The sequence below is a fragment of the Cheilinus undulatus genome, linkage group 9, assembly GCF_018320785.1.
Source record: "Cheilinus undulatus linkage group 9, ASM1832078v1, whole genome shotgun sequence".
Classification (NCBI taxonomy): domain Eukaryota; kingdom Metazoa; phylum Chordata; class Actinopteri; order Labriformes; family Labridae; genus Cheilinus; species Cheilinus undulatus.
The window spans coordinates 42,135,033-42,207,121 of record NC_054873.1 but is presented as its reverse complement, the minus strand read 5'-3'; the positions used below and the strand labels follow the sequence as shown (position 1 = coordinate 42,207,121).

The 72,089-nt window shown below is 39.2% G+C and overlaps 1 protein-coding gene across 2 annotated transcripts; it reads right to left on the bottom strand.

Annotated features, from left to right (window-relative positions):
- Nucleotides 1-25,528: 25,528 nt before the first annotated feature.
- Nucleotides 25,529-68,638, bottom strand: sf3b3 (splicing factor 3b, subunit 3). Of its 2 annotated transcripts, none has more exons than XM_041795801.1 (27): nt 68,534-68,638; nt 67,780-67,920; nt 66,956-67,111; nt 66,405-66,575; nt 65,898-66,070; nt 65,453-65,594; nt 64,139-64,251; nt 63,819-63,956; nt 62,915-63,018; nt 61,439-61,604; nt 61,214-61,309; nt 56,730-56,802; nt 53,042-53,193; nt 52,649-52,804; nt 51,710-51,865; nt 51,443-51,586; nt 51,137-51,259; nt 50,763-50,917; nt 49,793-49,967; nt 47,950-48,155; nt 45,749-45,905; nt 39,916-40,041; nt 34,373-34,585; nt 34,118-34,216; nt 27,556-27,699; nt 27,272-27,376; nt 25,529-27,128 (listed from the first exon to the last, which is right to left on the bottom strand). In XM_041795801.1, the coding sequence occupies exons 2-27, from the start codon at nt 67,847-67,849 to the stop codon at nt 26,988-26,990; spliced, it is 3,654 nt and encodes a 1,217-aa protein (XP_041651735.1). In that variant the 5' UTR covers nt 67,850-67,920; nt 68,534-68,638; the 3' UTR covers nt 25,529-26,987. The 2 variants fall into 2 exon arrangements, with proteins under 2 accessions (XP_041651735.1, XP_041651734.1); XM_041795800.1 differs by having other exon boundaries at nt 68,520-68,622.
- Between the last annotated feature and the right edge of the window lie 3,451 nt (nt 68,639-72,089).

Sequence of the window (72,089 nt, the reverse complement as noted above, 5' to 3'; positions counted from 1 at the left end):
TGAAACAGGAAGAAACCATGTCACCAGACATGCACATTGAAGGAAATGCCAGTGAGAGAGGGTGCTGTGGTGATTAGCTCAGATGTAGCCACTTGGCACGCTTACAGGAAAACATGGCTTAAATTTTCAATTTTATGCAGATGACTTACAGCTCTACCTCCCGCTAAAAAGCCAAAGCGCTACAATCACTATTCCACTGCCTTCAAAAAATAAAAGACTGGCTGGCTAAAAACGTTTTACTCCTAAATGAACAAAAAACTTAAGTGGTCCAATTTGCCCCTCCTGACTCCACCAGTTCGCTACAGAAAGATCTTGGCCCACTATCAACCCATCTTCAACCATCTGCAAAAAATCTTGCCTTGATTTTTGATTCTGCTTTTAAAATTGACAAACATAAATTCTGTAGTGAAAGGCTCCTTAGCAAAAGTGTACCGTTTTTATCATTTACAGACACCGAAAAACGTATCCACGCTTTTAGAACTTCCTGGTTTGACGACTGTAACTCCCTTTATTTGGGGATCAGTCAGACTGCTTTGTCTCGCCTGCAATACGTGCCAAACGTTGCAGCCAGATTTTTAACATGTACACACATAAAGGAGCACATCACCCCTCTACTTGCCTCCCTTCATTGGCTCTCAGTTGATTTTAGAATACATTTTAAAATTTTATTGCTAGTTTTTTAAATCTCTCCATGGTTTAGTCCCCTCCTACTTATCAGACCTTTTATTCCCATATACCCCAACTCGGTCCCTCGGATCCTCTGAGTAGTTCCTCCTGGTCATCCCTAAAGTCAAACACAAACTCAGAGGTGACCGTACTTTTTCAGTGGCAGGTCCACGTTTGTAGAACAATCTGCCTCCTCAAGTTAGAGGTGCAATCACTTTACATTCATTCAAGGCCCAGCTCAAAACCCACCTGTTTTCCTTGGCTTGATACTGCTTAAAAACTTCTCCAATCTGAGCTACATTTTCCTCTCAGTGAATGTGTACTCTATGCCATGTTATTGTGTCTTGTCTATGACCTCCTGTATTGTTTGGTTGTTTCTTATTATGCGTTAAGTGGGAAGCACTTTGGTCCGCTGAAAGCTGTTTTAAACGGGCTATATAAAAAAAGTTTACTTACTTACTATCTATCCCTGCATTCTGCAGATGCTGTCTGTGTGCAGAGGGAGCATGAGTCTGCTAACTTTCATCTTCTTTCTGTCCCGTCTCCTGGCCCGTACAAAAACAATTAGACCCTACACAGCTCAAGCTCCCCACCAAGAAGAGAAAAACTGCATAAAGTCATTTGGTAACAGAAACTTCTGAAAACCACAATTTTAACGGGACTCTAGTTAGTGTTTAGCACAACGGTAACCCCGCTACAGTGCTGACTGTTGCGTGGTGCATTCAAGAAAATTATATTTTTTTTAATGAACAGGTTGTTAAAAGTAACAACCTAAAACAGCTATTTAAAACATCATCATTAAATCTGAGGTGGAGCTCTATTTCTTCCTGACTTTCACTCCCAGTACCTCATTCCCATTGTTTACAACATGGCTGATCTCACTAGTTTGCTTCTGAACTGCTTGTGAACATTCACTTCCACGCTCTTGGGGGCCCCCTGGTTGGGACGGGGCCCTAAGCAGCCGCTTATGTTGCTTATGCCTGGGGCCAGCTCTAGCTATAGGGGGAGGTTGAGTTCTGTAAGCTGGTGTTAACAATGGCTACCACTTCTAAAGCTATTGCCGTTTTATCAGAATTGTGCCACATTTCTTTATCTAAACAAGAGCAAAGAGCCACACTGCATGCTTTACTTGCTGGAGAATAGGTTTTCTCTCTTCTTCCATGCACTTCAGCAGAATTTACCTTACAAGCTGACTTTTCTAGTGGAGCTTTGCATGCCTACAACCTTTTTCTGTCTTGTTGCTCTGATTGGCCTGTCATGAATGTGACGGATGAAATACTTGTCAAAGCATCTTCCAAGAATTGAAAAGTTCCACTCTTTCCCAAACCCTTTGTATGGGAGGTTTACCAGATAAATATGAATGCAGTGGATATGAAATACTCTATCTGGTGTGTCAGGTAAGATGATATTTTCTCAATATAAAGTTTATTTTTCTATGATTATATTTCATCTCCATATAAACTTTCTATTTCAAACTGTTATTTTTCACTGGTCAGTGCATTGAGAAAAATAACTGAGGGATAGACATTACTCCTGATGATATACAAAACATCATATGATGGATTATATGTTTCAATAGAGTTTCATGCTTTACAAGATGATTTCCATGGCTGCCCAAAATACATTAAGAATCTGAAATACTGCAGTACAGTTAGTAAGTAATGCAGTTTAGATGATTATGAGTTATTAGGTGAAAATGAAAAACAATGCCTGCTTTCTAAAAGTGAAAGCTGATTTTGGCTGTTGGTAAATTAGATTTTGAGAAAAACTGAAACCATTTTTTTCAACTTTATAATCCTTTGTTCTGTCAGGGTGTGGTGAATGGCATATCTGCTATTGTGAACTGTGTATTTAAGATTCTATCAGCCACTATATTTTAAACACCAGTATTGTGTAATAACATCAAATAATAATATAATAATAATAATAATAACATCAAGGGGACACATAATAGTAACCTAAATGTTACACATATAAACAATACTACAGTGAGTAAAGTGAATAAAAGTAAAATAATATTCTTCAGTTAGCTTAGCTGCACATTTTAAAAGTCTTGCAGCACTTCAGGACACCCAGTGAGCTAGTGCATCTCCACTAAGTCAGGTAAGGAGTATCATAGGAATATGGAGCAAATGACCTTCTGAACTAGCTCAAGTCTTTTTTCTTCAGTGAAAAACTCTCTTTGTCCTTTCGTCTGTGGAAATATGCACTCTGTAGTGAACCATAGTCTTTGTTTGGGACAATAAACAATGTTGGCACAATTATTAACTACATCCCCGAGCCCCTGTGTTTGGCACTTAATTGAAGTAACCTTAGGCTACGTGCTCAACAAATGTGTCTAAAACAAAACTAAAACAAGCAATGACATGTCGTTTACTTTGAATACAAGGGCATGCTTGTATGATCTGGAGTACACATAGAGACAAATTCAGGAGTATACGCAAAAGTTTTTGTCTTCCTCAAGGAAACTGTGTTTATGGAGGCTGTGAATGCTACTTTTTGAAACCGGGTCCCAGTGTGAACAAATCTGTAAACGCTTACGGTTTCGTCTCCGTGCGGACAGCCAACCACATCTTTCTTGAAAGATGTTGTACTTAGCATAGCCCACTAGCATAGCCGTATGCGCGGGTCTAGCCAAAACAACAATGGTGGATTACAGGGTTGTGTTCATGCTGCAGAAGCTACTGAACTTATAACGGCTTTTAAAGCACAATCTGATGCTCCTTTACCACCACCAAGAACAACATACTGTACAGAGAACGGAGAACAACCAGGAGAAAGTTTTGGGCAGTTTTCTGTAATTGTCCTCTCTCTTTTGGTGCATTTCCATGGCAGCATTACAGCGCCACTTACAGGTTTGGTATATATACTACACTGTTTTCACCGGTTCCATGCTTACGTGGACATTTCCTGAAAAGATTGTGTCTTTACGGAAAACCCGTCAGCTGTTGAAGTGGAAATTGAGCTAAAATAAATAGTTTAAGATTAGCTTGATGTTGTCTCTACAGAAGCCTGCATGGCCAAACAGCTGATCAGGAGATGATGACATTGTAGGGGAAGAGCACGTAGCAAAAGGTTGCCTCACAAAGTAGTGCCAAACATGGAGGCTCTCTGGGTGAAAAATAAATCACTCCAAAGTTTTTTGATTTTGTTTATTATTGAACTAACATTGATTTTGGCCCGGTCTTACCACACTGAAATCACTGAAGGCTGATGCCTCTACTATTGCCAACTACCTCACACAACCCAAATTAAAAAAATCACAAAATATCCCTTTAATCATGCTTGATACCATGTCTTCAAGCAGACTCGTCCCGAGTCTGTAATGCTTATGTCCACACTGGTCTCATGTGGTTGCTGCCCCTCCATAAATGGTTAAAAGGATGGTTTGTCCAGTTGCAGGCTGTGTCCGTCAGCAGAGTCTGAGTATACAGAGTTCTAATTTTGGCAAAAGGTCAGCTGTATCAGTTAGCTTCTTTAGTTACCTTTTCCAAGGCACACAATTTTTATCATACACACAGTTAAATACCAAAGAGTTATTTCCTGTTATCAGATACTCAACTTGTGTGTTAGTTACTGACAACACAGAAAGATGTGTTTAAGGCACTATGTGTTAAGTTTTTAGTATAGCCTCTGAGTCAGGGTTTAAGTTTTCAAAATAATATTGATACATTTTATTTATAAAGCTCTTTCGAAGAACTCAAAGACACTGCGCAGACCCAAAACAATGTACACTATATGGACAAAAGTTTTCAGCCACCTGACCATTACACCAACAGGGACTGTAATAAAATTGTATTCAAATACATGTACTTTACTATAGACTTGCCCCCCTTTAGCAGCTATAACAGCCTCCACTCTTCTTGAAAGGCTTTCCACAAAATTTTGGAGTGTTTCTGTGGGAATTTGTGCCCATTCATTCTGCAGAGCATGAATGAGGTCAAGCACTGATGCTGGCAAGAAGGCATAGCTTCCAGTTCAGTCCAGTTCCATGTGGTTGAGGTCAGGGCTCTGTGCAGGCCAGTCAAGTTCTTCAACATCAAACTCCTCAAACCATTTCTTGGTAGTTTTTTCTTTGTGCTCTGGAGCACAGGCATGTTGGAATAGAAAAGGGCCTTCCCCCAGACTGTTGCCAAGCATTGGATTGTCCATAACGTCTTGGTATACTGAAGCATTAAGACTGGCCTTCACTGGAGACAAGGGGCCTATCCCAAACCCTGAAAAACAGCCCCATACAGTTGCCCCTCCTCCATCAAACTTCACAGTTGGCACTAGAGCCTCGCATCTTGACAGGTCTTAAGATTTGATTGCGATGATCAGGCCAAAGAGTTGATTTGATAGGATATCCTGATGAATCGTGGCACATCACAATTCATCCAGAGTTTCTCCTTTTTTTTAAAAAACTGTACATGGCTATTTTTTTTCAAAGGAGTTAGCGAGTATGTTCATGTCTATCTGAATTTCCTTAGGAAAAAATCATTCTATTACCTATTTACACTAAATTATATTTCATGATATAAACGAAAAAGTAATTAAAATAATATTCGTCTCGTGTTTCAAGTAAAAGGCTTAACACTTGAAAGTATAACTAAAGGTTTAGACTGCCCCTCCTCTCTTTCCCTCACTCTTACACATTTCTTATTAAATTAGATAAACTTCTGATTGTCCTGTTGGATTTTAAATGTGACAGGTAGCCTCCTGTGTCATTAAAGTGGATTTTATGTCAACTCAAGCTTACATGATTTTAAAGAATCATTTTTGGTATGTTGTTTGGCAGCGTTTGATTGTGTCAGAATTTCATTGAAACGTTCCTATTGGGCTCCAAGTTCATTTATTTTCCATGTCACAAGGTGGGTGTTTTGTTTCGTAGTGATGTTTGACGTCCATCCTCAATCAAAAACATCCTCTCACTGCCATATCTTCTAAATCTTCCTGATTCTCTCTGTGTTTCTGTCAGCAGTCAGCTTTCAACTGCATCCATAAGGCCAGGATCCATTGCTTCCATCTCCTAATCCCAGCCTTGTAATAATACTGGAATGGTTGAGTTGTAGTGATGGGAATTTCAGCTTTTCAGTAATCTGGATCATTCAGCTCGGCTCAGCAAGAAGAGCTGAGTCGTTCAGCTCCAAAAACGGCTTTCCATTTGGTCCCACTTTGGCTTCATTTGACCTGCCAGAGTTAGCAATGTCATGACATACTAGATTCCTATAGTTTTTGAGCTGGTATTTCAATCAAATTAAGCCAAATTTTTTTTAAAATAATGAACATATATAATTATTTTTGGTTATATATTTTCTCCCCAAAACACCTTGTGGTTAGATGAAATCTTCTCACTGGCTGGGCTGTGTGACACACGTGATATAAAACATTAATATTATAACATCAAGTGTGAGTTCTTAATGCATGGTGTGGAGAAAAGAGCATCCCAACTAATCAATCACAAAACACACAGTCACACATGATATAGTTGCAAAAAAAGTATGTGAACCCTTTGGGATATCTTGGATTTCTGCAAAAATTGGCCATAAAATGTGTTCTGATCTTCATCTAAGTTACAACAATAGACAAACACAGTCTGCTTAAACGAATACCGCACAAAAAATTATATGTAAACATGTAAACATTCACAGTGCAGGGTGGAAAAAGTATGTGAACCCCTACTTCTCCAAGAGCTAATTGGAGCCAGGAGTCAGCCAACTTGGAGTCCAATCAATGTGATGAGACTGGATGTGTTGGTTAAAGCTGCCCTGCCCTTTAAAAAACACACACCACTTTTGAGTTTGCTGTTCTCAAGAAGCATTGCCTGATGTGAACCATGCCTCACATAGAAGAGCTCTCAGAAGACCTACGATCAAGAATTGTTGACTTGCATGAAGCTGGAAAGGGTTACAAAAGTATCTCTAAAAGCCTTGATGTTCATGTGTCCATGGTAAGACAGACTGTTTACAAATGGAGAAAGTTCAGCACTGCTGCTACTCTCCCTAGGCGTGGTCGTCCTGTAAAGATGACTGCAAGAGCAAAGCGCAGAATGCTGAAGAAGAATGCTAGAGTGTCAGCTAAAGACTTACAGACATCTCTGGCACATGCCAACATTTGTGTTGACAAATCTACAAGAAGTAAAACATTAAACAAGAACGGAGTTCATGGGAGGACACCACAGAGGAAGCCACTGCTGTCCAAAAAAAAAACATTGCTGCACATTTGAAGCTTGCAAAAGAACACCTGGATGTTCCACAGCACTACTGGCAAAATATTCTGTGGACAGATGAAACCAAATTTGAGTTGTTTGGAGGGAACACACAAGCCAGTCTATCACACTGAGCTACTCAGGTCCTATATGTGAGAGCAAGTCTTATATACGTAAACCCATATAATCAGGAACAGATCCCAGGGATGGGCCTTCAGATGAAACCGAGTTAGAATCACCACTGATTCTTTCTGAACTGATTAGAAAAAGAGCCTCTTGTATATGCTCATGCCCTCTGTGTGTCCACGGAGAACACCTCATTCCTAAAGTGCCTGTCATGAATTGAAGAAAGCATCTCTGTAAAACAGAATCATACTGGACCAGATACTCCTTCAACTTTGCCACCACTGAGGAAGCTCTTTTAATTTTTCGTAGCTTTAACATGCAAACATGCATGCATACATACAGCAGTGCACAGCTGCGGGATGTGAACATGATTTACTACATGACCCATAATTGATATGTTTGGTTTATTACCGTGGACTGGTCTGCAGACTGTAACATAGGAGGAATAATGAAATAAATTACTGATAAACTGTGACATTTGGCTTAAGAGGATTTACTTTTCAGGTGTCAAACCTGCAGGCCAATAAATCCCAGAATGAGATAACAGCCCAGATAAATTCTTCAAGCATTTTTTTTCACTTTTTGTTGCAAGGATTTATGGAAAAGTGAGGAGAAGCTCTACCAAGTTCATGCCTTCATTAAAAAAGACAAGTAGTGGGCAACCTGGCAGCTCAGCTGGCCATAAGGCATGCCTAATCTCTCTAAAAGTCTTTGATGTCCTGAGTTTAAATGCGTTCTTGGCACTCTGGTACAGGCTGGCCATCTTTGTACTGGACCATTTCACTTTGAAAAGGCGTCAAAACAAAATGCAAGATGTTTAGAAGACAGGCAGAATTTTGGATCAATCATATACGGAGCATTTGTTTTGTTTGTATGGCTGATGGATGTGTAAAGTCAATGTGGCAACAATGCTGACAATTTACCAGTCCAAGACTCAGTCCCAGTACACCCCTTACTATGTTTTTTCTGTTCATGTCAAGGGGTAGAGTGTCCTGATTATTGTTGGACGAGTAGGGTGAATAGACTATAGTCCTTTTGACTTTGAACATACATTTCCTAAATTTACTTGTAGTAGAGCTATCTAGTATTTTTGTTGCATATGCTTACTAATGCCTTGTCCACAAGGAGACAAAAACAATAGATTTCAGTTTGCATGGAACTGCTGAAAATGCTGTAGTATATATACCAAGCCTCTAAGTGGCACTGTTTCACTGCCAAGATTACAGGAACTGCCCAAAATGTTCTCCTGGTTGCCCTTCCGGTAGTTCTCTGCAGTGGATCTAAGAACATGTGGTGTATGCTGTTCTCCATGACCATTCATTGTTTTCAGTGGTGGTAAAGGAGCATCAGATTTTGCTGTAAAAGCCATAATAAGCTCAATAGCTTCTGCAGCATGAACACAACCTTGTAATCCACCATTGTTGTTTTGGTTTGAAAAGCACATGCAACTTTAGTGGGCTATGCTATGTATGACGTAATCATTTCAAGAAAGATGTGGTTGGCTGTCCACAAGGAGACAAAATGGTAAGTATTCACAGATTTGTTCACTCTGGGACCCGGTTTCAAAAAGTAGCTTTTATGGCCTCCCAAACGTCTTGTAGGGTCGTCCCATATTATAGGGTAAGATTTCACCCCCACCCCTTGTCACTATGTTTCAGGAAGCAAGGAGGAACTGGAAAATGACAGCGTTGCAAAGTGCCGATGATTGGCCAGATTCCACGTCTGTAATCAGGCATATCCATTTTGGAAGGCCGCAATCTGAAACCATTGGGGTCTGAAAATGGACCAGAATAATTAGCATTATTTGAGGAAAGGCAGTAGCTACGGATAGGGTTTAGTTTTACTCCAAGCCAGTATATAATTGCTGCTGGTGTAGCTGTTAGATCGGATGCTGATACAGCGGCAGTTCATATCAGAAATTGACCATATTTCTTTGTTACAAGAGGAGCCAAGAACTCCAGTTAAAGCTTTTACTAGCAGAAAAGATGTTTTTGCTCTTCTCGCCAATGGCTTCAGCTTGAGAATTATTCACCAAAATGGCTCCAATAATGGGTAAAAAGTAACCATAATAGCTTCTGGGGTGAGTCCACTCTGGAGTAGTGTATGCCCTCTATGTCAAAAACCTCTGATTGGCCTGTAATGAAAACGACAGAACCTTCGTTCTTTTGGGTTCTTTTGCTTATTGTTGGTTTTTTTATGTTAGACCTGACTGCATCATGAGTTAAGTCATCCACTAAGTTAGTCACTAGCTGTCAAGTGGCAAGGAATTGTCTTTGGTAAAAAGTTGGTGTGTAGAATTTTTATCTGAGGGTGTTTCCTTGCTATGCCTGTGTCTCCTTGTTCCATCCTTGCCTGAAGAAGTATGACTTTTCCGCAGGTGTTCAATACAAAATGACAATCTTAATTTAGTATTAAAAGTGCTTTGCAATATGGCAATGACATTAATATTTGAAAATTGCTCCTAAAAAAAGGAAATTGTGTAAAAATAACATTTTAATGTGTAAAGAAGCACTGTGAGAGATAAAAACTAACACAAGAAAGTTAAGGTATTGACACTTTTCTTAAGGCAGACTTAAGATCAGTCATTGAGCTCACATATCTGAGCAAAATTGGCCTTCAAATAATTAAAAAAAATTAAAAACTTTGAATAATGTGTAAAATTTTGAAATTGCAATCTGTTTTTATACAGGTATATTATACATTTTAGCTAGGTAGCTTGCTGTTTAATTGCTAAAGGAAAAAAAACAAGTTGTTTTTGGCTGAATAACTGCAAGTTATAAAAGATGTTACATTACCTAGCTCTCAAGTAAACTACATGCTTGGAATGGATGTTTTTGATTAGCTATGAAACCATTCAAACAACTAGATAACTAAAATTTGTTTAGCTAGCTGTTGTGCTATTCAAAGTAGCTAAACAAAAAATGTGACAGCATGGCAGGTTATGTTAACATGACATGCCAGATGGATTTATTTCACACATTCATCTGGTAAGCACTCATAGACAGCATTTGGAAAAGGGCAGAGCCCTTAAAAAACTTGGAGGGTGATTGGATGAACGTTCAGTCACAACTTTACAGGCCAGTCAGAGCAATAATAACAAAACACGTGATGTAGCTGCTATTGAGCTGCGCACCTCCCTAAGGCGGCCACTCACTACAGGATTTTAAGTGAGATTTTAGCCAAGATTTGACTCCCCTGACGATTGTGGGGGCGTATACTGACTGTGGCCTCGTCGCGAACGATTATTTGTCTGAGTAGTCTGTATGTGTGTGGTGTCAACATGATTCATTTACTGCTCCAAATCGCATCATAGCCTCCCTGACCCTGAATTGTAAATATCAAACATGTTTGATATTTAAGATTCTAGGTCGTAGTGCTGCTGACGGAGTACCCACAACAACCAATGAGAGCGAGCACACCGGGTAGCGTCACCAGACGAATCATATGTACTTTCACCGCTCACATTCATAAACACAACTGTACCTTAATTCCAGCAAGGATTTCGTCCTGAGTCGTTCCCCTGTTTTATGATTTTTGCTGCACCTGTAATGCATGCCAGGACGGCCTGTTGTGGAGAGACAGCAAGACGGTATCGACAGAAATCCGTGTTAATTTTGCTGAAGTCACGTTGTGACAGTGTCACCAAAGAAATAAATTAAAATGAGTTTGAACATAATGTAAGTGTATCATGGAAAAACGACTGGTTTTCTTTGCTAATTTAAAAAGAAAATATTCCCTGTATATTTGAGTGTTTTGTGTGAGGGTGCTTGCTGCCATTCTGATATATTGATATGTGGTTAAAATGATGAGAAAGAAAAAGATGACGAGATAATATAAGTAGGATGTGCCATGGGGGAAGAGGGGGAGAAGGAGAGAACCGGGAAAAAGCATAAAGGGGCAGGCAGACCTAAGAAATTGGGGCCTGAAAATAAAGTAAAGTAACAAGCCATACAAGTTAACTAGCTAAAAAGATGGAGAAGTAAAAAGTAAGCAGTTATGTTGTGGAAACAGTAAGCATCATCCTGGCAGGGCTTCTCTGCACGGAGGCTGGTGTGTGCATCGAGGAGCGAAAAAAGTAGCACTCTCCTTGGTGGATTAAAGGGATATTTCAGGATTTTTGAAGTTGGGTCGTATGAGGTGCTTGGCTATAGTAGTAGCATTAGCCTCCAGTGATTTCCATGTAATTTGATCCTGTTGTTATTACGAGCTCGGAGAGAGCTGGCGCATAGCGGCTGTAGATGGGAACATGTTGTCTGCATAAGTTAACGAGTTTTACGAAAAAGGCAAGGCAAGGCAAGTTTATTTGTATAGCACATTTCAGCAACAAGGCAATTCAAAGTGCTTTACACAGGTCATTAAAATACATTGAAAAAGGGAAAAAGAAACACAATGAAAACATTTTAGACAAAGCATGTAAAAGGTGATTAAAAACAGTAAAAAGTTTTGTAAAACAGCAAAAAAAAAAAAAAAAAAAAAAAGCTACAGTGCAGAGTTGGAGCAAAAATGGAAAATTTGAAAGGTAAAAAGGTTTTTAGTCTAAGGCAGCAGTGAACAGGTGTGTCTTCAACCTTGATTTAAAAGAACTCAAACTCTTAGCAGACCTGATGTTTTCTGGGAGTTTGTTCCAGATATACGGAGCATAGTAACTGAATGCTGATTCTCCATGTTTGGTTCTGACTTTAGGGACACAGAGTAGACCTGCACCAGATGACCTGAGTGGTCTGGATGGTTCATACTGGACTAGAAGGTCTCTGATGTATTTTGGGCCTAAGCCATTCAGTGCTTTACAAGCTAACAGGAGGATCTTAAAGTCTATTCTCTGAGAGACAGGGAGCCAGTGTAGAGACCTCAGAACAGGAGTGATATGGTCCACTCTCTTGGTCTTAGTGAGGACTCGAGCAGCAGCGTTCTGGATCAGCTGCAGCTGTCTGATGGACTTTTTAGGTACACCAGTGAAGATACTGTTACAGTAGTCAACTCGACTAAAGATAAATGCATGGACCAGTTTTTCAAGGTCCTGCTGTGACATTATTCCTTTAATCCTAGAAATATTCTTGAGGTGATAATAAGCTGACTTTGTAATTGTTTTTATGTGGCTTTTGAAATTTAGGTCTGAATCCATGACAACACCCAGATTTCTGGCCTGGTCTGAGGTTTTTAACTGAAGTGACTGGAGCTGCATGCTGATTTTAAGGGATTCCTCCTTGGGTCCAAAAACAACTACCTCAGTTTTTTCTCTGTTTAACTGGAGAAAATTATGGCACATCCACTCAGTAATTTGTTCCATGCATTTACCCAGTGCTTGTATGGGGCTATAGTCACCTAGGGACATTGAAATGTAGAGCTGTGTGTCATCTGCATAGTTATGGTAATTTATTTTGTTCTTTTCTATGATCTGAGCAAGTGGAAGCATGCAGATGTTAAACAGAAGAGGCCCCAGGATGGAGCCTTGAGGGACTCCACATGTAATTTCGGTCTGCTCAGATTTAAAGTTACCTATTGACACAAAATAATCCCTGCCCTTTAAGTAAGATGCAAACCAATCAAGAACTGTGCCAGACAGTCCCACCCAGTTTTCCAGTCGTTCAAGTAATATATTGTGGTCGACTGTGTCGAAAGCAGCACTGAGGTCCAATAACACTAAGACTGAAGTTCTGCCATGATCTGTGTTTAAGCGAATGTCATTAAACACCTTGACGAGAGTGGTCTCAGTGCTGTGATGAGGTCAAAATCCTGACTGAAAGACATTAAAGCAGTTGTTCAGTGTTAGAAAGTAATTAAGCTGTTGAAACACGTCCTTTTCAATAATTTTACTTAAAAAAGGAAGATCTGATATCAGCCTGTAGTTATTCATTAAGGTCTTCTCTAGATTGTTCTTTTTAAGAGCGGCTTAATAACAGCTGTTTTCAGGGTCTGTGGGAAGACTCCTGAGATCAGAGACATGTTTACGATTTGTAACAGATCAGATGCCATGACATGTGAGACCTTTTTGAAAAAATCTGTGGGCAAAACATCCAGACAGCAGTAGGAGGAGTTCAGTTGGTGTAAAATGTCCTCCAGAATTTTGTCATTGATTGGATTAAACTGTGTCATGGTATTTAAGTTGTTTTTAGATGGACATAGCACAGATCCTGAACCTGGTGTGGATGGACTCACTGCCAGTCTAATTTTCTGAACTTTCTCTCTAAAGAAAGGAGCAAATTCATTGCAGGCCCTAGTGGAGTGAAGTTCAGGTGCTATTGACACAGGGGGGTTTGTTAATCTCTCAACAGTAGAAAACAACACTTGAGCATTATTTTTGTTTCTGGTGATCATGTCTGAGAAGAAGGACTGCCTTGCATTCCTCAGCTGTAGATTATAAGTGTGAAGTTTCTCTTTATAGGTGTCAAAATGAATCTGGAGATTTGTTTTTCTCCACCTTCGTTCAGCTTTTCGACACTCTCTTTTTTCATTTTTCACCACCATGGCATTTCTCCATGGAGATCTTTTCTTGCTAGAGACAACCTTCAACTTAATGGGAGCAATGGAGTCAATAACATTTAAAGTTTTAGCATTAAAGTTATCTACCAGCTCACTGACAAAACTACAGGGCAGGGTGGCTGTGGAGGAAAAAGGTTGTTAAACATTTCACTGGTGTTTTCAGTAATGCATCGTTTCATGATAACTTCTCTCTGATTACTTGTATGCACAGAGATAGAGCTCTCAAAGTAAACACAGCAGTGATCAGACAGGGCCACATCGCTCACAACAACCTTGTGTATGTTCAAACCCTTGGAGATAAGCAGGTCCAGAGTGTGCCCTCTATTATGTGTGGGCTCTGACACTTGCTGACTCAGCCCAAAGCTGTCAAGAGTACAGTACAGTTCTTTAGCCCCTCTGTCCTGGGGGTTGTCAACATGGATGTTAAAATCACCAACAATGATCATACAGTCATATTCAATACAGATTATGGACAGCAGTTCATTGAAATCATCAAAAAAGTTTGCACAGTATTTAGGTGGCCTGTAAACATTTAGTAACATGACTCGAGGGGAAGACTTCAGCTGAAGAGTCACATATTCAAAAGTAGAAAAATTACTGAAGGATAATTTTTTTAACTTGCAAAGAGTTTTTGAATAAAACTGCCACTCCACCTCCTCTCCGATTCACTCTGGCCTCACTAATAAAAGTATAGTTGGGAGGGGTTGACTCAATAAGAACAGCTGTGCTGTTATTTTGATCCAATCAAGTCTCAGTTAAAAACATCAAATCAAGGTTGTGCTCGGTGATAAAATCATTGATTGAAAAGGTTTTTCCAACCAGAGATCTGATGTTCAATAAAGCTAGTCTTAGTGTCGTAGGAACATCCTCTATCAATTTTGGGACGGACTGTGATTCACAGGGAATAAGTTTCAAGTTAGACAATCTTGTGCCGTCACTTTTGTGCCCCCAGTTTCTCAGCACATTTACCTTTGTTTTTCTACGACCCATCAGGACAGGAATTCTGTAAACTGATAGCATACAGGGCCCCGGCTTGGCCTGGGAAGACTCATGACTGCTGATAATCTCGCAGCCTGGACCCAGAACACATCAGTTTATACTTGTAATATTTTGAACACAAGCAGCCTTATCGTCCTTGTCAGGCTGAGGAGACAGTACATAATGCTTCCTCGGAGGGACAGGGGGGGCTGGGCGACGGGGCTTTGGGGCCTGTGTCAGAGGTGGTCGATATGGGGTGCTAATAGGAGAGAAGATGGGAGAGGGACGGGGAGTACATCTTAGTCCAGCACTGACCAGCTCCTTCATCTGGTCAGTGAACTCCAAGTGCGGTGAGGAGGGAGAAAGAGAAAGTAAAGAAGAGAGGGACCTGGTAGGGGTTCGAGGGGGTGAGGCAGGTGGACCATCATAGGTGCCGTGGTTGTTGAGGGGGATGGAGGCCTGTGGAGACCCCTCCTCCACTAGACTCTGACACCTCTTTGGCTCAGAACTCTTCTTGGGTGGGGGTGAATGTTGTTCCTCTTCAAGGTTTTTATTCTGCTGTGTTTTGTCTTTCTCCCTGGCTGATTCCTTTTGTTTAAAGTCCTTGGCAGAGGGGGCTGATGAGTGACGCAAGAAGTAAAATAGGTTAGAGGCCAACAATTTTACTCCCGGCTTGTTCAGGAAGAGTCCATTAGCTTTAAAAAGATGTCTGCGCTCCCAAAAGATGTGGAAATGTTCAATAAAGTGCACTGAATGGACAGTACATGCAGTCGAAAGCCACTTATTTAGTGCCTGCAACCTGCTGAATCTCTCCTCTGCATTTCTGAGCGGTGGTATGGGTCCGCTGATAAACACATCTGCTTTCACAGAGCTCACTGTATTCAACAGCTCGGTGAAGTCCTGTTTAAGCACTTCAGACTGTTGTTTAGAAACATCATTTGACCCTACGTGTATTATGATGTTCCTTACAGTTGGATGTTCAGCCACGATGTGCAGAATCCTTCCCGTCATGTTAGAAACCATATCCTTGGGGAAACAGATGACTTTGGTGTGTTTACTGCACACCCTCTGTAAGTCTCTAACAGCATTGTCACCCACGATCAAAGTTTGAGGCCCAGGCTTTAGCTTTCCCGGTAGCCTTTTACTGTTTGACATGCTATCAGTCCTTACCCCGCCGTCTGAGGATGGATGTTCTGACGGCAATTCTGGGTCCTTCAACAGTGGAGGATATCTGTTGTGCAGTTCAATACTTGGTTGTTTTGGAGGTTTGTTGCTCATCCTCCCTTTTGCAGCTTTCCATGGCTGTGTCCTTCCAGATACGGGGGTTGAGGAGGCACTTTGCCTGGGAGGGAGTGCAGGCCAACCGGTCTCATCACATATCTCAGCACACTGGGCTCTGCCTGTTAAATGTCCTCCCATTACCCAGGGACATGATTTGTTCTTTGGCTTTGCTCCGAGGTGGTTCCAGGGTGGACTACTACTTGTAGGCTTATTACACAGAACAGAGCCTACCTGTTTCATCTTAGCTTTTTCTGTGCTCATTAGCCGTGTGTTAGCCAGCTCCTGACCAATGATTTGAGCTAATGGTAAAGTGGTGTCATTTCCACCTAGTCCATTTACTTCCACATTAACTTCTGCGCGGTGAATTTTAGTCTCCAGCACAGCAATTTTTTGTAGAAGTTTGTGGTAGTCATCTGTAGATAGAGGAGCCATCTTGAAGCTAATTAGCTTAGCAGAGCACTGCGTTTCCAAGTGCTGTGGTACAGGCTTGTGCTGTTGACAGGCCACGGTCAAGTAGCACTGAAGAGGACTTAAAACACTGAAAAATGGCAAAAAACTCCTTTGTTTTTTTAAAAGTATGTCTCCAGTGACTAAAGAATGTCAGAGACCTTCTGTCCGCAACTTTTAGTCCAAAATAAAAAAAGATATCGAAAATATGTAAGTGGACAACATGTTCCCATCTACAGCCGCTATGCGCCGGCTCTCTCCGAGCTCGTAATAACAACGGGATCAAATTACACGGAAATCACTGGAGGCTAATGCCACTACTATAGCCAAGCACCTCATACGACCCAACTCCAAAAATCCTGAAATATCCCTTTAACCTCTTGGATCTGGATGAGATCATTCTTTTTGATATTTTCTTCCTGGTATACCAGTGTAGCGATCGATCACATAGTTTTTTTTTTTACCCTTTTTTTTTGCTGTGCGGATTTATTGTCAGTAAGGCGGACTCGTTTCCGGTGCGGGTAGGACTCTGTCAGGGCTGCCCTTTATCATCGGTTCTGTTCATAACTTTCATGGACAGAATTTCTAGGCGCAGCCAGGGTGTTGAGGGCGTCCGGTTTGGTGGCCTCAGGATTGGGTCTCTGCTTTTTGCGGATGATGTGGTTCTGTTGGCTTCATCAGGCCGTGACCTTCAGCTCTCACTCGAACAGTTCGCAACCAAGTGTGAAGCGGCTGGGATGAGAAGCAGCACCTCCAAATCTGAGGTCATGGTCCTCAGTCGGAAAAGGGTAGAATGTCCCCTCCGGGTTGGGAATGAGACCCTCCCCCAAGTGAAGGAGTTCAAGTATCTCGGGGTCTTGTTCACGAGTGAGGGAAGAATGGAGCGAGAGATCTACAGGCGGATCGGCGCGGCGTCTGCAGTGATGCGATCTCTGCACCGGTCTGTCGTGGTGAAGAAAGAGCTGAGTCGAAAGGCGAAGCTCTCAATTTACCGGTCGATCTACGTTCCCACCCTCACCTATGGTCATGAGCTGTGGGTTGTGACCGAAAGAACGAGATCACAGAAATGAGTTTCCTTCGCAGGGTGTCTGGGCTCTCCCTTAGAGATAGGGTGAGAAGCTCGGCCATTCGGGAGAGACTCGGAGTAGAGCCGCTGCTCCTCCGCGTTGAGAGGAGCCAGATGAGGTGGCTCGGGCATCTGGTCCAGATGCCTCCTGGACGCCTCCCAGGTGAGGTGTTCCAGGCATGTCCCACAGGGAGGAGACCCCGGGGAAGACCTAGGACACGCTGGAGAGACTATGTCGCTCAGCTGGCCTGGGAACGCCTTGGGATCCCCCAGGAAGAGCTGGACTAAGTGGCTGGGGAGAGGGAAGTCTGGGTTTCCCTGCTTAGGCTGCTGCCCCCGTGACCCGATCTTGTATAAGCGGAAGAAGATGGAGCATTGATGGATTTATTGTGGTTTTTTTTCCCGGAGAAGACTGGTGGATTATAGACTACTGTGTTTGCGTGCGTCACAGACTTTAAAAAAGACTTAAAAGACACCTAAAAGTGCTTGGAGAGGGGCAGGGTTGTGTTTTTCATTTGATTGGGACTTTTAGTTTATTTTGAATTCATAAAGACTGATATCAAGTCTTAGGTTTTGTTGTAAGCAACTTTTCATTTAACTTTAAACACAAGGTGTGCATTCGTTTTGGTGGAGGTGTTGATTAAATGTGAAACTCTGAATTTATGATGTTCTCTTGATAGCTTTATTGATTATATTTGTTCAGAGTTGTTGTTTATTTCATTGTGAGATATTCTTTACATATAAAGGTTTTCTATTTACCTTAAAAGTTCCCCCTTGTGTGTTTAACGCTAAACTGAGAAAGGTTAAGTGTTACAACGTGATCATGCGAGGTCATAGGCAGGTCGGCAGATGTGTGGTCTCGAGTGATCTGACAATCTGGCTGAGTCCTCTTCTGTGTGTGATTAGAGGATTAAAGATGAAAAATCTTTGGAGATTGTCCTGGCGCTTTAGCAGCATCCATGCTAATGTCTTCTACCATAATTGCACCTGTCTCTAGTTGCTGCTTGTTGTGTCACGACTCTGCCGTGCCAGAAAGTACTGCCCCTCATTGCTGATTGGTCCTGTCACTTTCTAACCGGGCCTGAACAGTTCGGATGGGCGCTTTGCAAGATGGAGTCGCCAGTGAGAAACACTGAAGCGGGCGTATCCATCTGCTTTGCAAGGTTAAGGTCATGTATCATTCATTCATTCATTTATTCCTGGGATTCTTTCAGACAGCTGGAGTGTGGAGTGATTTCATGTGCAGACCATCTGGGGAAGGTTTATGATGGAATGTAAAAAAGTCCTGCCTGGAAAATGAAGAGCATCTCTGATATAAAGGGAAAAAAAGAACCAAGGCTGACTTGTCCGGCTGCTGTTGATGCCTCCTCTCCAGAGAGACCTATAAAAATGTTTTCCTCACTAAACCCACCAAGTTTGTTTTAATTACAAATTAGTGCATGATGTTTGTGTGAAATGGTAAATTTGGCATGGAGCATAAAACGTCTCTGAGTGTTTGGGAGGCTGGATGGTGGTTATTATTCATTTTGGCCCATTGAGCCCAGACAGCTTCAAACAGTATATCTGTTAGCAATCACTGCTAACAAGGCCGTAGTTTTCTGAGGTCCTGGAGCTCAGCGATTACGTCTCTTCAGACAACTCTAGTCTGTAACAAAATGTGAACCTCCTCATGAGATTGTATGAGCCTATGTGTGTGTATGTGTCTTTTTTTTCTCACAGATGGACTCATTTAACCCTTGTGTGCTTCATTTGGACAGTATGTTTGTTGTCTTTGTTGGTCAAATTGCACCCATCATGGTTTTACTGTTTTAAAAGCATAGTGGCATAAAGTGTCATTGTGCCAGGGCTATTTCTGTGTTACATACTTTTCTCCAACGCAATTATTTTACTTAACCAGGGTCTAAATAATTAGCCCCCCCCCTTCCCCCGGCTAACAGTCAGTTGTGTCTCCTTTTTCCTGGATTACAGTCTTCAGGTATTTTTTGTAGTTTTCAACAAGTCTCTGACATGTCTCCTGAGGAATCCCAGCCCATTTGTCTTTGGCCAATCTCTCAAGCTCTTCCTGATCTGATGTCTTCTGGTAATGGCCCTTCAGATGATGTCTGATGTCTGCCTGGCTGGGCTTAATGTGGGCGGGGCCAATATGTGGTCTCATGATGTCATGAGCCATAGTAGGTAATAACCCCGTCCCTCTAACTTTACAGTATAAAATCACAGAGCAGTTCATCTCAGTAAGTCTGTTTTTAACTGATGTTACTGCCTTTATTGAAAGTTAACAGACAGTTTAATGCTGTTTTTTGTTCATTGTGATTTAAATTTGCCAAATCTATCAGCCACAGTGGTTTATGGATCCTTTAAAGCATCAGAACAGAGATTTTGTCTCTGCCCTGAAACAGAGCCAGCTGTGCTCTGATTATAAGGTCTGAATCCAGATTGTAAATTTTTTAAATCTGAGAGGATCGTATTTCTCCTAAGTGCGTGTGGTTTCAGCTCATTCAACAGACACGCCCATTTACTGCCTCATTTGTTATGATTTTGAAGCTTAATGTTATAAACTTGGAGATGTTTTAGTTAACTGAATTTTGATTTAGGGGTTCATAACACAGTGACCTATCATACAACAAACCGAAATACAGATTTATGTTCACTTTACAGGGTCTTTAAGGTTTCTCTTATGTATTACTTTCAACTGACGTAGTGCAGCTCACAGTTACAGTAGTTTCATCTAGTGTTATTTAGAACTATCTGTGATGGTTGGTAGTATTTAACAAAACTATAAAAAAGAATGCAAAATCAAAACAAACACAGAAATGTGATTTCAAAATTGGCTTTATTGATCTCTGATAAAAAATATACACTAAAAAGCTTAATGTTGCCAACTTATAAAACAGCTTTTTATGACCAGATTTAAGGTTTTATGAATTTAAACACTTCAAACGTGTCCTGTATGTTGTGATCTCTTGTCTCGATGTTTGTAACTTGTACTTGATAATTAGTGGTTGAAGTTGAGCAAGATTGAGTATTTGAAATCTAATAAAGTATATAGGAACTGATGATTTGGGGAAGACAACAGAAACAAGTTGTCAGTAGAATACACTCAAATCTTGGGCAAGTTTCTCTCACACAGACACACGCACCCAAAAGATACAGCAGAGTTCAGATGGATAGCTAGATTAGAAAAAAAAAGCTTTTGTCCTTGTTAGCAGGAATTCTTGTCATTCAAGTGAAAAACAGACGAAACCAGGATTTATTATTGACTTACAAACCAACGTCACATGGTTGAACTCTCTCAGCCTTCAAAATAAAGTCATTTAGAAATGATTTGGTAAGGTATCATGTGAAACCACTGATTTCCCTGGGGGATGGGCATATTTATAGCTCTTGATGTTTCTGGCTGCTCCCTGAAGTCTTCACCCCTTTAGATCAGGAGCACATGTCCTCTGAATAGAATCCATCCCAAGACACAATTGTGTTGTTCAAAAGATATTTTTAAATCTGCCCATGCGGTTATAGGTCTATAAAACCTTACAATGCCATTGTTCTTCGTGGAGAGGTTTAGTCTGGTCCAGCTGGTTGCTTTTCTCCCACAGCGGTAAAACCCTCCTCGCATGTCCAGAAGCACTGGAGCAGATGCGAAGACTTTGTTATAGCTGAGTGTTTGTTATTCTACTGTGTAACAAATCATTATACTCTCGCTATCACGCAAGTTACACATTTAGCTGTTGACACAAAACTGGCTTCAGCGATGGGGTAACATGTAAGAGACCCAAAATGGAAGTGGAGCGCAGATAGGTAGCTGTCAGACGATAGAGTCCAGCTGTAGAGGGAAATAAAACATCACACTCACATGCTGGCACAATCTGTTACAGCCTTTTTATTGGACAGGGAAAAATCTTTACTCTTATCAAAAGAAATCTTGTGTGAAACAACTTCAACCATATTTCAGAGCCACAGTGGTGTTCTCATTGTAAAAAAAAGGGGGGGGTCGGCAATTACTTTTTCACAGAGGCAGATTTTTTTCCCTTAATAAATAAAATCATCATTTAGAAACTGCATTTTGTATTTACTTGGGTTGTCTCTGTGAGATACTAAAATTGGTTTAATGGTCCGAAAAATTCAAGTGTGATCAATATGCAAAAATCAGGAATCAGAAAGGGGCAAATACTTTGTAACGGCACTGTAAGCTTGTCTCATAAACTGTAGAAAGAATTGGACAAACCCTGTGTGACGTCAGCCGTCTGCTTACAATAGGCAGACTCAAACATCTCTTGAAGCCAATCCGCAGAGGTTTCCATATTGAAATTGCGGTCTCAACCAAACTTTGGATCAACCTAACAGCCCGCCCACTAAGCGTGACTTCCAGTCAGCTAGCTAGCTAGCATTCTGGTTGACAGAAACTCAGCCTTCTCCTGTCGAGCTATCTGTCAATCAAATGAGACGTGCCAATAGGTGCAAAGTGAGGTTTATCCTAAATATAATCCAAACTAGGGTGGTACAAAAAAAATTCACCCCCACGTACAGTGAGAGCACAATAAGACATTAGCTAATGAGACACATTTGGTATTTTGAACCAGGCTGTAAACCAGTTTATTTCTAGGGTAAAAACTGGCTGTTTAACACATGTGCAGACGGTACTTCCGGTGTTCCTGCAGCCAGCCTCAAGTGGACACTCACGGTATTGCCATTTTTTGCACTTCCGCATTGGCTTCATTTTTCAGGACTGGAGGTTGCTGCTTGGTTTATCTTTTGGCAAGACACTTAAGTGCAATTAGCTCTCACTGCTTCACTGTAAATGCATATGTATGAATATAAATGGGATTAGGTAATACTGATGGCCAATGGGCCAAAGCAACTTTGCCATTGGTGTATGAATATGGGGTGAACAGAGTTCATGGGTGTGAATGGGGAGGTGTGACTTGCAGTGTTAAAGTACTTTGAGGAGTCAGTTGAGTATAAAGTGCTATAATTGCTGTAGTCCACTTACCAAAGGTTATTCAGGAAGTGTCTTTATCCATGAGGGAGCCCTCATGGAGGCTGAAAAATTTTTATGAGTAGCAAGGAAGACTTAAGACTTTGAAGTTGGGGTGTAAAAGGGACATGGTGATAGTTTTGGCATTCTCCTCCAGAGACTTCAGTGAGCATTGCTCCTTTCAGAAGAGTGTTTTTAGGACACAGTTCCACTTTTTAACAAAGTTATTATCAAAGGCATGATAATCAGATTGTTTGAAAGATTATCTTTACAGCTTTTCCTATTTGTCTTAAGAGTGATATTTCCCTCTTCATACTGCTTGGAAGATGATCAGAGCCCCTCTGATTAAAATGATAAATTTAAAACAGGTTCAGTACTTATGATTAGAAATCCTATTGTGAAGGGGAAGATCAAGGAGAGCCCAGCAGGCTCATCTATCTGTCATGGTCCAGAGTAATTATGCTTAATGAAGCAATAGTCTATCAGGAAGCAAGTTGACTGAAGAAGGAAGCACAACAAACACAGCCATGGCAATGATAGCAAAAATCAAGAATAAAGTTAGATGGACTTCAGAAAAGGAGGAACAACTTGTTAATTTGTGTTGTTGATGAATATAATGCAACGTATCCTGGACTGAAGAGGAGCTGGACTGAAACTGCTACTACAGTGGATGTTTGAGTTTGTTTACTCTAAAGTCTCATTTGACTGCATTAGATATTGAGTTTTGGGAGTATAGACTCTGGTTGGTGGTGAATAAACCTGTTAGTATGTGGTGTGCTGTTGGTCACCTTATTGCCCATCACATGCTATAAAAACAAAACAATTGAATCTGTAATTACTTCTCCATATATGTGAGGTCTCACATTAATTAAGATGCTCCTTTATGGTATTTAGAAGGAGTACTAAGGGATCTGTCCTGGGGCCACATCTGTTTCCTATGTATACTAATAACATCACTGAAACAATAAAAAATTCTGAAATTAATCTCCATGCTGATGATATGATTGTATATACTTCTGTGCCTTTGTTGAGACAAACTCTTTTCCAGTTGAAACATGATTTCAATTCACTGCATCAAGCTTTGGTTAGTCTAGTAGAAAAAAAAACAAATTCATGGTTTTCTCAAGACAGACCTTGGCCCCTGTTGATGCTGCTTTGTCCATGTCTAACAATGTAATCACTGAACTTGTTCAACAATTCGATATTTGGATTTAACTTGATCAGGACTTGTCTTTTTAATCACACATTTGAAATTGTAAAATAAAGCCTTAACGTTGGCTTCTTTATTGGAATAAGTCTTTTTGAAAAAACACAAAAAGATTGTTCTAGATACAATACTGCCTGTTTTGAATTATGAGGACATTCTGTCAAGTCAATTAATTAAATAAATAAATAAATAAAATAAAACAAATTACTGCATCACTATTCACTCCCTTAAAGTGAATCACCTTATTTAACAGAGGTCCACTTCATTGGTCCTAGTAGTTTCACAATTAGTTAAATGGGGATCACCAGAGTGCAGTAAATGTGTCACAAGTGATTGTAGTATAAAGACAACTGTGTCTGGAAGTCTAGTCAATGGTAAATCAGTATTCCTGGCTACCATTACACCATAAGACAAAAGAACAACCCAAGCAACTCAGAAAAGGTTACTGAAAAGTGCAAGTCAGGATGGATACAAAAAAATTCTAAGGTACTGAACATCCCCCGGAGTTCAGTTAAATCCATCATCAAGAAATAAAGGAATATGGCACATGCAAATCTGCGTAGATCAGGCCATCATCACAAAATGAGTGACTGTTCAAGGAGATTAGTGAGAGCGGCCACCAAGACACCATGACTATTCTTAAGACATTCCACCTTCAACTCAACTGAGATGGGGGAAAGTCTGACTACAAGTGTTGCCAGGGTTCTTCACCAGTCAAAGCTTTATGGGAGAGTGGCAAAGAGACAACCACTGTTAAAAAAAAAACAACTCAAGATTTAATCTTGACTAGAGGTCAACAAAAAGCATGTGGGAGACTTCATGGTCAAGTGGAAGAAAGTTTGTTGGTCTGATGAGACCAAAATGGTGCTTTTTAGCCATCAGATAAGACTATATGTTTGGCAGACACTGTGAAGCCAGTGCCACCACTGTGAAGCACGGTGGTGGCATCATGATGCTGTGGGAATGCTTCTTGGCAGCAAGGCTTGTTATTTTGTTGTTTCCAGCAAGACCATGACCAGCAGCATACAGCAAAAGCCACACAGAACTTGTTTATAGACAACAAGGTGAATGTTCTGGAGTGGTCCAGTAAATGCCCAGACCTGAATCAAAGAATTTGTGACTGGACTTCATAAGGCCTGTTGATGCCCAATACCCAGTTGAACAGTTTTGCAAAGAATATTGTAAAATTGCAGTGTCCAGATGTGTACGAGTGATGGAAACCCATCCACACAGCCTCAGTGCTGTGATTGCAGCCAAAGGAGCATCTAATTAACACTGACTTGAAGGGGGTGAATATTGATGCACTTTTTACATTACATATTTTTCTTTGACATTGCTTTGTCGCAATCTCTTTCACTTTCCCAAGATTGTTTTGGAATATCTTCCAAATATCATCTGACATTAGACAGCCTTTTTAAGAGCTAAATGTTTGAACTAATTAATTAAAGTGACAGCAACTGCTTTAGAATGTGACTTAACTGGGATATGGGTTTGCAAAAATGTGTAAATGAATGCATGTGTAATTATTCTATCTGTATTTTTCTGTTTTGTCTTACTGTATTTCTGCAGCACATCCTTGGAAAATAGACCCGCAGTGTCACTGGGTTCTCCCTGCTTTAATAAAGAATACATAGAAATTAGATTTCAAAAATCTCTTGGTTTGTGCCATGCTCATGTTATATTAAGCCCACTTTGGAAAAGGCTAGTGAACAGCCCCTGTGACTTAGTGATTTTCATGATATAGATTTAAAAAAAAAAACAAAAAAAAAAAAACAAAACTTTTTTGGAATTTCTGCATCAAGTTTCATTTGGTTTAACAGGGTAAACCTCAAATTGACCTGACTGGCCAAACTGAATAAAGCAGGCAGCTGAAATTTATCCAACCTGTCCCGTTCACTTAAAAAAAAAAATAACACCTAAACTTAGAGGAATTCATGCTGACAGCAAACCAGTGTATAACAAGATTGTACTGTTTGCAACACCCTAATCAAATCAAATAATTTAAGCAGTTTTACTTTTTATTGGGAAAAATAGCTTGAAAATTGTTTTAATCCTTAACTATGCACTGTGTCTACTATCAAGCATCTAATGTGTTAATGACAACAGTAGATTCAGCTTTGGATGCCTTAGCCGAGTTCTGGTTCTCCACACACAGTGGCAGGAAATGACACGCTAACACATGGTATTATAAAGCACAAAAAAACAACAACTTTATTTACAAAAACAGACCACTGCCCCCATCCCACAAACCCCTAAATTCAGTGACTACTGAGGAATGCTATGTCTGCGCTTGTGGCTGAGGTTGGGAATTTTACAGGACTGACAAGAACACCACCCTGTGCAAACCTTCAGTATTCTTCCACCCACCTATTCAGTCTGAGTTCAGCTTCATCTGATGCCACAGGATGCAACACTGTATGTGTCCTCTCTTTGGCTCAGACTGGGTTAGAGGTTGGCCTCTGTCTGGTGACTGTCAGTTTGTACATTTACATGCATTTTGAAAAAAGTCTAATCCATGTTAGCCCAACTCAAACTGGACTTTTCAATGCATGTGGACACGTTAGCCCAACTAAAATCTAATTTCTTAAAGTTGGACTAACACACCTAGATAATGAGGCTGGAAATTAATTCACCCTTGCATGTATACACCTCAGTTCAATCCAAACTGTACTTGGTGTTCTTGGCATGCCCCACACTTTCCACACCAGACTTAAATCCAGAAGTCAATGAGCATAAACACTTAGCACAGCGGAAGTCGCATCATTGTCTACCTTCAGATATAAGAGAGAGTGCACTACATTTCTGTAATGTATGTAAAGGGCTGTAAAATCTGTCCATATTTTCACTATTTTATATAAAACCCATGGCTTAGAAGTAGGGTAAACAGGATGAAATTCCATATTAACTAGTTGAGAGCAGGCATATCATAAAATGCTGTGACTGGACAATGGGACAAAGACAGTAGACCAGTTGTGATAGAGTTATAACTCTAGCCCAACTTTACTATGGATGTAAAGGTACTGATTTAAACATGTGCTTCGATTAGCCTGTGGCTAAATTGTTATTTAACACAAGGAGGACCAGTGGTGTGTGAATCCTGTTCACACATCTCTGTGTGTGCATGACGCTCATGACAGCTGAGTACGTAAGAAAACTTCACACATCTGGAAGTGGGACTACATGCAATGGAGTTATAGTTATACTGGCCGGGCCTTTTGGCATGTTTCCGTGTAATGTGTGCTGCTGTGTGGTGCATATGTGGTTCCTGCAGACAACAGCGCAAAGGAGGTGTAAATAACAAAGAGACTTGTCAGTAATTGAGTCAGCTTAAATGGGTGTGGGAGACTGACTGTAATACTGTTCACACAACTGTGTGTGAACACCCACAAGCTCTGAACTTTGAATGCTGCAGTTTGTATTTGTGATGCAGAGGTGCATTAGGCCTACCAGTCTGACTGAGTCATGTACAGGGATGACATTTTGTATTGTTCATTGTATTCTGGTGTGTTTTCCCACAGTCAGGCGTTTAAAAAATACATTAGTCAATCAGTGTCCTTAAAAAAGGTACAACGCTGTTTGCTTAGAAGGCGTAGCGAGTGCGAATGTCCTCCAGTTTCTTTGAAACTTCGGGGGGAGTTCTGTCCAGCTCTTCTGCCACACTTTTCTGCTTGTGAGGGTCCATACTGTTAAACTGCTCACACAGATCTCCATCAATCACATTCTGAAGAGGATAACAAAGAGGACAAGGATGACTCAATGGTTTTTAACAAAACATTATGTTAAAATGCACTCTAGGAATAGATTTATAGAAGATGAAATTAATTCTGGATTAAAGACAAAGAGATGAAAAACTCAAATACAAACCTTGACTGGGAAGTAGTATGATCTGAAGCTGAGATGATCTCTGCCGCACAGTGGGGGGAACTCAGAACGCATGTGCATCTCTAAATGCTGGAAGAAGTCATGGTCCTAAAAAATGCAGTATAAAGAACAGAGAGAGATGAGGGAAAAGGGGTGCTGGAGGCACATTTTATGGGTAAAAAATAAATGGTGAAATGGGACTTGAAATGTGACAGGTATTTTTAGAGGCCAGACTAATGTGTTACTCTCTTTTGCAGTCTGGTTGTGCGTTGATGTTAGTGTCTTACCTCGTGAGATGTAAAAGGCACCAATATACCAATGCCTCCGGACAGAGTTGTGTAGACCAGCGACTCTGAGCCTCCTGGAATCAGAGTTGTTTTCTGGAGGGACAGCACCGTCTCTCCTACGTGGTAGTTCACAACTACTTCAGCCTGTAGAGACACAAAGGGAGAGAGAAAGTCATGTGCTTTTGTTATCTGGTTGGATTTAACCCTAGAGTGTTGTTCATTATCACTTAAGGTGCCTACACTATCAGATTGGTGGTAAACAGAATTTCTATTTATTGACTTTTCTGCTCTTCTTCACCTGGAATGACTCTGGACAAAAATGTTATTTTCATCACTTCATGTGACCTAAACAATATTTAATAAAAGATAAAAAAAAAAAGGTTTAATAAGATTTACAGAAAAACTTTTTCATGTTGAACCCATTAATCTATTCAGATGTTAATTCATGCAAGGCAGTACCTAAAAGTTAGATAAACCAAGGAGACAATTCAAAGTTTAACCCCTTAACACCTGAAAACACAAATAATAAATATTCTAATTTTTTTTAACTAAAATGTTCATGTAACTTTCTACTGAAATTAAAAAGAAAAAAAAAAAACATAAAATGTAACAATTATATTTTAGTATCTCATCTCATTAGGTGTTTTTGGTAACTGATAATCCACTTGAGGGCATTTTTTTTTATCATTTATCAGATTGTATTCATAAGTTTTTTTGAGTAATTTATTGAGCATATTGATTGGATAGAGGTATCATACAAGTATTTATCAAATATGTGACAACAGGCATTAAGGGGTTAAGAGAGAAAAACATGGTTAAAAGTGCAAGCCAGGACAGGAACAGATATTTAACAGCACAAGTGCTGTGGTGATAACTCTTCAGTTTAGGATAATACACTCTTTACCCTTTACTGCATTGGGTCGACTATGATGGATGAATACTTTTAGGTATTTTTAATCACTAATGCTACATGCAATTATAATTTGTGTTCAAAAAATGGGAAATTATACATTCACAAACATCACTAGTTAAGAATGTTCCTTTGGCCACCCCCATGATGCTATGTTTCGTTTTTGTGCCACGTCACAGTTACTGAATTGCAAATGCAACTTTCAGCAAAGACAGTGAGGATGTGAGACGGCCCACCCCTGATCAATCCCTGCTCCAAAAAACAATAAAAGAACACATAACAGAGAGACAAACTCCAACAACCTAAAACTTTGACTTCCTAAGAATTCAAACATGTGGAAAGCTGATGAACAAGTGATGCAAAAAGCACTTCATTTATGTTTTATCTCAAAGATAACAAAGGCTTTAGATTTAAGAGGCTGTGTAGTAACCTGGATTAAACCAACAAATTGTATGTTTAATTAAGTATTTTGAAATTAAGTAGATGAGCTTCAACTATAGACATGAAAAATTTGATCCGATAGGATGATATCTAATTGGAGCCATTTCAGGTCCTCAACTGATCAACTGTCCTTACAACAAAATGTGCATAAAAAGCACAAACATAATGGGCTCTGTGCTGAGACCACGGCCTGAAAGACACGCACTGTCATCGTCTGCACATAGGAAATTGGTCCGGATGGCTGGCCCTAATCTAATAATCATCAAAAACCTGCTTTACCAATAATCAGAGATGGTTATCAGGTTGCACTGCAGATACAAAGAAAGCATTGGGCAGTAATGAAACCTCGGTATTAGTCGGTGCTTTTTTTAGTTCCATGGCGTCAGTGCCACCCATGTTCTGTATGCAACTCTGCATCCTAGACACAACAGAGTCAGACGTGAACCGAACATGGCTCCTCTCTGATGGGAATCCATCACAAATCAGTGTCTCCTGAGAGACAGCTTGTCTGATAAAGATTATTTTACTGCTTCTTTATTGGGGAAACTTTACACTCATTCTGTTAACATACAGGGTATCAGGCCTACCTGCAGGATCTGCATAAAACGTGAAACATGATGTGCACCCACTGAGCACAAGTTAGCTGATAAACAGGCATTTGTTTATGTAACCAAATAAGTGATGGAATCCTAATGGAGCAAACCATGGCAGCGCTTTTAGGTGGACGTTAACATCAGAATCCTTTAAAAGTTATACAGGTACTAAAAACAAAGAGCAAGTTATTTATTTTTTTCAATGAACTGATATGGATTTGGAAAAATGTTTATTTTATTGCTTATGTTTACAGGCACACTAGTGCTTCCTCACCTCCTGTAAAGGATAGTAACACAACAAATCTCAACATAAAGCAGTAAATACAAGGAGACTTTAGTTTGGCAGCATCTATTTGTCTCAAATCATTGACAACATGAGTTTATCAGAGCCTCTTAAATCTTAAATCAGGAGTGTGTGGCCCTGCACAAGAAAGCAAAACCCCACACACAGCACACATAGAGTATCTTAAATTCACTTAAAAACAACATTCCACTCTGGTGTGGAAAATTATTTTCAGTTCATTTTTACCAGACACATGCCTCTGCCACAGAGGAAGATTGGAACCAAAGCGAAATAAAACATGTGGCTGAGGGGGACACAGTTAAAAACAAGACTCACATGGTATCTTTGTTTTTTAGGTTCAAGGCACCAAAAACAAATCAGGACTGGGTTAGAGTAGTCTAGGAAGGGTTTAGCTTGACCAAGATGAGTCCAGGTTAGAGTTTATTTATACAATGAAAATGATTACTTAAGTGTCGCATGACTGTGGTAATGTTTTGTCTTGCCTTACCCTGAAAGTGTTTGAAACTTTTGTTAATGTCCAAATATTAGTTTTAGAGCAGCAGGCCTGATTCACACAGAGATGGGTGTAAATATTAGAGAAACTTACACTGATCAGAACAGATCATATCAGCTAACATTTTTAAATAAAAAATAAACCTTTAATTTCTCTCGGGATTAATAAAGTTTCTGTTCGTCTGAATTAAAGCTTGTAGTCATAGCTCTTGGTGTAGTGCAACTGCTAAGTTTATTTAATTTATATACGTTAAGTTATTTTTACAGACTTATATAAAGGACTTTTTGATGCATCACAGAATTTGTGTTGCTTTTGTTTTTGGTATGCCTTACAGCTGTTAAATGTAGGTTAATGACCATGCATGGCTATCCGAAGCATAACTCTACCAGGTGTTCTCTATAGCAGGAATTCTGGGGGACTGCTAGCCAAATTAGCTTAAATGCTGATCTGCATGGCAGATATTGGCCCTGTTTACAAACATCTGCCATATGATGTGGCATTAAACATCAGTTATCGATGTTTATCTGTTGTGTCCAATCAATTTTATGCTAGCATCTGGTATATCTAGATGCTGAATCAAATAAAACATCTACAGATGGATAGAAAAGGGACCAGTTGGACAAACACTGATCTATTTTCGTGGTCAATGTGAGAGGAAATGTTGGCATGTTAGGAGTGTTACACCAAAATCAGAAAAGATTTGACCAAATATTCCGTAAAAATTATTTTACTCCAAGTAAGAGAATAAAATGCAGTAGGGAGGTAATTTAAACACAAATATGGTATTAATAATCAGCATGTATACGCAACTTTGTTGGGTTTGTGAGAAAATTTGAATAAAACCTTTACGGGACAAGCACAACTCCTAATGTCCATTAAAATCTTCAAAATTTAATAAATTTGAGAGTTTGCTAGAAACTCCTCCACTCACTTGAAGACATCCGGGGCTCAAACAATCTATCCTTTCATATTTAAATGACTGAGCTGTCTTTCTGAACTTGATCTTTTCAAATTAATTGACTAAATTAGAGTGGAATGCATTTAATTCGATGCAAGGCAGCATTTAGTCAAACCATGAATAATAGGTAATTGAGTTCATCCACTCACATTCCAACAGACACACAATTTTGGGTCAAGATAAATGCAAGAGTCCACACCTACTTCTAAAAACAGACACGGTGTATTTCTAAACTCAAACAGATTCTCAATCAATGTGCACAGAGGCAGAAATAGCTGACAAACAGCGTGTCACAAAGACAACTGGGACCAACTTATAATGTCTCAACTGGAGGGACTTTCCCGAACTATCTGCTACCTAAACAGTTTCTGACCACAACTTAAATTTGGGATGAATGATTTGAAGTGCATTTCTCCACTCCTTGCAAATGTGTCTGGGTGTTTGCACAATTGAATTTGTCAGTAGGTTAAACTTGTGGTTAGCGGTGTTGTGCATTTTAAATGTGTGCATGTGTTGATGGTTGGAGGAGGCATTGGGCCAGAGTCCAGCACAGGCCTGACATCCTGGCAGCAGAAGCACCCAACCTGAACCACTCAAATTTACACAGCCCAAGAGCACAGAACAGAAAACCAGACGTGACTGCTTTACCTAGAATCCACTTTTACTCTTTTCATTGTCACAGTTGATTCCTAACATAAATACAGGGGAAGTGACCTTGACTCTCACACAATTCAGCTTTATGATGAAGACACTAATGGCTTTTGCACCATTTTTAAGATAGATTCCAGCTTATTATTATTATTTTCTCATACATTTCAAGTAATTTTAATACTTGGAAGACTGGCAAGATGGTTTCTTAAATATTTTTAGGGATGCAAGATATTGGATGTTTCAAAATATCCTATATGCCAATAGATAGACTAGTATCCTGGTTTCTTATCACTGAGTCATATCTGCGCAAATATTTGTGATGTTATTTTACATCAAAAAGGTTTGAGCAAATGCGATCACTGTCGGTTATTTTGGGTTTAACATGATAAAATGCCAACATCCCGTTGAAGAAATGGTACCCACATCATTTCAACAATGGGAGAAAAGAAATTAATCTTAAATATATTGAGAATGTGTGCTTAAAGGTAATAAAGCATCTGCAGAAAAGAGACTGAGAGAGTGGCAAGCAGTCAAAGAGATATCTCAAATGATAGGCTTAATTTTACTTGATATTCTAAATTATTTTAACTATAAGGCTATTAAACAATTGTTAGAATTAATCACTACGACAGTTTGGCAGAGTCTCTGCGAAAGACCGAAGCAATTTGCAGTTGACTGAATTCACTAAATAACTGTCGCGGAAGCAACTTCAAAATAAAAGCATGTGAAAACAGGGGATGCTCAAAGTGGGCCTTGAAAAAGGTTATGCTTTCACTTTGAAAAGTATACAGGAAGAGTCACCGTTCATAAATGTTAAGGACTGGGATGTTAGCGCTTACCGAGTGCCGTCTTTCCATCTTCAGCTCACAGAGCTGTAATTCACTGTAACCCATGGGGTGAGCGGCCATTCTCCGTCTCCAGAGTAAACTATGTGCATGTTTCATTCATGGCTGAGAAATGTAACTGTTCAGTTCACATTTTATCTAAATATGAGTGTGTTTTTACACGAAACTGCAGTCAGTTCACAGACTGATCCTCTGCCGACACAGCCACCCAGATCACTCTCACTGAACAGCAGTTCCTCCACCACTGAGACAGCATTTCAAAGTGTTTTAAATGAAGTTAAATCAAAGTTGTGCCTGCACAGGTAGTCTACATCAGTCAGGAAATGGGATGTGGCGTATACATGGCACAATATCCTGTTTTCTTTTGGAGTTCTTCTGGTAGCAAAAAACGGGTTTCTCAATACGGGGATACTGTGATATCAAGGTTTCTAAAGATATGCACAAAGAGAAACCGGGATACTCAAAAAACCAGACAGAAACCAGGACACATGTAAACACAGTCACTAAAGGCTTTTCTCTGACCCCGCTTGCATTTAAGAGTGTGGTTGACACACTAGGACAGATAAGAACAGGCAACGCTGCTGTAAATGTGAGTAATTGTGATGTGAACATATAAAATTATACAAATTGAAAAAAAAAAAAAAGCTCTGAAATGAAGATTGGATAAAGAAAAGTCTAACGAAGTATGCTTTCTAAAATTTTAGACCTCTCATTGGTAAAAATGAGACTTTAAAGAGCCACAGCAACCCTGATACAGTGCTGAGGGAGTGATCTGTTCTATGTTTGTGAATCACCTTAGCTGATCTGATGTTACTATTTATTATTTATGGTCATTATGCTGGTTCTGATGTCAGAAACAATATAATGATAATGTTGAGGGTTGTTGTGTATGTAGTTTACACCCTGTACATCAGGTAGTTAACTACAGCCTGAGCTCCCTTCTAAAGGCACCCTCCAGTATGTCACACAGACTCTTTCAATTCCACTCATGACACAGCCCAATGTATGTGAGAACATCAGTGAAAAAACAAGTATATATCTCCAGTCTAAGAGACATGAATACACTTCTGTGTCACGGTGACAGGCAAAATGGACTTTGAGGCACGTCAGCATTAGCCAATCTCTAATTTTGAATGGACCAAAATTCCAAAAATGGACCACTTCACTTTCTCTCTTTTACTGGCAGGTTAAAATATGAGATATTAAACCTTAACCTTAAAACCTAAGATCTGTACTTTTTTTCAAAGCTTCCTTATTTTTTGGATACAGGCAAGCAAAAACTGAAATTGTATTGTTTTAAAAACTGATTTCAGCATGTACTCAAGAATTGATAATTTTGATAACCTTAATGAGAATGACTGCTTTACCTTCTGTGATGCTCCATTAAGGAGGCCTCTATCCCACAAAGCTTTGTTTCCTGTGGGGTCTTCATCCACATCATCACTTGTATTTGGGGGAAGACGAACCTGAGAAGATTAAGCAGAAAGTGGAGACACATTTTCCTGTCAGGTTTGTACTTCTCTGAAGAAAAAACTATTCATTATTCAATGTCTTGCTGCCTCTCCAACACTCCAACCAAATCAGATACACATTCACTGAGCAGTCCCCGTGTTCATACTTACTATGCTAATGTTCCCAAACTTGTCAGCGGAGGCCATGGTGTCGTAGTCCAGCAGACATGCCGTGGTCACCCAGCGGGGATATGTGTCATCAGCAAAGATAATGAGCTGATTCTCATTGCGCCGATAACGAACCCAGAACAGACTCTCCTGAACGTCAGACACGATCACACGCTGGCCGATGGTGTAGATGCCGGACACCAGGTTGGGAACATGCTAAAGAGACGAGCAATAAAGTACATGATAACTTTATGGAGGAGGAAAAATCTCCCTTTTTCCAAAAGGGGAAAATGACGTAATGTAGCCATGTTTGATTCTGCTGCCTGGTTAAAGAAGAAGAACAACAAACAAAGTCATAGGATGGTGCACAGGGACTACAAGAATTAATACTGTAAGATAGTTTTATTTTTTAGGGCACCCTGTGCACCTCTTATTGTAAATGAACTGTTCCATTTGCATCACTTAAAGTCCACCTAATTAAATCAGATGAGCCATCTTTTATTAAGGAATCTGTTAAAAAAAGCTATCAATGTAGGTTAATAAGCAGGCTGATCTTAAAGGTCACATATTTGACCCCTTTAAGACAGGTTTATATTGTTCTCAGAGGTCCCTTAAGCATGCCTGTGAAGTTTGTTGTGGAAAAATCCCTCCAGTATTGGATTTTTGCATGTCTAAAAACCCCTCTGTTTCAGCCCTGCTCAGAACGAGCTGTTTCTGTATCTGTAGCTTTAAATGTTAATGAGCTGTCTGTAAATGGATGTGGCTTAATGGATGTGGCTCTCCTGATCGTCCTCCCCCAGGAGAGGAAGGTGGAACCTTTTATTTTTGGATAAGAAACCTAAATCGTACTACCACTGCTTAATCCTGGGAAAGCATGAACTTGGACAACACGATAAAATATAGTGATTATTTACTTGTCTACCAAATTTTACATGCTTAAGCTCCACCACCACTTGAAGAGTTCGTAAAAACCTAACTCAAGCAGATCAACCAGAGCAGGCCTTAGAGGTGACTGTGTCATACCATTTTGAAAAAGTGCCTCTGGTCAAGCAGTGTTCTCATTTCATGCATCCCAGACCTGGAACCAAATACCAAACACAATATGCGAACTCCTGACCCTGACTTCCTTCTCTAAAAACCTTAGAGCATGGATAACCAGATCTGTGCTTATAACTGTGTCTAATTTTGTATGTATTTCTAATGGGCTTAGTGTGTTGGGGCACCATCTATAATTGTTTACTGTCACGTACGTAATTACATCTATGTATGACATTTTTGTGAATTAGTGCTTACATAAGACATCTATGTATGCTTTTTTGGTGCAATATTTACTCACACATCTGCATGCGCAAATGTGTGCTATGGGCATCGTGCAATACTATACTCAACACAGCACTTTACAATCTTGGACAGCAGGGCAATGTGCAATACAAGATATACTTTATATTTCTGTGCAGTAATTTTGGCAATGTGCAATATGATGAGAACCTGAGTCCTCAGGCAGCTAGCACCATGCACTTTAGCACTTGGCACTTTAGCACTGTGGCACTTTAATTAGCACTAGCACTTTTTAATTTACTGTGTATAATTACCATGGTTCCCCAACTCCCAGCCTGTTCTTAATCCAGACGGTATGTCCTTTAGTTTGTTCATAGCTTATGTGGCCCGACATGTGGAAGATGCCTCAAGCAAGGTTAAGCTTCCTCATTCGGGCCACCTACGACACCCTCCCCAGTCCCAGCAACCTGAATCATAGGTACAGCTCAAAAGAAAACTGCCAGCTCTGCAATGCCCCAAACCCAAGCCTGCACCACATGCTGTCCAGCTGCAAAACAGCTCTGGCTCAGGGTCGGTACAGGTGGCATCATGACCAAGTCCTGCGGAAGCTGGCAGAAGTCCTCGAGGTACGCAGGCTGGAAGCGGCCAAAGACCATCCTTCAACATCACAGAAACTGATCCATTTTGTTGGACAAGGAGCAGGGGCTCAGAACATCGCCCAGAGGGAGAGAAGATCACTGCTAACACCTGGATGCATCTGGAATCTAAGAGTGGAGCTCAAGTTCCCGCCAGAGATAACTACAACTTCTCTGAGACCAGGCATCATACTGTGGTCCCCCTCAGCCCGAGCAGTGATCATGGCAGAGCTCACCGTCCCTTGGGAGGGAGGAATGGAGACAGTTTACGGAAGGAAGAAGGACAAATACAACCAGCTGGCAGCTGAGTGTCGAGAGGCGGGATGGTCAATAAGCATCTGCCCTGTGGAGGTTGGCTGCAGAGGGTTTATTGGAGCTTCCATCCAGCGCCTCCTGAGGAGCCTGGGAGTGACCGGGCCAAAGCTAACAAAAGCATCCAAGGATTTGGCAGAGGAGGCAGAAAGAACGAGCTTTTGGCTTTGGTTGAGAAGGAAAGAGAGGGCTTGGGGAAAGCAGGGTCCTAGAGGTAGCTGCAGGGGGCAGTAGGGAGAAGTCCCTACCATTGGCTCCACCATCGCCAGATGTTCCAGGAATAATGGAGCAAAACATCAATGAAGGATGGCTCTTGGCTGATGACCCTGCAGCTACTCAAATGGCACCATCGGAGGTGAGTCAGGCGGAAACGCTCTGCAGGTAGCCCTTACCTGTGCTTAAACCTATGTATGTTGCTTGCCTTCTGATACTCTCAGTGCGTTTTATTCCTATTTACTGATGTTTATTTTTGTTCTCTGTGTTTACACCAACATGCTAATGGGACTGGGGATAGAAATTAGCCATTGGGCTATAATCCCATGTATTTACATGGAAATGTCCATTAATGCATATTGTCCCATTTTTAAAAAAATAAATGAATCTCAAACCTTCTTCCAAGCAAGGAGGGCCAACAGAACCTGACGTCGGTGCTGACTCCCAACATGAGGTCATGAGGGGAAAATCTGAGGACAGCTTGTTTTAGCACACATTCTTTCAAAGGTGGGGTGGGTGGGGGTGGGGTTCTGATTCTTAGGGGGGATTGTTGACAGGCCAGGGGCAATTATTTTTGTTGGAAAAGTCTTAAAAAGTGTATTTTGCATATGTGACCTGCAATATTTGACTATATTCTTTTTGCTGATATCTGATACACTAAACTCTTCTAGCTAATACCAGTACTGACAAAAAGAAACTTTGTTTTCCTTTTAAGAACATTAGATCTCTCCTGTAATAGAACTAAACAGTTCATTTTATTGTGACACTTAATTTGTTTTAGAAAAAGACATCAAAGAAGATATTTTTGTTAAACAATAATTAATAAATTCTACAATATGATAGATGTATTTTTTTTCAAATATATACTTTAGTAATAAAGAACTGAAAATATCTTTGGATTTCATGACCAATATATGTAAATGTATTCTTAAAGTAATGGTTAAACTAGCGCTGTTCCTAGGAGAATAATTTCATAACCAGTTGGGCGCAGATTATAACAGCGCTTTTAGTCAACTAGTCTAAAGCCAAGAAAACACCTAGAAATCATATTCAAGTATTCATTTCACAGCAGTGAGTGAATGGTGTTAAGTTGGTTAACAGAATACTGTGGATGATGAGGGCTTATTTGGGATCCTGGCAAAGGTTATGTGCTCTGTGTGAGAAGGCCCTTTGACACAGAACACAAACTCTGTCCGTAGCATGGACGTGCTTTCGGGTTATATCTAATCTACAATGGAAGCGGTGGAAATGCAGGAGACTTATTATTATTGAATTAAACTGTTAGACTCAGTTAAAGCAGTGCCGTTGTTTACTGTTAGATAAAAATAACATCAGTATCTTCACATTAGTGTAGAGCCACAAGGTTCTAGGTTTAGTTCTTTGGACATACACCGGCAAAATGTAGCTTTTTAAAATAAAACAAACAAAAAAAATTAGCGACTTAAGCATACTGCAATGAATACTGTAAAGGATTATTATCTTTTTTTTTTAACAAAAGAAAAAAAGTGGTTACACACATTTGTTTCATTCAATCCTATGATAAAATGGCTCTTTGACAAAGTCTAAACACAACAAAGACACTTAGCCTTTATTCCAGGGGTGCTGGAAGTTATTATAATTGCAATGTTGTTTACAAACCTTATTGGTAAAGTGAATTTCATAAGGATAGCCTTGGCTAGCATGTCTGCATTTACCTCATAATCTGGATTGTCGTCATTGCTGTTCTTGTCGTCTAAAATACCACTGTAGCCATCATCTTTGCACAGTTCTCATTATATTATATAATATTGTAGAAATTGTATCAGTACCATCACAGTGTGGCTAACTACACTGCTAGTATGTGGAAGTTTTTAAGAAGAGCCAGCCTACATATGTAAAACTATAGAGTGTAAACTGTGACTTTCCCTTCGGGGATCAATAAAGTATGACTTTACTTTACTTTTACCTTGTGAACAATGAATTTTTCATTTGGGCCAGTTAGAAATAAGCTACACCACTGAATTGTTTTCATCTATCTTCCACCATAGCAAGTAAGTTGAAAATCCCATTGTGAACTGTGGGAAAAATCTAATTATTTTCTAAAGTCATTCTTTGAGAGCTCCGTTAATTGTTAGGAAGAAGTATGCCAAACCACCCTAGTGTCAATAAATAACAGCTGTTACCAGCACTGCATAGAGAAGGGCAACACAAAACAGCATTCCTACTAAGCCTGAACAATTTGGGAAAACGATCTAATTACAATTTAATAAAAATTAAATACATTTAATATGCAATTATTTCTTAAGTTTCTCTTCTTATGTATTTTCCAGCAAACACAAGCAATAAGTCATTCTATACTATAAACAACACAAGTCGATGGTCAATTAAACTAGGGCTGAAAATGTGAAAAAATATTGGATTTTGATCATTTTTACTCATACTGCAAACTGGATAAGAATTGCTGTATTAAAGGGAATTATAGTTTCTATGTCATTCTCATATTTAATACGAAAAAAAAATCAGAAAAAATAAGAAAGTAGGATTTTTTTTGTGGGTTATTCTACTTTCTCATATTTAATACGAAAAAAAACCCAGAAAAATTAAGAAAGTAGGATTTTTTTGTGGGTTATTCTAAATACATGGCACTTGAATGATTGCATGATATGTAATGTATAATATCTCTGCTGCAAAAAAGTTTTGAACTGGTGTTTTGACACAAATGTCATGTTAAAGACATATCACACCTTCTGTGATTTGAAAATCGCAGCAAGCCATAATGCGATTTAATTTAATTTGTGATAAATTGCTCAGCCTTATTTCCTACACATTGAACCAAAAGCTTAACAGACTATCATTTAGGCTGAAAGAAGGACTGCCTCCATCTCCAGAAACCTAAGTACTAAATGGATCAGAGTTACAGCCAGTCAAAACAAATGCAAATTAGGGTATAAAGACAAATGGCTTTTCTGTATTTATCAGCTGTGCAGTGATGACAAGGCTTAATTCAGTTCCATTCCTATTCAAAAGTGTTCTTACATTGCAGTCTGGTTTTTCACATCAAGACAACAGTGTGATTTTTAAGTTTTGATCAGGTGCATGCATGTGCCTATATTTAGTTTGTTGCCTTACCTTGTTTTCACATTTGCGAAGCAACTTCTTTTTGCCAAGGTCGTAGATCCTCAGCAGTTTCCCGACTCCAACTAGGACTCTTCCTTGGAAAGGAGCAATGGCCAGAGGCACATCCTCTACAGGAGTCTGTCAATCAAAACAAACAAAATGTAGCTACATATATTTATACAGTATGTATTACTTTTGAAAACAAGGGCTATGTCAAGGCACAGGGACGCATTGCTCATGTGTCTCAGATCTGATTTGTTTGCGACATGCTTACAGCCAAAGTCATAAGGAATCTGATCTTTTCCATTAAGATCTGGGTGACTTTCAAATGTGGTTCTAAATCACTTGCACGTGACCTAAGCTGAACAGAAAGGTGGGAAAGCAACACTGAGGGCACACATCACAGATCTGTCCTGACAGGACAGGCGGTAGACGGGTCTCATAACGTGAACCAAGTTCAACATACCCTGCATCCTGATTTCTAAGTATTGCATCACTTCCTGTTTTCCTGCTGCTACTGTGTTGTGATGTGTGGTTGTGGCTGTCAAAAGAGCTGGTGATAAACTGTTTCCGTGTTACCTCTGACTTCTTCTATTACTGAATTGCTAAATGCACAGATTGTCATCAAGTATTCCTACTCCTCAGCGGCAGATCTGCTAAATGATTTTCTTTTTGTAATCACTTTACAATTTGCTCAACTTAACAGTTCTTCTCCGCTTGTTTAATCAAATGTTAGGTTACTTCTCGTCCATCCTTACAAGTAAGGTTATCTGTATTAAATGTAGTTTATCTAGATTTGAAAGCTAGGGTTTCTCAATTGAACACACGATTATTCACCACCAATTCTAACTCTTTGTTTGCATCCAAACTTAGCTAGCCACTTGTGGCTGGTGTGTGCCAACCTGGTGTCGCTTCCCCCTGGAAGCCAAGAGGCAGTGGTTGGGTCACCATCCTGGGAAAGCATAAGTTGCTTTGGTTCTGGGATCCCCCTGTTTTCGCTCTAAAAGTTTGTTTTTAAATGTGAAAAACAGATAATGCAATTTTCTAATGAAACACAAATTACCTGCCTGCAAAATAGCCCTACATCCTTACATGGCATCCAAAAAGATGATTAGATCACATTAGAATATCTTGTGATTTGAAAATGCTTGAAAAAAAAAAAATCTGACAATAAGTACTTTTCTAGTGTTGTTCCTTAATTTTAGGACATGAAAATTTAAAGGCCAACAGTAATCTTCAAGAAAGGTGAAACAATTCATCGTTGCTGACTTAAGTCAATGAGAAAATTAGTCTGATGAAAATGCTGATTACTTGTTTGGTTATGTCATTGTGCATTGTGTTTTGTGCACCCAGCGCTACCTTTCCACCAAACTCAACTCCAACCTCCCTTCCTCCTCCCTCTGTGAATGCCTACAGGAAATCAAATCCTGGTTGTCCCACAACTTCCTAAAACTCAACAGTGATAAAACTGAAGTTCTTCTTATTGGAACTAAATCCACTTTTACCAAATCTGACAGTTTTTCCCTTACAATTTATCATTCCTCAATTCCTCCCTCCCCTCAGGTGAAGAGCCTGGCTGTCATCCTCGACAGCACACTATCTTTCCAATCTCACATCAATAACGTTACCAGGTCAGCTTACTTCCATCTACACAATATTAATCGCCTTCCTCCATCCCTCACCCCAACCTCTGCTGCTATTTTAGTTCACTCACTGGTCACTTCCCGGATTGACTTTTGCATCGCCCATCTCTTTGGTCTCCCCCAGAAATCCCTCCAAAAACTTTAGTTAGACCAAAGTTCTGCCACCTGCATTATTTCCAGAACCCCCATCCAGCAACCACATCACCAGTTCTTCAGCAGCTACACTGGCTCCCGGTCAGCTACCGCATCGTCTTTAAGATTCTACACCTGACCTTCAAGGCCATCCACAACCTCCCTCCCTCCAGACATCTGTAATATTAACTCTTTCCATTTTTAAATCTTGTCTCAAAGCCCATCTTTTCAAACTGGCATATTCTGTCTGACTGATTTCTTTCAGCCAACCTACACTGTTTCACACATTGTTTTAACTTATTACTAGCTTGTGTATATTTTGGAGACTAATTTATTTTTCTTCTTTTAACCTTTTCTTGTAAGGTGACCTTGAGTGTTTTGACAGGCGCCTATAAATAAAATGCATTATTATAATTGTTATTATGCTGTCTACATAAATTATATAAAATACTACTTAAATTGAGATGTTTTCAGGCCGTGAGAAGACCAAAATCCCTTCAAGAGTCAGTGACCAGTCAACAAGCAAAATAGCAACAAGTCCTTCCCGTGTCATTATAGAAACAGTATCATGAATTTTTTTTTTTTTTTGAAAGGCAAATAAACATGAGGCACTAATTACTATCAATCAATACAGAATGGTTATTTTTTAGTATGACTTTAGAAGAGCTTCTGCTTTAATTCCTTTTTTCTTGCTAAATTATGCTTGAAACGAGATTAAAGCGTTATAGCGTCAGGAATCTTTTTTCATTTTTTATTCATTCATCTTGGACAATTATACTTCACACAACATTTCAGTTATCACAAGTCAAAATGTCTGTAAACATCTTTTTCTAAATTGTATATTTGCCCTCACAAAATCTTTGAACCATCATGTGTTCAGAAAGTGCAGCACAAATTAAGTTGCTGTGCAGAACCACAGTGTTTTGTAGATTGTAGATTGTGACTGTGAAGTGTGAAATAGGGGTGAACTCTGACAGATGAGAAAATAAGGTCACTTAAGTCTACTGTATGGTTTTGCTGTGGGCCTTCAAACAGGCATATCACTTCACCGATTCATGTTTAAGCTTAAATGTGTGGCTTGAACATCAATCCTGTCACATTATTTTTAAACCAAAGAGGAAATATGCATACAAAAAACCCCAAAGTACCTCAATGTTTTGCTGATTCTTTTACCGTATCAGTATTATGTTTATGGGCAGCAGTGTAAACCTCTGATGCATCTGTCTCCTTATGTAAACTTTGTGATGCTAACCACTCAGAGTTTGACTCTGATAGCTTCTGAGTAAACACAAGATACTTGTGCCCTACAAAGCATCAGCACTCAGTGAAGAAACCCCTAACCCAGGGCTATTCAATTCAAATCCAACTGGGCCAAATTTTAAAGTCAAGAAATGTAGCCAGGCCAGACATTTTCGGCGCCCAGTAAGCAGCTGGCAGTGTCAAATTTCTAACCATTTCAGACCAATTTGATGAAAAATATGTACTTTTATTTAGTCTCCCTATTAAATTTGGCACCATGACAAAAGCACATCAAAAAGTGCAGAAAAACACGACAACAGAGCTGTTTTGAACATAACCTGAGGTAGTAGAAATGTTTTTTTTTTTTTTTCCTCACTTGAATAAAATAAATAGAATGAAAAAAATTAAATTAAATTCTGTAAATAACAATTCTGGTCACATCTTGCCCAGGCATATCTTAAAGTGCATAAAAAATAAAATTTGCGCAGTTGTAGCTACAGTTGAGGAGGACATGATTTATACTGGGTATCTTGGGGCTACTTCTGTCAGCATCGCTAGCCACGCTTCAAAACAACGCAATGCAATGTAGTTAGACTGTTGCTAGGCTACACACGGAGTGTTGCATTCACGTTTTGGAAAACCGTGGGAATTTATGAAAACTTGCAAAACAGGTTGCCCTCTGCATCTCTGGCATGACCACAGGCTGGGCCACTTGGGGGTTGGATCTGGGCCGTATATGGCCCCAGGGCCGCTAATTTAATAGGCCTGCCCTAACCCATTACTGCAGAACTGTGGATTTATTGTTTATACTATGTTTTGATTTTCACTGAGGTGGTTTAAAAAGACTTTAAAAAACATGAATAACTGATGTCCTTTTAAAGCCAACAAAAGTATGTAGATTAAAACCTGGTTCTGCATTGTTCAATGCTGAACAACCTAAAATGTTCGTAGGAAGAGGACCATCAAGCTTTCAAATGAATTGCAGTAACTTTAAGTAATTAATAAGTATTCATATTTGTATTCGGTATACTTGAATACCCAAATTTAAGTATTTGTGCTTGGTCTGGGCATCCGTATTTGTGCCATACTGTATAAGGACAAAATCCTTGTTTTCTTTTCTTTTGGAACAAATATCATACATTAACTATTTTGTCCCAGAAGAAAATCAGCACCAGTAAAAAAATGTATTTACAAAGTCTTAAAACACCCACTACATGTAAATATGCCATGTTATTTGAACTATTTCAAAGTCTTTAAGATTTATTTCCATCCAAAAGCTGTAATTCTGTAAGAATACTTTTGAACAGCTGGGCCAAAATCGGGCTAAGTGGTTGGGAATTTCCTCAACCGTTAAAATAGTTGATGACACCATGCTACAATAAAAACAATTGACTCATTTCCCTTTGAAACCATTTGGAAACCACTTTAAAAATGAATGTGTACTGTCTGAACTGATGGACTCTGTTACTGGTGTTTCCAGGGAACAACAAAGCAGCGGTGCGCATGGTTCCTGGGCAGTAACATCTGCATTTGGTGTCATTAGGTTTTCCTGGTGGTTGTCCTGCCATGTTTTTTTTTTTGAAGACTTTCTCTCTTTTAAGTCAAAGCTTTCATCTCCAACCGTGACCTACTAACCTAAATTTCATTTATAATCAGCACCCTTTGCTCCAAACGTAATGATCATGTGAAAACATCGTCGTTCCTTGTTGGGAAAAGTGAGCTCAGCTGTTTCACATCAGTGATGATGGAAAATGTCAATTCATTTAGGCTTAACCCCTTTGCTCTGTGTGCATTTTTAAAAATCTGCCATCTCTAATATTGGGAATTAATGTAATTTATAAATGATTTAAATCAGGCTTAATCCCAATGGCTGTAGACCTACAGGTTTTTAATCTGTGGTTCCTTGATTGCCTGTACCACTTAATGTCAAGGTAAGAAACAGCAGATGTGGTTTAGATGTGCTCATGTGTAATTACACTTGTTTCACCTCCTACAGGCAAATGAAGAAAAGATGTTGCTGTTCTGGATGAAGATTCATCTCAAGTCAAAGAGGGTTATTTTCTTTTGATGGTGTTATACAGCAACGACTACATGAAAAGCGAGTGTCCACTTTTTTCATAATCTCCCTTTTAAATTTGACAACATGACAAAAGCACATCAAAAAGTGCATGAAAATACAACAACAGAGCTGTATTTGAACAGAACCTGAGGTAGAAGAAATGTTTTTTTTCACTTGAATAAAACAAAATAAAAAGAATGAAAAAATAAAATGACAGTCTGTAAATAATTTGTCACATCTTACCCATGCATATCTTAAAGTGCATAAAAAATAAAATTTGCACAGTTGTAGCAACAGCTGAAAAGGACATGTTTTATACTGGGTATCTTGGGGCTACTTCTGTCAGCATTGCTAGCCATGCTTCAAAACAACGCAGTCAATGTAGTTAGACTGTTGCTAGGCTACACACGGAGTGTTGCATTCATAGCCTGAAATACTGTGGGAATTTATGAAAACTTGTGAAACAGGTTGCCCTCTGCATCTCTGGAATGACCACTGGCTGGGACACTTGGGGGTTGGTTCTGGGCCGCTCGTGGCCCCTAGGCCGGATAGGCCTGCTCTACACTCAGCCTGATGGCAATTATTTTGTCACAATCAAATCCAGCAACAATGGGGATGGCCAGTCAAAGTAACTTTTCAGAAATAGTCTCTTCTAATTGATGGTCTGTTTTGCTCTTGTAGACCACAATGAGGCATTAGTATTTAATTTAGTCGGTTTTTATACCAGTGAAAAAAATCCTCACATTATGTTTATCAGAAATGTCAAACTTACCTTGTGCACAAACTCCAGTTTCTCTCCTCCACCAGTGAGGCGATACGTATAGATAAAGCCACCACCCACTGATCTGGGGTTTAGAATCATGTCTCTTGCAACACCCACCAAAACGTACCAATCATCCCCAGTGTTGGTGAAACGACACACAGCAACACTGAAAAATATCAAAAACAGGGAAAGGGGACGACAGAAACATGAATTTCAGGCACTCATAAAAAAACATCTGCAAAGACTATCAGTGGTTTCTTGTGGAAATCAGTATATCTAATATAAATTGAAGCTGCCTCAGGATAGATAAAGCTTTACTCAAATAATCCATATGCAAGTTATCTTTCATGGTTAAAAATGAAATTTTGTTATGGCAGAACACAATGCTTCAATGCTTCCACTAGACTTCCATACTATAGGTGGATAAAAGTTCTGCAGGATGATTTCCAGACTAAAAAATTTTGTGTAAGATAACTAATCATGTCTAATAGAAATGACTGATAAAGTTCTACGTTTTAAACTGGTTAAAGACAAAGTATTTATTTCAAATAAAACTGTCTATATGCTAAATGTCAAAAGTCTAAAAAACACTTAAGAGTATAGAGATGTTAAAAGTTACAAACATCCTAGCTGCCAGTGTAGAAAGACAATAAAACATAATAATTCAGGTCTATTAAAAGCTTCCTTTCCTATGAAATCCCCACAAAAAAGTTCTTTCTTCTTGGTTATATAATCCCACACACATAATAAAACATGATTCCCTGAATGTTCCTTTGTCCAATTGAGCATCTAAGGACATGAACTGTTGCCAAAAATATTCAGCCAGTTAAGAAACAGTGACAAGGTTCTTGGAATTTTGGGGGCTGACTTCAATCAATGAAAAAGACCTCACAAACAGGAAACAGTTCACAGTCAGGATCTGGTCTCTGTTACCTTAAGTGACCCCACCACAGCCATGTAACACACAAAATAAAAATCTTCACCAGAACTTCAGTGTGGTCCGTTTCTGTAACTGTTAATCATGTGTAATCTCGTCTCATCCTTTCATAAAATTTAACCCCCTTTCTTTCTGTAAATTAATCCCTTTGAGCTTCTGTAAAACCATTTTTTGAAACACTTGATTGAAATTTAACCTAAGAACAGAAACAGAAAACAGATATGTTGTTAAGGGACGAGCCAAGCCAATCCAGGTACCGGTTTGAGTCAGACTAATAGAGCAAGAGATTGGTGACAAGTGGCTGATCAATGGGACCAATATATTTAGCTCAGCTCTATGATATCCTGTGTTTACAGCAGCATGTGTGTGTTCTACACCTCTGCCCTCAGTGCTCTGGTAGGTCTGTGCAGGTTAAGCATTTTGGAAGTATTTCATCCTCGTTACACCAACAACTTCCATGACTACAAGAAATGTATGCACAGCTCATGCTCCAAAGGATGCTAGTTTAACTGTAGGTTTAAAAAGAAACAAAGAGACAAATAGAAAAAAGTGAACAAAATGAAACAGTTCATTTTCTCAGCTCCATTGCAGATACTGAAGTAACACCCAGTAATGGTTACAAAGGGACAAAACACTTAAACAGGTTCAGTGTCTCATCCCATGAATAATTTCCACAGGTGCTCTCTCTGGCCTCTACAAGAACATTTATCACAAGAGTTAAAGGATGTAAATGGTATGACTTTCACAAATACCTGGAGCTTTAAGGTGCACACAGTGCAGTGCTACAGGCTACAACCTTCCACAGATTACACACTAGTGACTTGATTTAAACTGCCATCAAGACTGGTAAACTCCATTAGTTTTCTGAAGTGCATCATATTTTGAGATACAATACTAGCAACATAAAAAGCCATGGACAGCATAGGAGGGCACAGCTTCAGCTTAATGCTAATTATTTAAACCGTTTAGACTGTTTGAATAAAAAAATAAAATTGAATAAATGCAAGCGGTTAGCTCAACCCCTTAAACTCATTATGTATCTGAAAACCTTGGTTCTCAACTAGTGGGTCAGGAGCCAAAAAGTGGGTCATGAAGCTATTCTTCAGTTTGCCACATATGTGTCAATGTGCAGCATAAGTCATAAGCATAATGTGTTTTTATTTCAAAAGAAATGTCTCAATCCCTTTGTTCCATCACATCCTTTGTTCCATGTGAAGTCCAAACTGCCTCATTGTTCATGAAAAAAAATTATTTATGATTTAAACTCGCTTACCTGAATGCAGCTTCGTTCTGCTCCAGCTGCACTAAGTCCAGTGTTGAACCCTGTATGGGGTTGACAAGGCGCACCAGTGACGCCCACTGTCCCGCTCCTGCTTTAGGGGACCCAAAAATTGCTTCTGGGAGATTCTCATTAAGGAAGGCAGCAGCCATCTCAGCAGCAAGCTCTCTTTCATCCTCACCAGCAGCCTCCACCATCTCCTGCAGAGGCCAGAAAATAAACAGCAAAGCAGGTCAGCAGGAGGGCTAATCACGGCTCTGCACCAACTCGAGAAAAGCTACTTCGACAAAACTTGAAAATGAAGCTGTGTGAAGGAAAAAAAACCCAAAGAAACAAAGGTTTGAAATAAATTAAGTGTAAAAAAGTAGGTCAGCATAGGTGTTTTCGTTATTTCAATAAGCAAATGAATCAAAAGGTTCCAAACTTTTTAAAAACTTAAGATGCTCAGTCACACTTTAACTAACACTGCTGCCAGCTAAGAAAAAGAGCACTATTAAAAAAATCCACAAATACATCGATAACATTCAGTGCCAACATATTTGCTCAGGAATTTTTCGCCATTTTTTTTGTAATAGAAAACAAGACATTACCTGATTATCAGGACTTTTCATGAGTGCTGGCAGCTGTGAGATGAGCAGCTGACTAGCCGTCGGTTATTTACAGTTTTCTACTTTTCACCTCTTGACTAAATAAAGACAAAAAATTATGACTAGCTTTTTCTGTAGCCTATAATTAAGATTTGGTTAAACAGTGTATCAGCCTCAATTGTAATGATTTTTACATTCTTTGCAACTTAATAATAAAACTTACCTCCTTAAAATGTGAGGTCACTCTTTATGTATTTCATTTTTACCTTTTGATTGGATTAGCCAAAAACAACTGCGATAAAACAACCCAAGCTAAACAAGACACATGAAAATGACATCCCAGACACGCTTCCAAAAGCTTTTGGGAGGGTGCCCAGACATGAAACAAGTAGCAAGTAAACACAATAAACATCGAACAACACAATGGCCCCTTAACAGTACATTAGTCCAACATTTATTCAAAATACAATGAGTCCTTTCCTCAATAGTGATAGCATAAAGCATTTCCAAGCTCCAGAGATGGCAGACCATGAGCAAGCACATGATAGTCAGTCCACACCTGACCACATTAAGCAGTCTGAAAAAGCAGGAGCAACAACTTGTACTGAGTTTCTGCCATATTTTTAAGTCATCATTTAATCTAAGTGGTTAAAGCTGAAAACACTATTCTTTCATGACACTGTCTTTTAAATGTAACCATTTATTTCTAATATTAAAATGTAAAACTACACATCAAATAATGCAACAATATCAACTTAATGCAAGAATTAGTAGATTTTTTTGGTAATTAGTGAAGAACTATATTGTCTTTCACATAACTGAATTCACACAACAAGCTGTTGCCTTGAAAAGTCACTGGGTTTCGGGGAATTAAGTGTTGGATGCTCAAAATTTCCTGGGCCAGCTCCCTCAGATGCCTTCTTGTGCTTATCTTTATTTGACGAACCATGGAGGCAAGCTCTCAGACCCACCTGGCTACTTTTTTCCCACAGGCCGACTATTTCATATGTATGTGGAGAGCAGTGCAATGATGGGGGCCTGCCATGGTATCAAAAAAGGGACTGATATTATTAGATTTTTACCAGAACAAGCCCACCTTAGAGAATTTACCAAATTGCTGCATTTACTACAGGTCAGACAAAATGTTCAGAAATGCACATTGTTTCAGCTCACCATGCTAATCAGAAGCTGGTCTAAGTTTACACAGAGGCATCAATGCCCCATACTGACAACAAAGTTGCAGCTCTTACCTCAGCCATCTGTTGCTTTCTCTGAGCTTTGGTTGCTTCAGTGTAGGCATTGTGGTCAGTCTCGATTAAAATCAGGTTGTTGGTTTCTGGGTGGATGACAAATTTCCTGGGAGTGTATTGCAGAGGAAACGCCACCTGGTTGAAGACGGCTCCTAGCTTCTCCAAAGCCAAGATTCTGTTAAACAAACAATGAAATGAAGGAACAGAAAAGGAAAACAGCAGAGCACTAGTGATGAAGAAGACTTTGGTTGAATAGTGTTGTGCTGTAATATATCTGGCCTTGCGTTCCAATTTTACCAATACTTAGCTTAATTATTATCATGAATTAAACTGGATCTGCTGCAGGCATTAGTATTGTTGGTCTTGATCCTAAGTGCAAAGTGTTTCTTCACTACTGTTTAAAGGAGAATACACTACAAGATTCTCTCAGAAAAAAAAAAATGCACAAGGCTTCCTCCTAGTTGTAACTTTTTAAAATAACCCTGGATATCAGTTATGAACAAAAAAAGATCAAACAATAAGCTTTGGCAGCTTTTCTTTCAGTGAGTGAAACTGGTCTAAATCTGTTATGCTGAAAGCATCGACCGTGGGGTTTTCAGATGCATGATAAATTAATTTTTTACGAAGTTCAAAGGAAGACTGGCCAAGTTTAAGGCCAAAGAGTTCAACTGGCAGCCACACAATGAACAAAATTATTTGTGGTGTCATTATCTAATTTTTAGGTCTGACTTTTAAGTTAAATAAATACAGAACTGTGTGATACATTAGAGAAAAAAAGATGAATCTGAAATGTTTTTGTTTGGGACAAAATGTTAAGAAGATGTTGGGTTTACACCTGCTCATTAATAGCTGTGGTGCATCTCTGCAACATCACAACTAGTCAGATTCTTCATCTCCCTTTCCAGACGTGCTACTCAACAATTCATGACTACAAGGCAGTGGAGGTTAGTTTGACAGATGGTATCCATACCTCAGTGTGTTGGTGGAAATGGCCACAATGCCTTCAGGGCATTGCTCTGACGCAAAGCCAGATGCATACTCCAGAGTTTCATATGACAGAGGGGTCAGGTGGAAGCGAGACTGGTATGAATAGCTGAGCCAGGAGCGACTGGACATGGCCAGCACCTGTCAGAGATGAGAGAGACAGACATCGTAAGATTCCCCTAATGATGACTTGATCTTTAAAACTACATGTCATATATATTATATATAGGTATATTATATAAAATATCTTAATATTGATGAATACTAACTAATGGATTGAATGAGTTGATTGATTTAATAAACTGATTAATGAATTGATTATTTTAATATTGATTAAAGGTAAATGTTTGAGGCACATACAGCTTCTTGTCCCTGCATCCTGACTCTGAAGAGTTTGACAGGTCGCGACCCCAGGTAGCGTGTTCTGGTATCTGACAGGTCACCTGTCACAGGGTCCAGCACCGTCCTCAGGAGCACACCGTTCTGATAAAGATCAAAAACACACATCAGTCCAGGGTAGAAAAAAATCAGATATTTCAGACCACTGCTTTGTTTCCTCCAAATTCATCAAGTACGCAAAAAATCTATGAGAAAAAGCTAAAATAACGAATCTTTTTTGATTTTATAACTAAACCCTTGAACTGTTTGTTGAATGAGACAGAATACCTGAAGTCCTATGTTAAGGTAGAGGAAGCCGATGGTTCCCTTTTCTCCGAGCTCATCCTGTTTCTCAACTCCACCCATCTCAACAATACACAGACTCTCTGGTTGGGCTGGTAGGGCCTGCATGCTCAATGGTTGTAGGCAATCCTGTAAATGTAAAGATTCAGAGGTTCATGACTGTTTAAAATTACAGATGGAAGCCATGGAAGCAGACATGTTTGAGCCAAACAGATGCTGGTGTTTGCTATACTGCAGAAACTCTGTTCCTACCGAAGGGTCCAAGGAGATGATTCGGACAGTGTTGTCAACCAGTCCCACAGCGAGGAATCTTGAACGTTGCTCACCAGGTGGAACATTAGCCAGGCTCATGCACACCACATCTGCAGACATCTCTTTCCTCTCAGTGTACTCATTCAGCTGGCCCGACTATAAGGTAGACAGAAAAGGAAGATCAAGACAGAGGCAGAAATATGACACAGAAAATATCTTTTCTGTGACTACCATGATTCCTGAGATTGATCTAGCATGATTTCTCTTCACATTCAAATATGCCATTATGACTGCACTTGCCATTCATATCATTCATATTCTCACATGGTTTGATTATTGCAATTTAGCAAGGAGTCTTGCGCCAAGCTTGCAGTCAGACTTGACATCAGATTTAACCCAAGGAGGGGTTTAGTCTCTAAAAACCATCTGTTGATTTGGGTCAAGTGTTCTGCAAACAAGTTATTAATAGAGAAGACTTTGTTCTGGTGGGACTAAACTCAGATATTTCATGTTTGAGGCCAAGGCAGACTAAAAGTAATTTATGGTTTTTGAAACAAAGGCTGTTACGCCTGATTATGGGGCAGCTGTGGTTCAGTGGCAGAGTGTCAGAGTCCTTGGGGAAAACTGCTCCCACTGCAGGAAGTGAATGTGGCATAAATGGGATAAGTCAATACTGATATCAGTTGAGTGAAAGTGGTGTTCATGGATAAGCGCAACCTGCAGTTTTAAAAGCACTTCCAGTAGTCAGATGACAAGAAAAGTGCTATTCAAAAAACGTTGATATTTTTTACTAAGTTATGAAATGATGATCACGCAGTCTAAGCAGCGCCATAACTCAACAAAATCAAAATAACTCATTCATCCCCTCCTTCTCTGTGGTCATATGTTATTGTGAACTAAGTGGAAATTAACAAAAATACAAGTCCTATATAATCTTACCGGGTCCATCTCAAAGTAGACCAGCTCCCCTCCAGTGAGTGCGATGACGACCTGTCTCTGGTTCACAGCACAGCGGACAATAGTCTTTTTGCCAGGAGTCTTCCACTCATTTACACGCTTGTCAGCTCTGATGTGGCGGATACCATCTGGGTATACCTATGAAGAAACAGAGTGTAGAGAAGAAGAAATATGATGAAGGCAAAGAAGTAGTACGTTAGTTTAACAAAGATCTCATTTAACTCTGCTGGCAACAAATCACAGCAACAAAGTAGTAAATATTTTATGGGTTTGGATTGGAAATTCTTTTATAACTAGCTCTAAAAATTACTCAGGTAGCTATTCTGTATCTCCAAAACATTCATCAGGATAATATAAGAGGCACATTGTACCCACCTGCACCAGGGCATCTTCTCCAAGCAGGGAGCAAGAGAGAGTAGGCGTTGTTCCCAGAAATCCAGAGTCCGTCACTTCCTCTACAGTTTCTCCAATGGACAGAACCAGAGTGGCGTTCACGAATGACACGATGATGTAGGCATCAAACTCATCTAAATAAAAAAGGAAAATTACTGAAAGGTAAACGAGAGTTGGCTGAATAGTGCCAAGGGTGGGCTAGAATTTTTAAATCTAGGTAGAGATAACACAATGGAGAGGTATTGTATCTTAGAAGTTGCTTTAATTTAAACCTGATTAAATCATGACTTATCCTACTTAAGCTGATGTGTGTGATAAAAACCTTATCGACATGCACCAGAATGAGTATTACATAAATATAGCTAAAAAGACAGACTGTGCATGTCTCCCTTTTCCTATTGAAAAATAATTCCCTTCAAGGGATGCACAATATTATTGATATGTCTGTAATGGCGGTTACTAGTTCAAAAAGTGAATTATTGCTGTTGGCAGATATTGAGATTTTGGGGCCATATTTACAACCAAATTTTTGCTATAAACATATATCTTTATCAGCTGTAAATAATGGCTGTACTAACAAAGAAGTTACTGGAGTTTCGGGCTTGACCAAAACACCTAGATCAGCTTAATTCCTTTTCTTTATTTATCATCATTCCTTACACTTTAAAATGTTTCAAGTAGGGCTGAAACAATTCCTTTTATTTATTCAAGTGATATGGTTCAAAAAATCCTCGAGGCAAATTATCCACATCAAGGTTTCGCTTAAATCGGTTATTTGTGTGGCACAATGCACTTGTTTTCGCTGTTACAATAATGTAACATGCATGATGTGAGGCAGGAAAATCACGAGGGAGGAGACGTTGATGTAGTGTCATTGACAGGCCCGCATCCTGCGCTTTTACGCATCTACTTGCTGTGGCTTCATGGCAAATAAGCCACTATGCCTGCACGGATGAACCTACACAGATCTCAGAGTTAACACACTGCCTGCATGACTCGCTGGTGTGAGACAACGCTCAGTTTGTGTCTGCGGACTTCAGGGCATTTCACAAACTTCTCTGATTGACCCGAAGGTTTACAGAACATTGTCTGGCTTCACGGTTCAAGTCCTGTTTTGGCGCTTTCCCTCTCTCTCTCTTGTGCGTGCACACATCATACTTTTTTTTTTTTTTTTAAGATTTATTTTTGAACCTTTTCATGCCTTTATTAGATAGAGGAAGGACAGTGGATAGACTCAGAAACAGGGAAGAGAGTGAGGGGAGACATGGGGTAAAGGGCCACAGGCTGGATTTGAACCCGGGCCACCCGCATAGTGGGTATCACCTTAAACCACTCCACCATCTGCGGCCCCCGCAAGTTATACATTTAATGATAAATTATTTAAGTTCAGCGTACTGACATCTTGATTGCAGCGTATTTTTTAAAAAAGTTTCAGCATCCCGAATAATTTGATAAGACTTATATTGATAATGAACTGACACCAATAAAACAGAAACACGCTACTGCCACAGTCAGTGACTGAGACTAAATAGGTTAAAGTTCATTATCATACAGTCAGGATTCAACAGGTCACAGAAGCAGCTTTAGCCCTTAAAATGTGTTCTCCATGTCAGTGGATAGTCTTAAAAGTTCATATTTTTTTGGTGGATGAACTCACAAACAAAAATGTGCAAAAAATAAAAGTGAACACCCTTAGCTTAATTGTTGCTAGAATGTGACGTTCATGCATAAACTAGAGGATGTTAAAATGATTAAGTGTCCTTTTACTTCAATGACAAATTGGAAAATAGAAATAAACTTGAATAGAAGAAATAACATGTTAGAACCCCAAATTTCCTGGCAGAGGATCCCTAAACTCCCAAATATGGCAAAATCGAATTTAATTATTTAACTTTCTTTCCTTGTAACTTCAAGAAATGCAAATTGCCATCAGAACTTCGTTTCACTTTGTTAAATATATTTTCTTTAGAGAACCTGTTAATACCAATTTTTAATATAGAAGTAGTTCATTTAAGAGACCCAGCTTCTTTTCTCATTTGTCTAGTAATACTTCTCTTAAAAAAGCAAATGTGACTGATTTAAAAAAAAAAAAAGCAGTATTTCCTAATAGAGTACTCGATTACAAAAAGAATGGATTACTGCAGCCCTACTTTCAAGGACTGAAATTTGTTAATTTGTTCACCCAAAAACCTTAAACAGTTTGTTTTAAGGGCGGATGTTTTACGTCTGTATCAGTATCAGCAAAATATTAATATCAATATGGGTAATGACTAAAATTAAATTGTAAATTTTGGCGTAATGGGTACTGACAAAAGTCAATAGTGTACAACCCTAATGCATTCAGTAGACTTTGTTTTGGGTTCAACATTTCTGCAAATTTGTCACCATATTAGACATGTCCTAAACAACCCACTGAATTCCTTCATTCAGAAATTTTTGTTGGAGTAAAACGACAGAAAGAAAACAAAATGAAGAATGAGCCATTCATGTCACAAAGGTACCTCAAGAGTGCTTTCAAGGGATCCTCTTTAGACTTTGCATAAATGCACACAGATTCAAGGATGAACTGATTACATTTTTGGAGATACAAGGTCAAAAACCAGCCCAGCCATTCTTGTCCATCCACCCTTTACTTACTCCATGTCCAGCCATCCTAACCATGCAGAGGCTTAGAACCATCAGGTAGTAATTCTAGTTTTTTTGTTTTGATCCTTTTTTTTTTTTGCATTTGCTTCTGTTTCATAACCCCGAATCTGTGCCATTCTGGTGTTTTTACATCTTGGCTAAACCAATTTAAAGAGGATCATTTAAATGATGGCCTACAGTTAGCTCGTACTCGGCACCACCCATGTTTTTATGAGCTGCAATAAGTCAATTAAAATATTATCCTGACATCATTAAAAAATAATGGCATAATGTTTGCCAGATAAAAGTCTAGTGTTAGCCTGATAAAGGTCTTTTACCGAAATATTGCAAATTATCACCTCGTTTTTGCAGGTTGGACAGCATGCAGGAGTATTCTTTGAACCACTAAAACAAACATCACAGGATAAAGCCTCTGGAAGTTCTGTTTTTTATGATAGACTGGATTGATGATTCTCACTCACTGCGAAGCAAGTGAGCTGCCACATCCTACACTTTTTTTGTGTCTTGCACTGCACTAAACAGGTTGAAACAAAATCATTAATCAAACTAGAAACACTGACCTCAAATACCTTACATCATGCTTTCAGCTGTGAAACTAATGAAAGCCTTTTTAATGAGATCAGTTTTTCAATGTGTTAAACATTAACAATTTCCTTCAGCTGCCTGCAGGACATTTGTTTTCATCAGAAAAACAAAGGCAGGACATTTGTTTTCATCAGAAAAATAAAAGCAGTGAAATTGTTTCAAGGTAACAAATGACTTCATAAAAAGACTCACTTTATAATTTCCCACATGAAAGCAAGGAAATTAAAAACATGTTCATGCAAGTTCTCCTAGGTCTTGTGTTGACTGAAATGTTAATAAAATACTAATCACTAAGCAAGAAAGTCTAACTTGCTGTTTTATGTGATGCTAATGGCTTGAAATGACGGTTGCATAAATCTACACTGTGTCAAAGTAATTTTTTAGAAAGCCCTCAGGTGAACTGTACCGTAACATTGAGGGAGTTTAAAAAGAACATTACCTTCCACATGTCTGCGTACAGTCCACACAGCGTTGGGGTTACCGGGCAGCTCTGACACAGCCATTTCTGACACCTAAAAAAAGGAAAAGCACAGAAAAGAGTGGGCAAAGAAAAGAGGGAAAAAAATCAGAGGGAAAAAAAAGAGTATTTTACAATTATTAACCTTTGCATGTTATCATTACATTGTAAAGGCTTGATCTAATGATGTGTGTGTATGTAGAAAGGTGTGATGTAAGAAGTATCTCTGGAATTAAGTTTTAATCCAAAGAAAGACTTTCTCAAAGGAAAATGTTTTTATTTGGATTTAGGAATGAATTTTAAAGATATCCTCCTGCATCAAAGGGACTGGAAATTTTTTAATGGTTTATTTCATGTGGTAAGTCAACAATATAAGATCAGAAACCGTCCAGCTCACAAATAAGCACATAATCCTCTTCCGCTGCAAAAAAAAGCAGCAATATAAAACGTTCTTGCAGAGCGACTCAGTCATCATGCTCCTTTAATTTCAACTTCTGTTCTTAGGATTAAAACCACTGCAGTACACATTTAGACCACTTATTGATGTGACTTAGTAATCAAACAACACACATGCACACATAACGTTACTCTTCTGTGAGGTTAATTTTAGTAGCTATTTTAAATGTAGTCTTAATCTTAAGATCAAAATGTCTTCTGTTTTAGTCACATTTTAGTCAATTGCACTCTTCAAAGTTTAATCTAGTTTAAGAAGACATACAAAAAGAAGTTTAGTCCACTTTCTGTCACTAAAAAGTCCTTACATTTTAGTCTTTCATTTAGTCAAGACAACCATTTTCTTTGAACCAATATAAATCATCCATATTATCAAAATATTACTGTAAAACATTTATATTAATGCAAAATTAATACTTTAATAAAATTAAATGAACACTGATATACACTATATGGACAGAAGTATTTGGCCACACCCGTTAATTATTGGGATGCACCGAAAATTCGTCCACCGAAAATTTTCGGCCGAAAATGGCCCAAAAGTGCATTTTCGGTTTTCGGCCGAAAGACTTTTATCACCGAAACAACAAGGCCGAAACACGACGTTGTGTTGACGCAAGTAAAAACCGTGGCCAGCACGTGCTTGGATCAGTGGTTCTCAAACAGGGGTATGTATATGTGAAGGCACTTCAAGGGATACGTGAGATTTTAAAATACATGCGACTATTTAAGAAAAATAGCGTCATTCTTTGCGCGTCAGGAGCTACACGAGTATATTACATTCTAGAATCACATTCGTGCTGCGAACGTCTGCGGTGTGTTTTCTCTGTCCTCTGATAAACAGTGATATTTATTGAAGCGGAAGATAAAAATGGGTTTGTCCCTCTCTGTCCTTCGACCCGTGCGCAATGCGGCACTTTTATGCACAGCCAGGACATCAGTGCCATTTTGTTTCACTGTTTCATTCACTGTGCCAGCCAAGTTTGTAAGAGGAGGGACTGACTTTTCATTCATTCGATGTCAAATATGATCAATAAGATTTATAATATTGCACAGCTGAAGCTCGTGGTGAGAGGAGTTAACTCTCTCCACAGCGCACAGACGGGCTCACCTTTTTTTGTTCCAGACTGTTCAGAGGAGTCATTTAGCTGGTTGATCCAGAGCATTTATAAGTCGTTTGTCTGAGGTCAGAGGAGACTGTGTTGGTAAATATTTCACTAAAGTCCCGTTATTTTAGAAACAGCTCCAGCTTCGTTTTGCTCCAATGAGCAAATGAGGTGGTGGTGGTGCCGATTTTTAAGGCAGACAGAGGAACAAAAATGTCCTCCTCTCCAACACCACCTGATGTTTGACATCTCCTGATATCTGTCTGTATCAGTGCTTGTGTTTATGCCTCTTTTTTTTTAGCCTGGTAGAGAGGGAGACAAGCAGCAGGCAGCCCAGCATTTCCATATGAGCGTAAATGTGCTACTTAAATATCCGCAGCAATGTCGCGCTGCAAAATGATCTTACAGGTGTGGAAGCTTGCTTTGACTCGCTACAGGTTCTAAATGTAAATATTTTGTGTAAATAATTTGCATGAAAAAATTGTGTATAGAGTGTAAGGACCTTAAGTTTAAAAAACTGGAGTTAATATTTTGTAGGGTCTTAAATTTAATGACCCTAAAACCCCCTGAGTCTCCCCCATGGCAGAATGGTTTGACCCACACTGGCACATGCCTGTCAGTCACTGTATTCACAATCACTCCCTTCATAAAAAGGTTTATAATGTATTTTTTGTGAAGAAATGCTGATCTATAACTAAGTTCCTGATTTCAGTTTGAGAAGAGAGAAGTCTTTTTTATAATTTGTTTATTATATACAGGTCTTTAGTCCTTTCTAGCTCTATGTTTTTATTTCCAAATTGTTCCAGAGAGACCACTGCAGCCTAGCAGAGTTTTGCACACTTCTGGGTTTAAAGCCTTTCCAGTCACTGTTTTCAACAGCTACATTAATTTGAATTCCCACATTTAGAGATGAGAAGATGTGCCATGTCTTTAGTCATGCATTTTTAACATTTAAAATGTATGAAAAAAAAATCTATTATTTGTAATTTGAAAGTGTTTATCAGTTACAACGTTTGATAAATCAAACGGCTGTCACAGCACTCTTTAATGTCTTTCTTTTTGGCCAAAAAGCTTTGCGCTGTTTAGGGGGTACTTGGCTGAAAAAATACTTCGCAGGGGGGTACATGACTGAAAAATGTTGAGATCCACCGATTTAATGTATAAATGAGTGGGGTCAAGTTAAACATTTTATTTTGTATTTCATTTTATTTTATATTGTGAATTGTTGGAATGAAGTGCTCAATAAATACTTACATAATTCTGTAATTGATTTATTCTTTGAAGCATTAATATTAATTTTTGCAATTGCAATTGATTTTAGTGAGGTTAATACACAGTCATAGCCATAAATGCAATGGTACTAATAATTGGCAGAATAATTTCTTTTGGTGTTTCGGTTTTCGGCCTTGGTTTCCTCATTTTCGGTTTTCGGTTTCGGCCAAGAATTTTCATATCGGTGCATCCCTAGTTAATCATTGACTTCAGGTGTTTCGAACAGACCCGTTGCCACAGTTGTATAAAATAAAGCAAGTAATCTCCATTTGCAAACATTTGTGATATAAAAGCGGTTGTTCTGAAGAGCTCAGCAACTTCAACCATGGTACTGTGATACGATGCCATCTTTGCAATAAAAGTGTTTGTGAAATTTAAGCACTGCTAGATATTTGACAGTCAACTTTAATTGACGTTAGAAAGTGGAAGCATTTAGGAACAACAGCAACTCAGCCACGAAGCAGATGATCATGTAAAAATCATAGAACGGGGTCAACGATTGCTAAGGCAGATGGTGCACAAAAAGTTTCCATGGCCGAGCAGCTGCATGGAAGCCTCACATCACCAAGTTCAATGCCAAGCACTGGATGGGCTGTTGTTAAGCACACAAATACTGAATTGTGGAGCACTGGGCACATGTTCTGTGGATTGACAAATCACACTTCTGTTTGGCAGTCAGTTGGACAAGTCTGGTGTTGGCTGATGCCAGGAGAACGTTACCTGCCTGACTGCACTGTTTCAACTGTGAAGCTTGGTGGAGGAGGGATAATGGTATGAGGCACTTTTTCAGGGTTTGGGCAAGACCCCTTCTACACTTAATGGATATCTTAATGCTTCAGCATATCAAGACATTCTGGGCAGTGCTATGTTTGCAACTTTGTGACAACAGTTTGGGGAAAGTCCTTTTCTATTCCAGCATGACTGTGTCCCAGTGCACAAAGCAAGGACTTTATGATTTACTGGGCTGACAGAGCCCTGACCTCAACCCCATCGAGTAACTTTGGGATAAACTAGAACGAAGATGCTGGCCAAAATCTTGTGGAAAAACTTTCAAGAAGAGCAGAGGATGTTATAGTTGCAAAAAGGGGGGTCAACTCTGTATTAAAGTACATGTGTTAAAACAACGTCATTACAGTCTCTGTCAGTGTAATGGCTAGGTGGCCAAATACTTTTTCCATTAAAACTTGTATTAATCTCTAGGATAATAAAAAAATCTTACAAAAAGTAAGTTAAGTTTTCATGAAAGGGCTGTTTTAAGCTAGTCCTAGTCTTGCCTTCCCCATGAAAAACATTTTGTTATAGTTTTTAGTAGACAGAATTAACACTGCATGTCTTAGCAATCATATTTCTTTATTACACTGATCAAAATTTTAAAAACAAGAAGATATTAAAAGAGAAAATTTGTTTAATAATGACTTCTCTGGCCACAGAAATGCAATGTAATCTAATGCAGAAATGTATATTTGAGAGAACTTTGTGTTTGTGCTGAACTCAGATCGAAATAATCTCTTCAGCTTTTGTTCAGAGAAGAGACATGGGAAAATCATCACTTTTCAGCCAGCAGAATCTGTGTGTGTGTACTTGTAATTGCTTACAAGGACTTCATGTGTTATGCTGTAAATTGTGCGTCCATACCTCCAGTCCATGTCTGAGAACCCTCAATGTAGACCGGGGTCCTCGTCCACAGGCAACATACAACTGAGGTGTGTCTTCATTGGCCAAATCAGCAATCTGCCATAAAAACCACGAGAGTGGAAGCTTTTAAAATTCTAATTTAAATTAAAATTTTAATTCAAACTAGCCTCAAACTACAGCAAAACAGCTGATGGATTAGTATGATCTAGCACACAGTACACTGACCTGGCAAGACATGATGGGTGACAAGCTCTCCTGTTCATCCACCAGCACCAGGTTCTTCAGGGGGCGGGGCTGGAAGAAGAAGGTGTCTCCCTCTTCAAGTGGCATAGCAGAGGAGAACTCAGGTTCTTCATCATCGTCACCCAGGTGAGCGATCTGGTAAAGGTAACTAAAATAAGAAAAAAAGATCAGCATGAGCAACAGAGGTCAGAGAAAACTTTGAATTACTACATTAGATTATTCTGATTATTTCAGTGTATATTTGAAGAAAGTTTCAGCCTCTGAATGAAAAATAGTTGTCCTGCATTAAACAACAGGGTTCAAATCACAATCTGGGGCATACTTCTAGCCCTTTGGGGGAAATGCTTCATAAAAAAAAAATATAATATTATATTTATTTTTAAATTATTTCAAATGGTTTATATTACCCATTTCTATAAAAATTCAAAATAAAAACATGGTAATTTGTTTTAAAACAACATAAAATGTTAGTCTGCAATGACTGTTCTTGAATGTTCATTGCATGTTCAACTATGCCTCCACCACACTCAGCTACAGTGGGGCTCCCTGGTCTCTTGCAACTTTGTTTGAGGGGCCACAGGCTGAAATTTTTAAGAACTCCTGTTCTAGAGAACAGGTATAAGGTCTGTATGACATGATGAAAATATTTGTACAGCATAGGAAAATTTGCCATGTGCAATAACATTGTTCAATATTAAGACATCATTTTTTGTTATAATTAAACAAGTAGTGCTTTACAACACAGGTGAAAAGAATAAAAAAAATTGGTGTAGTCGTTTTCTCTTCATGTCAGCCCTGTGATTGACTTGCAACCAGCCCAGGGTGTACTCAGTAAGGCCGTTCGATTATGGCAATTAAAAACACCATAATTATTTTAATTGGTATTGAGATCATGATCATTAACCATGATTACTTACTGCATTTACAAAATCTGAATCACATGCATTTATCAAATTTTAACACTCATGACACTTTGAAAAGTAAGTAGTAATTGAATATAAATAAATGACAAGTGTATAAATACATATATGATTAAAACAAGAAGAGAGAAACTACTGAGATCGTAGCCAAAATATGAAAATAAAGACTTATACATTTACTTCAAAACCTAGATTTTTTAATTCCCTATTTGAAAAAGATCTGTAGCAAAAATATGGAGTATTTCCCTCTGGGTATTAGTGAAATATTGTGTTTCAAAAGAATGAAAATGTTTCAATAATGAATGGATAAGCATGCACAACTCTCAAAACACAGCTGCTGCATATAGACAGGCATAAAAACAGCAACTTGAATCAATAAAAAGATACTTTGGTAATATTTCTGGCTTAAAGACCGTTTTTTTTTTTGCTGCAATCTGGAGTTTTTCAAGTCCAGAAATGTGACTACAAAGAGGTTCAAAGCAGTGTTCTACCAGTACAAATTAACTCAGAGATGAATCGATGCTGACAAATGACTTACTGGTTCCCAAATTCTGAAGACACAAACAGAAACCCAGTCTTCAGGACACACATGGCCATTGCCACAGGAATTGTGTCAAAGTACTTCAATCTGATTTCTGTGACCTGGAAAACAACACAGACATCTTAAGACACTCGTTTTATGCAATGAAAAGTTTGGTTGTCAAATCAGTCTTCAAATCAATCAAGCCATCAGTTGGAAAGTTTAACTAATCCTCTCTCTCTGTTTTACATTAGAAGCAGCTGGTACCAAACATAAAGCAATTCCTGGGAATTGATTTATCAGACCATTTGTTTCACTGTTCAACAGCTTTTAAAGGGGACATATTATGCAAAAATCCCTTCTCAGGCTTTTCTAACAAAAATATTTGTCCACAATCCCCTCAAGTACCAGACCCCCCCCCTTTTTCAGAAAATGTGTCCTGAAACAAGCTGTTCTCAGATTTTCCCCTCATGATGTCATGTGGGGAGTTAGCACAGGTTCGGTTGGCCCTCCCAACCAAAAGTTCCACCCTCCTCTCCTGATCCTCCTCTCAGGTGGCAGCTGAGAGGAGGATGAGGAGAGCCATATCCATTTCCTGAGAGGGGCGGAGTCAGACAGTTCAGTAACATTTAAAGCCACAGAAACAGCTCGTTCTGAGCAGGGCTAAAACAGAGGGGTTTTTGGACATGCAAAAATCCCATACTATAGTATTTTTTCAGCAACAGATTTTACATGTTCAGCGTGGAAGATTCAGGAGGGGTTACAATGAAGTCCGAGACCATTTTCATGTTTTGGGGACTTCTGACACCAATATAAACTTGTCTTAAAAGGATAAAATATATCCCCTTTAATATTGAAGAACTGGGGAAAAAAGCTAACAGTACAGAGAATGCCTCTCCATCTTTTCTCCGTCTTCACTCACCATTTCTTCATCTGTTTCCAGGGTAACCTTAAAGATGTCTCCCTGCTCAGTCTGAGCCAGAAAGAAAAACATTGACTTGGTCTTGTGGGTGGCTGAGCAGACAAATATCATGCCACGCTCCGGGTCATCCAGGTCATTCTGTAAGACGAGACAAATGAGGGAAATGACTCAAACTGTACTCAAGCTCCAAAATTTTCAGGTTGTCATAATAAATGTTATTCTAAATACAAACAGTCAAGAGGGTTAACGGATGATGCCATATGAGTTGGACGCTGCATAGTCTATGTTTTTCAGGATTACCACTATTTACAGATATTTACCCTGCGTCGTGGGATGGGACAGCGGATGTCAGGCTGGTCTCCAAAATTCTTGTAGGTGATGTAGTTTTCAGAGCAGATCAGGACTCCACTGGGTCCATCTGATCCTCCAGGAACTAGACAGAGAGCAGATTTTTGTGGATACGGAATAATTTTTGTTCATTTCAAATGATCCCAGCTGCATTCAAACAGCAGAAAAAGAAAAGCTACAGCTTTCATTTTCAGCCTAAGTTTTCCCTGACCTACTTTAACTTGCTCTTTCATGGACATTATCGTTTTTGTAAACTTGTGCTGAGATCAGAGAGAGTAGATCTTTCTCCAGTGAAAGTCAGAGAAGAGACATGAAAAACTCATCACATCTTCAGCACTTTAAATATTTAATAATTCTTTTAAATCTAAGATCTTTCAGCCAGTCTGGTTTGTTGGCTAGTCTGAAATCAGACAAATGATTGGCAAAGGATGTACATTCATGTGCACACACAAACATAAGAACACATGCACACAAACACTACCGCTAAGGCTGAACACTATAACAAACTGCCATTGCAATCTTTTTTTTTTTGACATATACTAAGATTTTTAATTTAAAAAAATCAAATTGTACCAAGCATATGTATTTTTCCCTTTTTTGGTTGCATAAATAAAAATTTTATTCGAACTAATATTTTTTTTTCTTATTCAGACCTGTAATTCATTTTCAGATTTCACAACTAAGCCCCTTCCTACTTTATTCACACACGATGCAGCCATCTAACAGTAATGCCACAAACACATGGAGGAGAAGTGGGAAAACTGGAGCCACGTGCTTCTCTGTAACCTTTATGAATAAACTAGTTGCTTGTTAATGTGTTATCAAAACATTGTTGACCATTTCTAATGATGTTGAAATTTACATTTAATCCACATGACCAGCACTCGAAGTTTTTAACTTGTAACCAAACTGGTGAGCTGCCTGTGACTTTCACACACTGCTGTGCACATCTGCAATTTTAACAAGTAATCATATCCACGCCATTAACAAACTGTGTATGTGGCCACAGCATAAACAAGCAGTGGGACCAGGCACTGCTGATAGTGAGAATGCACCTTCAGAAATCTGCCTTGTATAATTGTCATGCTGGTGGATCAGTGACAGCAGCACTGTCTGTCCCCTGAACACGCAGGGACACAGATTGTGCATACAGTGTTCACTTCTCTGACTACTACAGACTACCAGATTAGTCAAGCAAACAGCATTACAGAATTGTAAACATGGCATGCCTTAACTTACATGCCTTATGTTGCTGCTGTATACAGTAAATGTCTCTGAATGCTTACCAGTAATGAGGAAATTTCCATGCTCCTCCAAAGCTTCACTGTACTTGCGGACCACGTGATTCAAACCGAGATCCAGCTCATAGAAAGTGAGCGTCTGTTGGGTGTTTGCTGCTGCTTCTCCTGTTGGGTCATTATCAGCTTCCTGGGAACAACAATTACAGGTAGAACAGTTTGAAATTTTATAATGAGACCATTTTAGGCAGGGCATATTCCTAGCAATAACTAGGACAGTGGCAACTCAAGCTAAAACAGACGATGTTATCATGCTTTTCAGGCCAGCTTACAAAAAAATAACCTTACAAGTAACACCTGACTATTGGATTACATTAATGAGATCAGAGATGTTTTATCTTTCTCCAGTGATAGTCAGAGAAGAGACATGAGAAACTCATCACATCTGGTCCTCAAGCCCGAATGTTATCTCTGAGTTTTAAAACAATCCTACCTCGTAGTCCATTTCAAGGCAGGCAAACATGGGGTTTTCAAATCCGACATCAACTCCTACTACGTGGTACACAAGTGTGTTTGCTTTGTGTGCTTCCAGTGGAGATGAGATGGTCAGTCTTGCAGCTGCATCTCTGTTCAGAATATATACCAGCTTCTGTTTCTCTATCGCTCCTAAAAAAGGGGAAACAAAGGCATCAAAATTAGTTTGATTTCATTTGATATACATTAATTTAATGTTTTAATATTTATTGCAGTGCTTAAAGACAAAAATATTGAATTGAATGTACAGAAAACATTAATAAATTGTTCAAAATGAGACACGACTCTCGTTAATTCTGAAAATAGAGAAAGTGAATACAACCTATGATTGATTAAGATTGCTATACTCCAGAAAATGTATACATTTGAAAACACTGGTTGTTAATGGTTTTGAACAAAAGATTACAGTAAATTCAAAAAATCTAAAATGATGTTCCATGGTAGAAAGTGTTTTTTATTTTCTTACCAATCATAACAGCTCGGCCTTTTGGGTCAACAGCGAGGAACTGGCCTGGGACGATGCGTCTGCAGCCGCTCTTTCCAAAAGTCTCCTGGTGGATCTTTTCAAACATGTTTTTGGATGGATGATATTCCAGGATCACAATACGACCACTGTCACTTCCAACAACGATGTAATCTACAAATAAACAAAAGGACAAATTAATAAAAACAAATTCTTAAAGTTGGTGCCCATTCATCACACAGTGGCTTCCCCCTGTACCGCACAAGCTTACTCAATATTTATGCAACAAAACTTTGGTCAAGCAAAAGCTATTAGAGTGGAGCCAGCTTTGAACCCACACTGACAATTAAAAAGTCCTATAGTCTGAAAATATTTAAACCTGCTGTTAGAAATGAGGATGGAAAGTTAAACTAGTATGCTGAGATCAGAGATGTTGATTCCTTCTCCAGTAATAGTCAGAGAAGAGACATGACAAACTCATCATATCTACAACACAATCACAGTTCTAGGAAGCATACATCATCATGGAAGTGTATGCATCTTTGCATACATACCTTTGGTTCCTCCTGTAAGTCTGAAAGCCATCAGGGACCTTACGATGCCGAACACCTCCACTGTGAGCAGAGTGTGCACCTTTCCTGTGTTGGCATCTGGTCGCAACAATTCCAGGATCTTTCCCCTGGAGACAACAATCTCCTGCATCTTGGTCCCTATAAAATCATAAATATTTCTTTACAACACTTGTTTCATGTTAATTTTGACAGTACTTGGCAGTAATAAAAAACTGCATGGCTGCACCCCAAGCATGTAATGTTGCAACATTTAAATCTATAGAAATAAAATGATGAAAACCTGTATGTTAACTGTTTTATCAAAAACGATTTCAGTACCATTTGATTTTAATCACTGTAATATTAAAGTTTAAAATGCTGTTATCATAACAATTATAGACATAACTTAGTTATATGGATGCACACCATAATCAGCATGGTATCAGTATTGGCAGACGTTAGCTTAAAAGGTCAGGTAAAAGACATTTTCTGCTACATTTAAAACAAATATTTTGGCAACAGTATATGATCTATAAACAAATAAGTCGGCTGAGGTCTTTTTCTTCATCTATCATCTTTCCATAGACTTTAAAGTTTGTTTTAGGGACTGAAATGTGTTTATCAAGTTGTGCTCAAACTTCAAGTTGTGTGTTTTAAGGACTCAAGTTTTGCATCTTAACTAAATTTAATTATAATACCATTATTGGATAAAATTTTTTTGGAAGTATCAGCATATTGGGTATCCAAAAATCCAATATCGTGCATCCCTGCTCAATCATTAAAAAAAAAAAAAAAAAACAAGCTGGAAAAAAGTATTTGTTTTTCACCTGAGAAGTTCCCATGGATGGCATGAGTGATGCCAGTGGCCCGCTGTAAGGTGATGTTGTACAGAAACATGGCTCCCTCTCTGTGGCTTCCCGAATCGTTTCTTCAGGGGCTGCAAACACAGCAGCAAGCCAAGCTATGACCTGTCAAAAAAAAGAGCAACAAAAAGGTTAGAATCATATTGTTATTGTCGTTTATTGGCTCTTCAATATTGCCATGTCCAGTATTTCACCCTTTAGTCTTTAGCAGGAATATTCATGGTAACCTGTGCTGTAATGTCAATGAATCAACTTTCCCCTGCGGAAATTTCTTTATTTTCAAAACGTATAAACTTTTAGTGCTCCTCGTAGTACACAGATATATAAATCTGTCATTGCACTCTGGAGGAAAGTTGTGTGGATAGCGTTTACGTGTTATAAAGCAAGAAGCAATGCTAACGTTAGCTTAGCAAACATAAGACGAACTTAAATCTGTGCAAATACAGATATTCATTATTTACGTTTTCTGCAAAACTGGCTCTACAAATGCAGCCCAAGTTAGCACAGCCTCGACTTTCTTAAACCCCGAAAACGACAGTTCTAGACTTCGGTATCAACTTTTAGACAGAACAGAGAGCCCATTCATTGAAAGCGCCACTTTAGACTGGCGCTTCCTTCAAAATTCTTGCATTGTTGTTAAATTTCTAGAACATTTAACGTGCATTTAATATCCATTTTATTCCCGACAAGCTGATGATACACACAATTAAGAAATTACCAGCGTGTAGGCTCGGATGTTTTAGATTTCAGTTGGATAAACTCTTCAAAAAACAAAATATATTCCTTTTAGGGAAGCCAACGATGAGCCGCCGTTTATGGGTCCTTCGTCAGTCTAAACTCAGTCGCGTGAGGTGACCACAAAAGTGCCTGACGGAAATCTACGATAAGCTGTAGTGACGAGGAATGTCCAGCAGGTGTCGGTAAAGACTTATAGATTTAAATGCTGAATTGTTGATAAAGCGTTTTACAAAAAGGTATAGAGTTATGAATCAACTTTTCAGATGTACATTTTTTCCTCATCGTCTTTTTTTTTTACAGTCTAAATGATCTGGTCTAAATGAAAACTATGGCGAAGATAAACGTCAAACGCATAAAACAGGAGAAAAAAAAAAAATTGCAAGAAGATTCTTCAACAGCCAGATAAATTAAGAATAGAGGAAGTTTTGAAAATTTTGATCAAAAACAAAGTTCAAAAAGCCTTGGTTTCATCCATTTAAAAAATAAAATAAAAAGCTTGATTCACCATTAGAAAATCTGTATTTGAGTATAAGAGATTTAACCTGTAATAGAATCGGGTTGATGTCTAATCGCAGGTTTACTTTGTTTCTTTTTTACAATACAATACAATACAAGAACTTTATTTATCCCCAAAGGGAAATTCAATCATCTCATCTGTTTACTTTAGAATTATACAGTCTAATTGCTGATGCTATGAAAGATTTTCTAAATCTTTCTGTCATGCAGCGCAGGGATAGGAGCCGTCCACCACCGTTGTTTCTTTGCTCATTGAGGGAGATATGAAACGAATGATCCATGTTTCTCAGAATGGCCTCCACCTTGCTCAGTGTGCGTCTCTCCCCCTCATCCTCCAATGAGTTCAATTTGATTCTGGCCACAAAGCCAGCTTTTTTAACCAGTTTGTTCAGACGCCTTACATCCTTGTATTTTACACTGCCTCCCCAGCAGACTGCAGCATAAAGCATAACACTTGCCACCACAGACTGATAAAACATCTGCTGCATCTTACTGCAGATGTCTCTTGATCGGAGTCTTATGAGGCAAAAGAGGTGGCTCTGCCCCTTTTTGTAGATGAAGTCTATGTTTTTAGACCAGTCCAACTTATTATCCAGGTGTACACCTAAATATTTATACGATGTCACCACCTCAATGTCCACGCCACAGGTGTTCACTGGCTGGAGAGCGGGTTTGGATCTGTGGAAATCTATGATCATTTTCTTTGTCTTTGAGGTGTTGAGTAGCAGGCAGTTTTTGTGACTCCAGTCACTGAAGGCACTTATCAGATCCCTGTATTCGGCTTCTATCCATTTCTGATACATGCCACAATAGCAGTGTCATCAGAGTATTTCTGAATGTGGCAGGACTCAGTGCTGTATTTGAAGTCTGATGTATACAGTGTGAACAGGAATGGAGCCAGGACTGTTCCTTGTGGAGCCCCTGTACTGCTCATTAATGTCCCAGAAACACAGTTCCCCAGCCTGACAAACTTTGGCCTTCCTGTCAGGTAATCTATAATCCAAGAAACACAGGAAAGATTCACTCCTATCTCCTTGAGCTTGTCTTTGAGTATGGTGGGTTGGATGGATTTGCAAAATCAAAGAACATGATTCTCACATAAACTCCAGGTTCCTCCAGATGAGACAGGGCATGGTGAAGCATGAAGAGGATGGAATCATCCACTCCAGTGTGTTCTTTATATGCAAACTGCAGGGAATCGAGTTTGTCTTTGACCTCAAGCCTCAGTAGACGTAGAATCAGCCGCTCCAGAGTTTTCATGATGTGTGAGGTAAGGGCAATAGGTCTGTAGTCATTTAGTTCAGCCGGACATTTGATTTTTGGTACCGGTACAATACAGGATGTTTTCCATAGAGCAGGCACCTGCCCCAGCTGTAGACTCAGGTTTAAGATCCCGTGGAGAGGTTGACACAGTTGTGCAGCACAGTCTTTAAGCAGCCTTGGACACACACCATCTGGGCCAGCTGCCTTCCCAGAGCAAAGTCTCTCAAGCTCACCCCTGTCTCTGTGACAGAGAAGGGTACAGGTGCTAGAAGGGAAGTGGCTGCAGCTGTGGAGACATGTGTAGGAGAAGGAGAAGGAGGAGCTATAGTGAGGATTTCCATATGTTGAGGAGAAGAAGGAGGAGCAGCAGTGGAAGTAGGTGTGTCCACAGTGTCATATCTGTTGAAGAACAGATTGAGTTCATCAGCTCTTCCCACATCACTCACTATTGGCTCCCTTTTCTTTTTATTGTTATGTCCAGAGATGGTACTGATTCCTCTCCACATATCACGGATGTTACTGTACTGAAAATTCCTTTCTATCTTCTTTTTGTATTCCAGCTTTGCCATCTTCAGTCTCCTCTTCAACTCATGTTGCACTTCTTTGAGCCGTTCTTTGTCACCGTCTCTAAAAGCTTTCTTTTTCTGGTTGAGGATTGCCTTTATGTCGCTTGTGATGCAGGGTTTGTTACTGGGGAAACAGCAAACAGTCTTTGCAGGTATGACTGTGTCTCTACAGAAGTTGATGTACTCAGTAAAACAATCAACCTGTCTGTCAATGTTCATACTGTCCTCATCTGTTTCCAGCAGCACATTCCAGTCTGTTGATTCAAAACAGTCCCTTAGTGCATGACTAACTTGAGGAGTCCATCTTCTGATTTTGACTTTAGTTGCAGGCTGTCTCAGCACACAAGGTTTGTAACAGGTCTGCAGATAAACCAAGTTATGATCTGACCTGCCCAGTGGTGGTAAGGCAGTAGCTCTGTAAGCTTCTTTGACATTGGCATACAGCAGGTCTAGGGTTTTGTTTTCGCTGGTAGGGCAGTTAACAAACTGTGTAAATCCAGTCAGGGGAGAGGAGAGGCTGACATGGTTGAAATCTCCTGATATTATTACAAGTCCTTCAGGATGTTGAATCTGTATCCTAGCAACAGTATCATGCAAAACATCACACGGAACCAAATCAGTTGCCTTGGGTGGAATGTATACAAGTATTGTTATGATATGACTGAACTCCCTTGAAACATAATATGGCCAAAGGGCAACTGCCGATAGTTCAATATCTGGAAGACACAACTTCTCCTTAATAGTTATGTGTGAGGAGTTACACCATCTCTGGTTAACAAATAAAGCCAGACCCCCTCCTTTCTTCTTGCCACTAGCTTTAGCATCTCTGTCTGACCTTATGAGAGTGAAGCCAGGTAGATCAACAGTTGAGTCTGAGTTGTTTTGATTCAACCAGGTTTCAGTAAAACACAGGAGACTGCATTCATGGTATGTTTTGTCAGTCTTCACCAATGTCTCCAGCTCATGGCTTGTGTTTGGCAGAGAGTTGACGTTTCCCATGATGACTGATGGAAGAAAGGGCTTATATCTCCATTTCCTAGCCTTCACCTTTGCACCAGCATGGCAACCACGAAAACAACTCAAGATGTCCACTGGAATTGGATGTTGTTGTCCAGATTTGTTCTGTCTCAATGAAAGACGCTCCTCTCTTGAATAAACTCTTCTCCCAGCAGGAACCTCCTTCAGCAGCCA

Excerpts from the sequence above, each read along its gene's own strand:
- sf3b3 (XM_041795801.1), bottom strand. The coding sequence starts at position 67,849 with ATGTTTCTGTACAACATCACCTTACAGCGGGCCACTGGCATCACTCAT. Across the intron at positions 53,194-56,729 it reads TGTACGCAGACATGTGGAAG|ATGAGTTTGATGCCTACATC; the intron begins GTAATGTTCTTT and ends TTTTTTATTTAG. Across the intron at positions 27,129-27,271 it reads CATACTACTTCCCAGTCAAG|AATGTGATTGATGGAGATCT; the intron begins GTTTGTATTTGA and ends TATCCTCTTCAG.